The sequence below is a fragment of the Electrophorus electricus genome, chromosome 23 (genome assembly GCF_013358815.1).
Source record: "Electrophorus electricus isolate fEleEle1 chromosome 23, fEleEle1.pri, whole genome shotgun sequence".
NCBI lineage: Eukaryota > Metazoa > Chordata > Actinopteri > Gymnotiformes > Gymnotidae > Electrophorus > Electrophorus electricus.
The window spans coordinates 7,239-74,637 of NC_049557.1; the positions used below are offsets into that span (position 1 = coordinate 7,239).

At 39.7% G+C, this 67,399-nt stretch overlaps 7 protein-coding genes across 11 annotated transcripts in view; 3 read left to right on the plus strand and 4 right to left on the minus strand.

Moving 5' to 3' along the window:
• The first annotated feature begins 1,321 nt into the window (after positions 1-1,321).
• atp5pb (ATP synthase peripheral stalk-membrane subunit b) lies at positions 1,322-5,211 on the plus strand. Of its 2 annotated transcripts, none has more exons than XM_027007052.2 (7): positions 1,322-1,454; positions 2,382-2,418; positions 2,646-2,791; positions 3,023-3,186; positions 3,759-3,884; positions 4,280-4,459; positions 4,989-5,211. In XM_027007052.2, the coding sequence occupies exons 1-7, from the start codon at positions 1,427-1,429 to the stop codon at positions 5,064-5,066; spliced, it is 759 nt and encodes a 252-aa protein (XP_026862853.1). In that variant the 5' UTR covers positions 1,322-1,426; the 3' UTR covers positions 5,067-5,211. The 2 variants fall into 2 exon arrangements, with proteins under 2 accessions (XP_026862853.1, XP_026862854.1); XM_027007053.2 differs by having other exon boundaries at positions 1,344-1,365.
• A 72-nt stretch (positions 5,212-5,283) lies between these two features.
• Positions 5,284-14,465, plus strand: eps8l3b (EPS8-like 3b). 2 transcript variants are annotated; one of them, XM_027007049.2, is made up of 21 exons: positions 5,284-5,364; positions 5,639-5,712; positions 6,287-6,427; positions 6,970-7,037; positions 7,132-7,196; positions 7,573-7,731; positions 8,039-8,188; positions 8,629-8,720; positions 8,971-9,101; positions 9,319-9,449; positions 9,570-9,690; positions 9,843-9,913; positions 10,475-10,549; positions 10,839-10,984; positions 11,546-11,768; positions 11,955-11,986; positions 12,389-12,482; positions 12,754-12,858; positions 13,034-13,119; positions 13,702-13,834; positions 13,924-14,465. In XM_027007049.2, the coding sequence occupies exons 3-21, from the start codon at positions 6,390-6,392 to the stop codon at positions 13,963-13,965; spliced, it is 1,962 nt and encodes a 653-aa protein (XP_026862850.2). In that variant the 5' UTR covers positions 5,284-5,364; positions 5,639-5,712; positions 6,287-6,389; the 3' UTR covers positions 13,966-14,465. The 2 variants fall into 2 exon arrangements, with proteins under 2 accessions (XP_026862850.2, XP_026862852.2); XM_027007051.2 differs by having other exon boundaries at positions 6,344-6,427.
• LOC113575509 (glutathione S-transferase Mu 3-like) lies at positions 14,403-16,805 on the minus strand. The gene is made up of 8 exons (XM_027007054.2): positions 16,691-16,805; positions 16,229-16,304; positions 15,980-16,044; positions 15,796-15,877; positions 15,535-15,632; positions 15,353-15,448; positions 15,153-15,263; positions 14,403-15,003 (listed from the first exon to the last, which is right to left on the minus strand). The coding sequence occupies exons 1-8, from the start codon at positions 16,721-16,723 to the stop codon at positions 14,908-14,910; spliced, it is 657 nt and encodes a 218-aa protein (XP_026862855.1). The 5' UTR covers positions 16,724-16,805; the 3' UTR covers positions 14,403-14,907.
• Positions 16,806-18,600: 1,795 nt separating this feature from the next.
• On the minus strand, positions 18,601-36,864 carry ampd2b (adenosine monophosphate deaminase 2b). Of its 3 annotated transcripts, none has more exons than XM_027007098.2 (18): positions 36,643-36,864; positions 26,938-27,059; positions 26,669-26,799; positions 26,523-26,591; positions 26,318-26,426; positions 25,876-26,062; positions 25,572-25,713; positions 25,285-25,374; positions 24,903-25,032; positions 24,344-24,538; positions 23,835-23,966; positions 23,441-23,604; positions 23,087-23,213; positions 22,550-22,713; positions 22,011-22,131; positions 21,331-21,504; positions 21,045-21,155; positions 18,601-20,542 (listed from the first exon to the last, which is right to left on the minus strand). In XM_027007098.2, exons 1-18 carry the CDS (start codon positions 36,725-36,727, stop codon positions 20,327-20,329), a joined length of 2,469 nt encoding a protein of 822 aa, XP_026862899.2. In that variant the 5' UTR covers positions 36,728-36,864; the 3' UTR covers positions 18,601-20,326. The 3 variants fall into 3 exon arrangements, with proteins under 3 accessions (XP_026862899.2, XP_026862901.2, XP_026862900.2); XM_027007100.2 differs by lacking the exon at positions 36,643-36,864 and adding an exon at positions 32,950-32,981; XM_027007099.2 differs by lacking the exon at positions 36,643-36,864 and adding an exon at positions 32,461-32,564.
• A 3,231-nt stretch (positions 36,865-40,095) lies between these two features.
• On the plus strand, positions 40,096-45,313 carry gnat2 (guanine nucleotide binding protein (G protein), alpha transducing activity polypeptide 2). Its single transcript, XM_027007066.2, has 8 exons — positions 40,096-40,213; positions 42,752-42,794; positions 43,155-43,296; positions 43,500-43,657; positions 43,868-43,996; positions 44,217-44,346; positions 44,663-44,816; positions 45,123-45,313. The coding sequence occupies exons 1-8, from the start codon at positions 40,096-40,098 to the stop codon at positions 45,311-45,313; spliced, it is 1,065 nt and encodes a 354-aa protein (XP_026862867.2).
• Positions 45,314-46,435: 1,122 nt separating this feature from the next.
• On the minus strand, positions 46,436-60,741 carry gnai3 (guanine nucleotide binding protein (G protein), alpha inhibiting activity polypeptide 3). The gene is made up of 9 exons (XM_027007063.2): positions 60,106-60,741; positions 54,680-54,722; positions 54,388-54,529; positions 54,133-54,290; positions 52,879-53,007; positions 52,626-52,755; positions 51,996-52,149; positions 50,409-50,621; positions 46,436-49,341 (listed from the first exon to the last, which is right to left on the minus strand). The coding sequence occupies exons 1-8, from the start codon at positions 60,221-60,223 to the stop codon at positions 50,431-50,433; spliced, it is 1,065 nt and encodes a 354-aa protein (XP_026862864.1). The 5' UTR covers positions 60,224-60,741; the 3' UTR covers positions 46,436-49,341; positions 50,409-50,430.
• Positions 60,742-63,185: 2,444 nt separating this feature from the next.
• The window catches only part of gpr61 (G protein-coupled receptor 61), a 6,957-nt gene continuing 2,743 nt past the window's right edge, over positions 63,186-67,399 (minus strand). The window contains exon 2 of the mRNA XM_027007038.2: positions 63,186-67,251. Within this exon, the coding sequence (XP_026862839.2) occupies positions 65,587-66,954 (1,368 nt within the window). The 5' untranslated portion in view covers positions 66,955-67,251 and the 3' untranslated portion in view covers positions 63,186-65,586. The remainder of the gene's footprint in view (positions 67,252-67,399) is intronic.

Below are 67,399 nucleotides of genomic sequence, written 5' to 3' on the forward strand. Positions count from 1 at the left end.
GTTTGACCCTTTAAATAATACTACAACCAGACTTCCAGGCACAAGAGGTCACACAGTCATGCCCAGCAAAGGAGCTCTGGGCCTGGGCAGACCATGCAGTTTGACCCTTTAACCAAAACTAGAAACAGACCTCCAAGCCCAGGAGGTCACAGAATCATACCCAGTAAAGTAGCTAGCTAGCTTTCAGCTCAGTAAACCATACAATCAAATGTCCACCAAGCATTTAAACCAGTAGATACAGCTAGTTACCGGCTGCACGGTTAACAGTGCAAAGCCATTACCAAGCTACTGTAGCTAGCTAGCTAGCTACTGACTTTGCACTGTTAAAAGTGCTTCCGGTAGCTAGCTAGCTAGCTAGCTGGCAGCTCAGTAACCGTACAAATTCGCCTGCTGCTGAAAACTGTCAAGTTGTATTTATAGCTTTCGTTTTAGTTCTCTCAGCTTACTTATTTGTTTTTTGTGTGTGTGTTTTTTTTTTAGGGAAGTTCAATAATTTCTTAGAAATCTTGGAACATTTTGCCAGTTGGCATCTAGGAAAGCCTTTCTGCCCACAGACAATAAACACAAGCCAGAATTCCTCAAACAGGAATGAATCTACTAATTTACAACACGGTTTAGTAACATTTCAGGCACATGAGTGGAGGAACTAGCAAATTCTAAATGATGACATCGAAGCTGATAAAAATCCATGAAAATTTAAGCTGGTCATGAAAAAATGCTTGTGAATTGAAAATGTAAGTGATAGTTATCTGGAAAAGAAAGGATTAAAACAGTCTTGATTTGATACATTTTAAAAAATCAAATATCAAGTTTTATCATTCATGACGAAGGGAGTTTCTATGAGGGTGTAAACAACAAATGCATGTAAACTAAAAACTACAGTGGTATATAATTAAATAATTTGAGTAACTTTGTGTCACGTCATTTAACGTTTAACCCAAGCAATTTTCGTTACTTCTACCTCTCGAGGCAAAAATGTCAATCAGAACGTTGCGCCCGCAAACTTCAAATAAACGATAAATAAGGCAAGTAATAAAAATGGATCAAGTTGAAAGATAAGTTGATTAAACTTGAGTCAAATAAAACTACTTATCAGTCAAAACGTCAATTCATATGCATTTTATTGACCCTAAATTTAATTTACGTGCATTTTAATCAGCCATATTTTTGGTGTATAGACCTGAGTTTTGTCGTTGAAGAGAATAAAAGAATCCGTCGTGTAAACTTACGCCATCTGCAGGCTGAGATGGTGTTGGGGTGACCCGGATGTGACATTTGCCAAGCTGATGACATATCGCGATATTAATTGTGAGATTTCCTTACCATCTTTGCTCTTCGCAGAAGGGCACAGTGCGGCCGAATAGCGTAAGGAGTGGACTCCTTGCTATACGTTTCGATCAATCTTTCTCCCGATTTTACTGCAGGCATGCTGTCGAGACTTGTACTCGCTTCAGGTTGCTTGACTTTATTAAGAAATTCTCAGCTATATCACTATAGTTTGGACATGTGTAAACGGGAAGATTCGGCAAGTGAAGTTGAAGGGTAAAAGAGCAGGCCTAGCTTTAAGTACTGCTTATGATTGTTAAACTAGTTTGCTTAGCTAGCTAGGATAGTTAGCTATGCTAGCTAACTACCTGAAAACGTACCTGCACAGTGAATTCAAGTATGCATTAATATTTATTGTAATTGGCTAATATGGTATCTACTAACGCGCGGTTTAAATGCTTGGTGGACATTTGATTTGTCCGGTTTACTGAGATGAATTTGTACGGTTACTCAGCTGATAGCTAGCTAGCTACTGACTTTGCACTGTTAACCGTGCAGCCGGTAGCTAGCGGTATCTAGTTATATGTCCTTCAGTCGTTTTTGGTGGACAGTGTTTAACTGTTGCTAGCGATGTTTTATTTCTTATATCCACACATCCACAGAGCCTAGGTAATGTGGCAAATTCGGAGCATATTTACTTGTTTGCTGTACCAGCTAGTTGCACGCTTTGCATTTGTAGCTGCAATGCTTGAATCGTTAGCTATATTGCAATGAACAGGAAACAATTATTGTAATAGCTACTAAAAAGATCTTATTCTGTTTGTAAATATCACATATTGACAGACAAATATAACTTAGGATACCTAAACGTTTAGCTAAGCTTGTTGGGGGGGCCCCCAGAAAAATATTTAAAAAGATGGTGTTTAGTCTATTTTAAAAAGGACTCGTAAACAAACCCTTTATCGTTAACCATCTTAGTGCTTTAAGTAAACTGTAGCTAGCTATGTAACCAAATCTAAGGAGCTTTAGGTCTCATCAAGGATGACATTGAAATGTTTGAGTCTTGTTTTAGAAGTGCTGTATTTTCTATTTATTTATTTATTTTTTATCTGCAGGTTCTGCACTGAAAAACAGTGGTTCCTTTGGAGCTTGGTATGTTGGCTTTAACTCAGAAAATGGTTGCATTCATTATCCTTTATAGATACATTTTTAAAACTTGTTTGCATGTGCTGTTAGGGAGAATTGAGTTTGACTGTGGAACTCACTGTAAATGTAGACAAATCACACTACTGGAAGATTTATTAAATGAGTAATGTAAACACAGTTGTTCATCATCCAGTTTTCCCTACTTGCCATCCTCATGTCCCCTGCTTTTTCAGTATGGTCCAGGCCTCTCGGTCCCTGCATTCGTCCCCCCAGAGCCTCGCCCCTGTGCCCCCTCTGCCAGAGAAAGGGGGGAAAATCCGCCATGGCATCTTCCCAGAGGAGCTTTTCACACTGCTGTACCCAAAGACTGGTGTTACAGGTGGCCTTTTTAGCGCTTCTGAGTGCGAGCGTGCGTGTGTGTGTGCGTGCGTGTCTGTTTTTAACAGGTTAGTGAAAGACTCACTGCTGTTGTAAATTCCCCTAATATATAAACAGTCATTAGTTGATTATAATTGTCTAGGTTGTGTTACAGATGACACAGATGGATTGGATGATTAGTTGCATTAGAGAAGGCTGAGCCTCCTTACCTATGATGCTTCTCCTTTGCTAGGGCCTTACATGTTGGGCACTGGTCTAGCGCTGTACCTGCTCTCTAAGGAAATCTACATCATCAACCACGAGACCATCGCTGCTGCCTCCATTGGTGCAGTAATTATCTATGGCGTGAAGAAGTATGGTTCCCAAGTGGCAGCTTTTATTGACAAACTGAATGAGGTGGGTTTTATTGCATTGTGATCCACATACACTTTTTAGCCAAATAAATGCAGTGATGGCATTAGAAGTTGATGCACAATCTGTCCCTACAGCATTGACTTTGTACTGCAGCCATTCACTAAAGGTTGGTCACCTGAGTGACTCTGTATTGTGCTTACATGCTGTGGAATGAAACTCACATTCAAGAGTCTAAATTTCATTTATAGGTATATATGTGCTTTGAATGGCTAGACTGTTAAATGGTATAACTATGAAAGTAACAGTGTATGTTTCTTTCTAATCAAACTTACCAGCCATTGCAGGTACTGTTCTACAGAAAAGGTAGTTTGTGTCCAAATAATGTTATCAAGAATCCCTGTGGAAATCACAACTAGTTCTGCAGTAGAACATGGCAACATCTACTCCATTTTTATTACTGGAATATCACTGTCATATAATTTTCTTAGAATTAACTACTAATATTAATATGATCTCTTACCGCAGTTTCCCAGTTTAGCAAGGTTTATTTACTGAAAGCCTCAGTCCGTTTAGTTGAAGGTTTGTTTGACTGCCTGTGACCACCACGTTTGCAGGAGAAAGTGGCTAAAGTCCAGGAGGTGAAGGAACTGTCCATGTCCAGCCTGGCTCAAGCCATCGAGAATGAGAAGAAGGAGCAATGGAGAGTGGAAGGCCGACACATGCTCTTCGATGCCAAGAGGGTGAGGGAGGCAAAAGGATTACATGCCCCTCGGTGGGAATAAGCTCTTTCATATGCTTTACCTTGCCCTGTTCAAGGAAAGTATCAACATTTTAGAGGAATTACAATGTAATTTACTTGGTTTTCCTGGCAAGGTAGAGTATGCAAAACAAAAATAGTACTGGGTAGTAAAAAAGAGATTTGTATAAGATTTGGAATGTGTACAGGTAGTGCCTGTTAAATTGTAGGCCTGCTTCATAACAACACACATTTCTAGCTATAAGTTGTAAATGCTCGGGCCCAAAAGTTTGTGCTTGGTCAGGTCAAAGCTTTCTCATGCAGCCTATTTAAATCAAGTGGCTTTTGTCTCAGAATTGATCTCTGGTCCTCAATGCTCTCTTGAACTCTCGCTGACAGAACAATGTGGCCATGCTGCTAGAGACCAACTACAGAGAGCGACTACATATGGTCACCAACGAGGTGAAGAAGAGGCTGGACTACCAGGTGCAGCTGCAGAATCTGCAGCGGCGCATGGAGCAGGAGCACATGGTCAGCTGGGTGGAGCAGAATGTCATCAAGAGCATAACGCTGCAGCAGGTACACCATCTCTCCCGCTCTCTCACTCTTATTTATATCAAAGTAGTTTTCCCATATTAGTTGCAGACACTAATGTGTCTGTGTAACTGTTCCACTTTGTTGGGAATATTGTCATTTTTATACCATTGTTTACAAGTGTTATAAATATAAACAAACAAACAATTTAAACATGTTAAAAGTACTACTTTGACTGTAGGCAGTATCTCGTATTCCTAGCTATGCTTACCCTCAGCATTGTAGCAAAAAGTAGAATAGTGTGCAAGTATGGAGTCAAATGTTTGCAGTACATGTATTTCTTAGTAACAAACAAAACTTGAATCATTTCCTTGCTGTGTACATGGGGAGAAGTCACTTGCATACATATCAAAATGTAGCCATGTCTGATCTGTTTCTCCACTAGATGGGGATATATCCTTACTTGATCGTATTACTTGGACACATTACTTAAGTAACAAACACAACACGTCATCCTTGATGCAGTCTCTCTGGCCTCACTTGTTAACTTGATTTCTTTCCATGTTGCTTTCAGGAGAAGGAAAGCATTGCCAAGTGCATTGCAGATCTGAAACTGCTGGCTAAAGCCACCCAGGCCAGAACCACGGTGTAAGTCCCCAATGAAGGACCATCACCCAGACCCAGACCCTACCCACAATGCAGCCAACTGCATTATTATGAAACTGTTTCCTCATATCAATGTTCTGACTGTGTGGTCAAGTGTACATACACCTACGAATAAAATATTTGGTTATTCACTTAATGGTGTCTGTGTGTTTAATGTAGAGGATCAGTTCTAATGTTCAATCATGTGTTTGTGACTTATATAGCTGGAGAAGAATGTTTTGCCTCATACCAAAGGCTGTTGATTGTCACAGTCATGACAACCATCATCTAGGAACATTTCATGGGTAAGCTGGTCATAAATGATATCTCTGGCTACTTTTGCAAGAGGTTGAAGTTCTAGCCAATCACATTTCATGCATCTTGGGCGTTGTGAACAATTTGGCGTGATGGGCGTTCCCGACCTTTGATCGGGGACTTGATCTTCCATTCAGTCATAATGACTGACTTACCATAATAAGCCCACCTTACCACACTTCCTCTCTGCGTTTACATGTGTAACCAGACTTTGCACCAGCTTTAGCTAAGCAGGAAGCTTGTGATATTCCTGTGTTTTCCTAGTGTGCTGGATAATGGAGGATTATTGGGCTTGAGAAAGAAGTACAAAGCTGGAAAATAAACAGATTGAGTCTCAGGTAATTTGTTTTTGTTGCGTCAATCATAATAGTTTTGTGTAGGAGTGAAAAAGGGAAAATGTAAGTGGTCCTGTATAAGGCCTCTAATTTGCCAGAAGATTGAGATGACTGTGAGAAGCTCAGTATTATGGGTTATTAAACATTAACTTAAAAAAAAATTTAAGCAGTATAAATCTTTGCGGTATTAGAAAAATAAGAATATTATGTGCCTTAAGAAAAAATGATTCCCTTACTAAATGCTTAGATGTTTATTATGAAAGTTTGCTTGCTGTTTTTTGGTTGGTTGGTTTGTTTTTTTGGTGATACATTTTCTGAGCCACTGAACAGTTTTCCTATTTCCTGTCTGTAACTAATTTATAAAGCAAGCCTGTTTTGTTTAACTGTTTTGGGGGTCAATCTAATCTTATTTTTATGCTTATAATTTAGGCTTTAATCTTATTTTTATATTTCACTGTAATTGGAGTAATTATAAGTGAGGTGACTTACATTAGGATGATTTGAATTGAACTTTGAATTGAGCGTTTTTTTTTTTACTGTATTGCTGTTGCCTTTAGTAATATGTCATGTGCTTCAGCAACAGGACACTGGCCACTTCTTACATCACACAGCACGACTGCGTCTTATCTTCTAGTGCAAGGTGCCATTTTTATGTAGGCGTGTGACATCACAAGTGAAGAATGTATGGGAGCAATGGTTCCCCCCCTTTCCAGTCAAGGTAATATCTCAGCTAAACTAGCATGTGGTACATTCATGGTAATTATTACCAGAAGTAATCATGGATGGGTGGAAATTACACTGGTCTTTTGGAATCTCCTTGCTGCTGAAAGCTTTTTCAAGTCTGCTCTGATTGAACTAGAGGAAAGGCTGCTATGCTTATTTGGTAATATCTAGTGCTGACCAAAAAAGAAGCATCTGTCTGTTTTTTGCTGCATCAGGCTTAACCTATGAGCTGTATTAGATTAGACATAATTCTTTTAGGCCAAGTTGCATTTACATTTTCAGGTTACCATTTGTCCCTAAAAAGAATTATGAAATACTGTCAATGTGAAATTTAAAATTAATATCAGGAATTTGAGGCAGTTATTTTTTCCATGAAAACAAGTGATATTCTAGGGTGATGTACCCAGCTAAAAACTTGAAACCCGGTACAGGAGTCCTATACTGTGAAGCTATAATAAAATTGGAGCATTTGGTCATAGAATTTCACTTGTCAGTATCAGTTTATGACAATGTGATTCTGGTGTGTTCAAACTGTAGAGGTTTCTCACCAGAGCCATCCTCTCAAAAATCCGATATGTCTCGACCTAGTGCAAAATCCATCTACAGTGAGTAAAATCTTCTTTCTAAATCAAAAGATTTTTATGAAACACTGAGTAAAGTTGTCATGACTTTAATTCCATGTTTCTTGTTATCACACAGTGCAAAGAAAAGAATATGCAGAATCAATCAACAGACAACCAGATACCTTTCATTACAGAGTGGAGGTAAGCTTGAATCCATTCTATAAGGTTTTTGTCATGATTTTGTGTAAAATGTAGAAGTCACTTTCTTCTATTCAATAAATATTTTATTTACATTAAATAGTGAATATTACAAAAAATTACAGAAATCAGACACACTTAGTGCGCTTTCGTGAGGGATGGTCCAGGCCTAGAAAATAATACCTCCTCCGGACTTTGTTCCAATTGTCTGGATTTGCTAATTAGCTCACCCATCAGATAAAAATCATTAGTGAAATCAATTTGGTAATACAAAATACTTGAAGGACCTTTGACTTTTTGAACCTGAACCTAAATGCTTCTGAAGTAGGCTACCTTTTCTGCTTCTGCGTCTGGTTTCAATGTATGGTCCGTTCTTCAGCACCTGTTCACATGGGAGCTAGACGGGAAGATGGTGAGCAGTATGGAAGACTGTGTGGCCAAACTGAAGAGCCTGGACAGCAAAGGGAAAGTGTGGGGCCAAGACGTGGTCTTGCAGGTTCAGGCCCGGTGCCTACAGCTGTGTGACATAGAAACAAAGGTAAGAAGTCACCAAACGTCACATCCTCTACTTCACTTCTGCAGAACTGTCATGACGCAAAGACTGCTAAGAAATATTAGACATATGGAAACTGTTGTGCAGCTGCAAAAAAAATGAGTGAACTTTGTGTTGCATTACAACACAGAGCATGACCTGAACTGTAATTCTACTCATTTATACTGTTTTAACCATGAGTTTTTAAAGACTCGTCTTCGTTCAACCTGACCTAAATGTTAATAGTAATTTGATTAGCCCAAATTTCTCTGTCTTATGGAACTCCTCATTTTCATTCTTGCTGATTCTGCAGGAGGTGCTGGAGTCTCTTCCTCTTAGCAGCATCTCGCAGACTAAGGCTATCCTGTATAGCTGTGTGTACAACTCTCTTCTGACGGTCACCGTACAGGGCAGTGGCCGTAGACCTCCAAATGTTTTCCTGTTCCAGTGTGAGGACACTGGGGTTAGGACCTCTTAGTAGTGCTCAGTATTGGCATTACCTTTTTCTCATTGTGGAATTTAATGAGCAATTAAAAAAAAGAAATTTCAAAATTTATTTATACAGCGCTTTTTACAACAGATGTTGTCACAAAGCAGCTTTACAAATGTCTAAGTCCAAGTTATATGTATGTTTAAGTATCTAATTTGTATTTTAACTCAGTGGACTATTATCTTGATTAGTGAGTCTTTAATTGTACTTTACTGTGTTGGGCTTGTTTTTGTATGACCCTTGCAGTCCTATCCTGGTCTGATTTGTCACACTTTAACACAATCTCATTTGAGAGTAAATGACATTTCAAAGTAAACACATTATTATAAATATAAACTAAAATTGACTGTGTAGTGATGGAGGGATTTAGTTCCATTCTGTCATATGTGAATGTTCATTACTGCATTTCCCAGGCAGAAGAAGTGAGAGAGGATCTGGAGAAAGCAATACAGCACAGTGAAGAGGTGGTGGGTTTCCAACTAGGTGAAATGCCATTTGACATCAGGTAAATTGCTGGAGATGCTTGCCTAGATATAGGAATACTACTACTGTGCTGGATTATTGCCCCTCCCCTGAAAACAACACACATCTGCACAAAAAAACAATCATCACACATGAATTGATGTAGTTTCACTTTCCTTCTTCTAGCCAATCTTTACACCTGTCTGTATTTGCTTAGGTATCCCTATATTTAAACAACCACACAGAGAATCGACTTTTGCAAACTGCGTGTAGTGACATTATTTGTTCTGTAGGAGTAATTTAGAGAACATAATAGGCCAAGGCCATCCTGGGAGTTTCCGCAGACCTGGCCCCCCGCCAATGCAGCCTACACCCCCACCTCCTGAGAACCCTCCACCTCCTTTCAGTGCCTACCAAAACTATGGTAAGACTAGAATTTGCTTTTAATGTTATATAGTACCCACATGTTAAAGTCAGCTGCTATACTTTTCAGTGAAGTTTCAGAACAATACCATCCACACTGCCATCCTTACTTCTTTACAGCTCCTTAACATGTACGATGATTAGCTTTCCTTGTCTCCTTGCATTTTATACGTCCTTCTAGAGATCAGTCAGCTGGGCTTTCTGATTTCTGTTTCCAGAGGATGAACTGCCACGGTCCCCTGTGTTCGCTCCCAGAGATGAGGGCCGTTATAGCCCAGACCTGCGTGAGCAGCGTCACCAAACAGGGCAGCTGCCTCCTCCCTCCTATACAGATACTGAGAGGAGTGTGGTCGGTTTATCTTCAACTAACTCTGCTCCCCACTCATCAAGTGCATGTTCATAAGCCCTATCAGAATGTCTGTCTGTCTGTCTGCTGAGCTATCTATCATTGTCAATGTTTGTATTCCAGGAAATCTTTAATCATGTAGTGGCTGATATTGAGATCTTCATGTATAAAGTTGATGCAGCTTTACAACAAGAGGAAGGAAGCAAGAAAAAGAAGAAGAAAAAGAAAAGTGTAAAGAAATATGGTAATTTTGTTATAAGGTATACGTTTGACTATTATTATTTTATATTATTATCAAAACTATCATAGTTAGGAGTTAGGAGTCCCAAACATAAGTGTTAAAACATTTATTCGATTTAGTAATGTATTATTTGTTAACATTTTTTTCCTATGCAGGTGAAAACTTCCCCTCCATAGGGGAGTATGTTGCTTCGCTTCAGAAAATGAAATACGCCTTCAATCTCTTGGTAAATTTCCTCTCAGAATTTGTTCTAGTTCTATAGAAGATAACTGGCAATTGGACAGTTTTTAAATTATGGAGCTTTGGATGTAGCCTTTGTTTGGGTTATTTAAGTGGTAAACTTGATCACCACTCAAAAGAATCAGTCAGTAATCACCTCAGCTGGCACAGTCATTTTTTGGATGCTCAGTTGCATTGGACCTAAACTATGGACCATATACAAAAATCACTTCAACATATACTGACTAGACTTGCTGTTGTTTCTCTTGGTCCGTGGTAGTCCTGACATGGAATTAGCAGTTTGTGGGGCTTAGTTAACATTAGAGGAAGTAAATCCAAATTGGCCCATGGGTCTGCCTTTTACAGCATAACTAGTTGAAGCATGTGGGCCAACTCTGTAAGCATATACTTAGAATAAACAGCATGAAACAAATGGCAAATATCTCTGTCCAGTACTTGCTTCACATACTCATCCAAACATTGTGGATGGCTTGTGTTGAAATGCTACAGCAGACTGTGCCCAGGTATGTGTTAGGGCTAACACACAGTCCTCTCCTTGTTATGGTAGGGGAAGCTTAAGGGCCACTTAAACAACTCTGGAGCACCTGACTTTGTCCACAGCCTTTTCTCCTCCCTCTCCTTTGTGAGTATCTACTGTGCCACTTTAACCTGTTTGTTTTAAAGGAGCAATCAAAAACATTCATTGCTTTAACTGCTTACGCTTAGTGTTTTTAAAAAAAATATTTAACTTGCTTTTAATTAAAAATTCCAAATGTCACTTTTTTAAGGTTGAATATCAGTAACATTTTATGTGAAATGATCTGTGTTAGTGTTCTATTCCTAAATGTCCAGACTCAATATCTTGGAGAATTTTCTTTGTCTCAGTAATCATATATTAAGGACTAAGTTGCCTTCCTCTTCTGCTGACACAGCTGATGAAGCAGTTCCCTCCTGCTGTGCCCGCCTCAGTCCTGAGTCCTCTCCTCACAGAGCCAGCACTACAGTTCCTCAGCCATCTGGTCACCCCGGAGGAGCAGCGTCTCTGGAGACAGTTAGGAGACACCTGGAATGTCCCCAGGTTTGACCACTCTGCTTTCTGTATTCCATACATCTAGTTTAACAGCAATTTTAGTGTATAGAGACCTTTTTTTTTTCTTTTTCCATAAATGTCCATAAATGCAAAAACATTAGTGAAGACTTTCCATATTCGTTAAATTGTTTTTGGTTTGTAAATCCATTTTAGCTGGTCCAAAAGTTCATTAGTCTATGAGTTAACTACTGCAGCTATGTGTTAGCTTTCCTGCTATTTAATGATGGCATTAATTATTACTGCACAAGGTCAGTACTAAGGTATTGCATATTTAATGTATTGGAATCATACTTGCACACCATAGCCACACTGTTGCGATATACTACTTATGTTAGCTACCCTCTCTCTTGTCATTAGTGCTTAATTTCTGACCACTGATCAGGCTGAATATGTTCTGGTGGCAGACCACTCTGAACCAATCGATGTCAGTGACAGTGCAAAAACACAAGTAGAGCAGCAGTGCCTAATACACTAATACCAGCACAACATGCACTAGCACACCACTAACATCGCCAGCGTCACTGCTGGCTCTATCACTGCTTTTCACAGATCTAAGTGGCCAAATGCAGATCAGATCCCACCATATATTCCAGTCTTTTATGATGGCTGGCAGCCTCCTATGCCGGTCCCTCCACAGTCTGGACCCATAAGCCAGGGGCCATCACGAAGCAACAGTCAGCGGTACCCAGACAGGAACGGAATCCAGGGGCCATCACGACGCAACAGTCAGCGGTTCCCAGACAAGAATGGCATGCAGCAACCACCTGCTCAGGTTAAACTTTTCAGACAGAAGCAAAGTGGCCAAAGAGAAAACCAAATCTGACCATAGCTATTTTACATGGCCACTGCTGCTATCACCTGCTATCCGGGTCTGGCTGCAGTATGATTTGCAAAGTGATTTAGTTGCTTATAGTTTAATATAATAACCTAATTAACACCACTCTTTGTTTCATTGCAGCTTACCAGACCTCCTAGCAACCTGCCAACTCGGTAAATAGTAGCAACGGACCTAAATAACTTTAGATAACTTTGTTGCTGGATTGTTAGAAATAAATATAATTAGAGCATACACTATATCTGCCTGACAGGCATGATGCAACATAATTATTTACTCATTGTAAGCATGCTGAAATCTTTTTTTCTTTTCTTTTTTTTTTCCAGAACAAACCAAATATTGATTTACTTTCATTACAAATATTGACCTAAGAAATGAAAAAAAAAAAAAGCAATTTGATCAGCAAGCAAACAAACTCCAAGACTCTACAAACTCTGTACTAATGCATGAATTATGTCAGGGCTATATTTAAACTTATTCCTGGAAATGTGCTGTAGGATAATCAGTCAAATGCCATGCTGAGACTGTTCAGTTGAGTTCTACTGTTTGTGCTGTAGGTCAGGACAACCCCTGCTTCACATGCGAGTCATCTATGACTTCACTGCCAGGAACCGGCAAGAGCTGAGCGTGATGAAAGGTGAAGTGGTGCAGGTAAGAACTTCTAACAGGCTTGTTACAATTGTTTGATTCTGTTACAACTGCAGGTATGGCAGGACTTTTACATAAAGTTGAACTCTACATTGTGCAAGCATTTGGTCTGGATTCAGTTAAGATGTCTTACAGTTTCCCTGTATAACTGAAAGACTGGTATTGTCTGTCAAAACATTCGTTTGTTATACTGCTACAACTTCTTAACTCTTAAAAAAAATCAAAATACATTGCCTGGTATTCAGAATTTTGTTTGTATATATAATTCCTACAGGTGGTAGACAAGTCAAGGCAATGGTGGATAGTGCGAAACAGTCGTGAGGAGGAGGGTCATGTGCCACCAAATGTTCTAGAACCAATCACTGGAGAGGAGCCTGCAGTAAGTTTTTTTTTTTTACTGGTTTGGCCATGTTCAGGAATTTTCCCTTTTTTGCTTTAACTATTGTACAGTAAAAAAAAAAAAAACAACAACATAAAACCTGACCATTTCAATTAAAAAAGGGGAGACAGAAGAGACATTTAACTGTTTGTTCTTTGTCCTACATCTGCATCAGAGAATAAATAGACCTCCAAATCTGGATATGAGGTCCAGCCCAGAGGAAGTCACAGCCTGGCTGCAATATAAGGGCTTCTCAAAAGTGTAAGAAACCATCTTATGCACTATAAGGCATGCATTATTTAAATAAAAATGTTAATCAGCATTGTGTACAAGGAATAAATATAACATATGATTCAAAATATACCCATCATAACATCACAGACAGAATACGCAGCTCTGGTCTCTCTGCAGGAGCCTTCCACACTAGCGTATTCATTTCAAAACAAACCTTTGGTCCTGAATTTGCCTATCATATTTGTTATATTGAACGACTGGACTCCACCACTTCATGGTTTGGGAGTATCCCACTATCTCAGCAGCTCATGCAGCTGGGATGTTTGATATAATTTTGCCTTGCCCTTCTCTTAAATTAACTGGTATTTCCATGCTTGAGTTTTAGGCCGTAATCCCCAAGTCAGCCTTTCCTCTATTTAGAATGGCAAAGGAGACACTCTATAGCCATAGTCTGCCATTCCTTTTAGTTGGTTAAATAGGACTTCACCCCTAGCTGATGCGTCATCTGTGTCCAATAATAAAATAATGCTATAAAAACTTTCAAGATCTTGCATTGCGACATCTGCCCTTGTGCCGTCTGGGGTTTGTATGTGCACTGTATGGGTATAGGACAGTGCGTAGCCTGGGTGTGATGCATGGAGCTCTGCTCCTGGGGATGAAGCGTGATGATTTACGAGCTGTTTGCCCAGAAGAAGGAGGTCGCGTCTTCTTCCAGCTGCAGGCCGTTAAATCAGCTCTGGCGGTATGTAAGAACACATACATCCTGTCTGAGTGGAACTCTTTTGGTGCTTTTTGCTAATTGTTTTTTGATCGTATGTATGTCTTCTGCAGCTTGCCACTGAGGCAGAACATATGCAGTACGGTCACCGTTAAAGCTGACATCATGTGCCTTAGTGGTGGAGGGATTTCACTAAAGACAAGTGCAGTGACTATATGTTGACTTTAACCTCTATGGCCTGAACAAGAATACCAGCTATAAAATTACTGGTCAAATAAATTATAGCTACAAATTTTAAAAAGGTTTTTTAATTAGACTAAACCTTGCAGCCCAAAGTATTGTTTGATCTTGATTTTATCTGTCTAAATCTGATAATCTGTTTTCTGTAATGAAAAATGGATGATGAGCCTAATAGTATTATAGTAAACATATGTCTAGTAAAAATAGTCACTTCTAGGCAATTTTAAAATTTGTTGGGTCATATTTGCACCATTTATGATCCAATCTAGCTCATCGAGAATAACCACAGAAGCCCTTCCTAAGATATATACATACTTATTTCCGTGCACAAACCATTAACAGAACCAATTTGTATGACAACCTTTTCATTTAAGTTTATTGTAGCAAATTGTCTAAATAAAGGTTTTAATTGACATTTGATTCTTTCTAAACAAAATGGTCAGGAAAATGTGAGAATGAACAAAACTTCAACTTTTCCTGGATCAAAAAGTGCAGAGCCCAATGCAATTCTGCATGTGAAGATAAAAAAAAGCCTGACAAATTAACAGAATGTGTCAATTACATAAGAACCCATATAAAACCTTTCCAGTTTCCACTACAAACTATTTTTAATATAAATACCGCAGTTGTCTTTCCAGCTTTTTTTTGTTAGTGCAAAAATTGGCCTAAAGTGATTATATTACTGAAATGTGGAATTATCAAAATTATAGTTTGTCCTGTTTGCACAGCTACATTTAAAAATGTGTGTGTGGGCGGGGGGGGGGGTTACAATATAATTAGGTCAGAATTTATTTAATGTCATCTAGGGTACCCTAGGGTAGTTCTTTAAAAGCACAGACAAAAAAAGGGCAGCGTGTTCACTCCTTCTTGTTCCCCCACTTAGCCATCTTGTTGTTAACTGGTGTTTTCATAAACCTGCTTGACTTCATGTATGCTGCTATTTTCTCAAGTGCCTTAAATAGAATAAAAACAATAAATAATTTAGTTAAACTTCCTGTTTTATGCAGACATAAGAGACAGAACTACCTGTAACTTCAAATAAGGTTTGATGCATTAAAACAAGCAGTACTTTTGTGATACAAGTCATACATGTAATACAAACCTCAAATCGGTCCAGGAAATCTCTGATGTTCTTAAAGTTATCCAAACACTTTGGTTCAAACATGCGGTGCTGGTCCAACAACTCATACATGACAAAGTCTGGAAATGTGATCTACATAAAGACACGAGTAGAATTCTCATGTGTTGTCTGCAATTTAAAAAAAAAGGATTCTTCTGTGCATCTTCCTGTAAAAACTTTACCTTGTCACCAGCAAACCACTTCCTGTCCCCCAAGAACTCAGAGAATTGCTTAAGAACTCCTGGAAGTGCCTCCAAGTAACCTTGCTTTTTATTTTCCTGATAGAAAATGACATGCTGTTCATACAGCAATGTTTAATGCAGTTTACACATTTGAAAAATCACTGAGGTAGTGAGTCACTCACAAAATCTCCATAGCAGACCAGGACAAAGCCATTACGGAAGTCCATTGCTTGATTCTCTAGGATGTCCACTCTGGTCTTCTCATCCTCCGTTTCTCCACCTAGCAAGATTGTGCAGAAAGGAAAGTCCCCACACCCAAACAAGAAATCAAGCACTAAGGCTACTGGAAAGAAACCAATAACAATCTACCAAAATAATCCTTTACAAGTTAAACTGAAAATTAAATTGAAAAATGAAATAAGTGAATTTGAACAAGTTCTCACAGAGATTGTGCTTTCGAGCAATGTATCTCATTATTGCATTGCTCTGTACAATTTTCCTGTCACCATCCTCAAGATAAGGCAACTATAGGGTGAAAAGACATAGCTTAGCTAAGCATAATTGGTATTATTTATGACAACACACTGGGCTTTTCAGTTCCCTAGCGTTAGCAACATCACAACTTACATTGGGGAAGTCCATTTTGAGTTTGGCCTTCTCCTCAAACCAACAGTTTTTGTCATAATTGGGAGCTACAAAAAACAAACGTAAGAATAATCAGATCACTGCATTAAATTACAGGATTACATGTTTTACACAATTCGCAGTTGTAGATATGTATTCACGAAAGAGCTGTCCACTGAAGGGCTGAATGTCATGAGAATCCATCGATTTCGATAGGTTAACTAGCGTTAGCTAGGTTATCGGAAACATTACCTTCTCCACAGGAATAGAATTTTTCCTCATACTGGGTCCCTGTGTATTCCAAAAGCAAACGGATGGGCTGAGCAAGCTAGTAAACAGACAAAAGTGTGTGTATTTACCATTTTAATAAAGCGGCAAATTCATCTCAATTCGGGTGCAAATATTCTAGCTAGTAGAACGTCTCCAGCTAGCTGGATTAGCTAGCCATGTTAGGTACTTAAACTAGCTATCTAAACGCCCATTTTCGTTATTTAACAATTTCTACAAAGTTTCTTACTGTTGTGCATATATGTCTTAGCTATTATCTTTCGAACTTATCTAAAATTCTTTGATTCTTTGAAAACGTGATCCTACGACAGCTGCACAACACAAACAGTGCAACACAGCTAAACGAACAAAAACACAGTCAGTTCCTGCAAAATCTTTCATATTTCTTTCTTGTTTAAATAAAGAATGCCCATATTTGGCTCTTACCCCCCGAATATCCCAGTAAGCCAATATAACCATCTCGAAACGTGCGTGCTTCTGCGAGAGAACCACACGGCAGTGAGAGCTCACTGTTGTAGCAGCAGTTCTTCAGTACAGCCAGTCTACGACAGTGGGCGTAACAGGCCGGCCTTACGTAAAATTACACGTGTAGCCTATAAGGTGCACGTACTCATAAAACAATACAGATTTTTTAAAAATCAGTGTAACAGGAATGCAAATAGACTGTTAGTATAAAAATATTGGTAAATAATGTAAAGGAGAATAAGAAACATGATGTTTAGTTCCTGAAACAGTTCACATTTTCAAACCTTGACGCGTTTGTTTGTTTGTTTCTGAAAACATAATTCATGTCGATATTGATATAGTATACTATAGCAATATCGACACAATCCACAGCCAGAAGCAAGACAAGTATATAAAGCACAAAAATTAGACTTAGACATACAAAAGTACATACGTTGTGGCGTATGCAGACTACAGTTTTTTGATTAAGTGACTGTATGATTTATTCTGCAGTAGTATGGAGTAATATTTATGCCAAAACTACAAGGCGCAAATCACGGCCAAAATATGAACATGCGTTTAACCATTTCTTGTGTGTAAATATCCCACTCGTGGGAGTGAATGTGAAACTCGCAGCACAGAAGGAAGAGTTTTGTGCGCATTTATCATAAAGTCGCGCACAAACTGTCTTTTTTCACTCTCAAGTGTTTTTTCTTTCTTTCTGATTTTATAGTTGTCCTCGACAAGTACATTTCTTTGGGCTCCCTTTGAGTAGTGGGCGTTTCGAAAACTTGCTTGGTATATGGAAAGGACAGTGCGTGTGTCAAAAGAGAGGTGACCCTAACCCTAACCCTAGAGTAGGTGAAACCACGGGTAAATTCCTTATATGATTTCTATAAGCAACCCCTTTGACGTCATCCTTGGAGAAGGACCATCCATCATACCAAAGCAACTTTTTACAAGGACATATTTAATGCTGTATTTTATGTTTAAGCATGAACCTTTTAGGAGACTGTCCTGCAAACATTATTGTACCAATTCATTTATATTTATATCAACGCATCATATTAACTGTATTAAGTAGCATGCTACTAGTTAGCCAGCCAAGCTGGTCCCCCCTCGACTGTATTAGCTAGCATTCAGACTGAGAAATAGAGTGAGATCAATAAAGTTAAAAATTATAACTGCATTGATATACTGTATGAAGTTATATTCCACATGTTAATTAAAGGCAATGAAAATGTGTCATTCGGAACTTACTTTTTCGTGCTAAAGGTGAATGTAAGATTTTGCCGAGATGTTCGAATTTGGCAACCCTTTTTTGTCTCATTGTGTAACTGACAGCATTTGTTGGACAATAGAAGTAACCTTTTGGTGTACACGCATCACAGTTTGACATACCCACCTTTTGTCGTGCCCTCACAGCCAGTCTGCAGAGACCTATACCTGCCTTTTTATGCAAGTTTTGACATGGTGGTGGTTTTGACAGCTTTGGGGTGGGGGCTGAGGGGTGGTGTTGACGTATATGGGAGCGGGCTCACTGGCTGTTTCTGTCAGCACATGCTATTGGCAGATGGCTCCTGGTTTTGTCACTGACAATACACTACGAAAACCCTTCTAGAGAAGATGACAGACAACGAGGAACATAGACAGATGAGTTAGATAGGTTAAAATCAAAAGTGGATCTAATTTATAATAATAATTTAATAGTCAAGCTTAACACTTTTTAATAAGCGCACATCACCAATGTCATAGATTTTTGTACTGAAGCTTTAAGTGGTTATATAATTGATTAGTTTTAAATAAAAAGTACACATACAGACACATAAAGATAGAGAGACAGACAGAAGGCTAAGAACAACAAAAAAGTAGTCTAGGATTTCAAACCAAGATTTAAGATACTTTAGTTTTTTATTCTAAAGGTAATTTTAGTGCTGTGGAATAGTGAGCAAAATGAAGAGCTCATATTTGTCAGAAACAAGGAATATCTTAAGTTATACACAGCTTAAAACATATTTTGTCATATGGTTATTTAGATTGCCACTTAATGGAGTTTCTATGTTTTAATAGATAATTAATTAGCTTTTTTGAATGTTTTAACGTTATTTTTAATTGGCCTTCATGGAAAAATGAATTTCTTGGATTTGAAGTACTATGTAAATATTGTTATAGTTTCAAAACACTCTTCACTCTCAAAGTCCATAAAGTCCTTATATGTAACCTAAGCTGCAAAAACAGCTTAGGCACTGTTTTGTTTTGATGTCACAAGAACAAACTCCACATATCTCCTCCTATTCATCTTACAGCAGTTTAGCTCCACCCACTGTTATCAGGCATGTTACAGCTCTGAGTGCTTTCTGAATGAGGCATAGTACAGGGCAGCCAATCAGAACAGAGCTCATTTAGCTTATATCTGTCTAAAAAGCAGCCTGCTTAATTTTAAGATATAAAGAAGCGTTGTGAAATGGTTGTGTGAAAAAATGAATTATGGCTGTTATTGGAACATAAAGCATTAGAAATAGACATCAAGGAAACTATTCAATAAAAAGAAAATGTAGACTATGGGTACTTTAAGAGAAATTGTGCACTGTAACTAGAATAGTGTACCAAGCCCATATAAAGACTATAAACAGCTATAAAGACTGAACTTTATAACAGATTAGCTTGAAGAGGGAACAGATGTGAACTGTCTGAGGGGTTTGTTTTTAGGACAATAATCACCAAAATATTTCATACTTTATATCAAATAATGAGCTGTGTGAAATTATAATGCTTTTAGAGGCATATAAAAATCACGAGTACTTTATATATACACTTTTATGAACTTGTTAGTAATTAAAGCTCAAAAACATCTTAAAGTATGTAATTTTAAGATAGAACAAGACCAGAAGAAAAAAAACTTCACTTTGATAAGAATTTTGATTTGCAATAAATAACAATTCAGTTACATTTATCCATGTACATACACACACAAAAATGTCATCCTAATAAATAAATCTACCAATAAAACATAGAATAATAACATAGGACATTACCAGGCCAAATCAAGATAACAAAGATATCACACACATTTATAAATGAAAGATGAGAGAGATGTTTGAAATCATGTTGAACTCACAGACGCAGTGTAGAGTAGAGGCTCTGCTGCATGGAACCAAGACCCATGCTGCCCATTTTCCATTACAAGCATCCATGACCACTTGGTCAAGGTGAGTTTCTATTTATGCCCCAGTCACACGTTGCTGCAACTGTTGGATCTTTTTTTTTTTTTTTTTTTTTTAAATAATGTATTGAAAAGATGTTGAACAATAGCATTACCACCACAAACCTGCACCAAAGCAAATCAACATATAGGTTTGCCATGCTTGCTGGTAGTCAACATGGAGCTATTCCAGAACCCAAGACATTGCTGACTGGTACTTGGGTAAAATTTACCACTGGCTGCTGACGTTATGAGGTGCATAACCTTGAAGGATGCCATGTCAGCAGATAGTACAGATGCAAGGTCAGGTTAGATATCCTGTTTAGTTTAGAACCAACACTGCATGCTGGAACTGGCCACCAAACTGGGCACCAATCATATTTAGAGAGGCTACTGGGTGCTGGTGTTGCCGTTCCTTACTGTGCCCCCTGCACTGTGCTCATGCACATAGAAGCTTCCTCTTCAATGGTCTCGAGTTCCTCACTCCTTACTGCCTGTGTGATCAGATTCAGCTCCTCACACAGTGTCTCAAAGCGGTACGCCACGCGGATGTCCGGCACGTTGGTGCGTCGGATGTCGTTGCCGTCCTGGCCCTCTTTCATGTAGTTGGGACCGAGCCAATAACTCTTCATCTGTACACAGAGGAGAATGTCATAATGCATTCAGTGTACATATACTGTATATGCAGGAGCACTTGCTTTATCACTGATAAAATTTTAAGAATGTAATCCAAAAGAGTTCAAGCTATTACACCCTGTATGTTAGTGGCTCCCAATCTCAGTGCTGTGGAATACATGTACTGTATATATTTATGTGTTTTTCATAATGTAGCTAACACACCTAATTCAACTCATCTATTCACCTTATTCACCTAATAGAGTTTAACATCATTCAATTAATTAATCAACAAATTATGAAGCCCTTTGTGAACTGAATAAGTGAATCAACAGTGAAAGGGCAAAAAGAGGGAAACCGCAAGTCATGGCATCCCCAGGACTGGGCAACACCACTGTACATCAAGGTTATAAGTAAATATAGGTGTCCTAATCCTGCAAAAGATCATTCTTATTCAGCCAGGCAGTGGGAGCCATTAACGTACATTGAGGGTACAATCCTGTGTGTCAGAGTCAGCACCTTGTTGGAGAAACCACTCATGAGCACACTGTTTCTGGCCAGCTCACACATATCACATGAGCTCAGCTTCCACACCTGAGCAGCTATACTGTATTCCTCCATTAGGGGTTCCTGAAACACACACACACAAACATACACAAGTCATTTGTCTTTGTCAGTTAAATCCAACTGTGTCTCACAGAAGAGACGCCCTTCAATGAGTTACATTCATAGTATTTTTTGTTGTTGAAAAGTCTCATTAAGAGTCTATATGAACATAGCTATGGTTTGTTGAGAAGACTCTGACCTTTGTGAAGTGGAACTGGAGAGGGTCATCAGTGGATAAGGAGACCATGAGCCCTCTGGACAGGTACTCGGGTAGTGGGTTACGGTGGTAGCTGAGGAACAAGCTGTTGTTGCTGAGGGGAGACATGGCAATGCCGATCTGGGCCAAGTAATACAGGTACTGCAGCACTGGAGCCTGGAGAGGAATCAACAGCCATATTTGAAGTCCAGCATCACTATCTCTGTCATAAATATCAGCCAGGCTGGCTGGCAGGTTAAATGCCAAAGAAATGGAAATATTTATAATGAAAAATATGCAAAAAAAAACCAAACAAACAAAAAAAACCGCCCAGGACACCATGTGTAATGAAACATTGTCAGGTAGAATGACATACAATAACAGCACAAGCAATGTTAACTTCATGAAAACCCTGTCAAAGTCCATCTTTCTGAAGAGAGTGAGTCCGTGAATGACTGGGTGTGTGGGTGAGTCGGTGAGTGAGCGAGTGAGTGAGCGCTGTTTAAATAGACTAAAATAACACACTGGACAAAACATACCTGCTTCTATTGCTATTCCATACCGGCCACAGTTACAATATGTGTAACCATAGAGGAGAAGAGGAGAAACATTTTGCAAATAAAAAGAAAAACAGGTGAGGTTTAGAGAAAACACAAAAGTTCAGGGAAGGTTTGATTCCCGACCTTCCTGAGGAGCAGTCCATGTGAGATGTTCTCTGAGAGCATGAAACCAGACACCAGGTGGTGGATAGGACCTGCCTCGCCACAGTGTGGCCTCAGCACAAACGCATTGAAGTTCCTTCTCCTGTAAGAAGGAAGGCCTGATATTTAAATACTTTTACAGTCCTATATAAGCATAGATGATGATAAAGAGTATTTTTTTCTGAATCCACATTTTTTAAAAATTAGCTTTCTTGAGAAAGCATAACTTTATTGACCCTACATTTTGGCATTTTATGTATAGCATGCATACACAGTATTTTAGAACAGTTGGTAAGGTACATAAGCTGTGAGAGTGACCTACTATATCTGATTTGACTGTGATTCATTTCACACCTTATTGTTGTTTAACTTTATTTATTTAAAGATTTTCAACCACAGCTCACAAACAATACTCATCTTGCTTGGCTTACAGCAGAACTGCACTACATGTGTACTTATGGTGCTGGTGCACCTCTTATGAATCCATGATGGTAGGAGGCTGTGATGTACCAGAGGCATACCTGCGCAGGTCATTGAGCACGGTCATATTGGCATACATGTAGTAGAGATAGTAGGAGTAAGGTGGATTGTCCTCCTCTATCCAGTTGGCAGGGAGAGGACTGTCCAAGTTAAAGATGTGCTGCTCTGGTTTGGACTCATCATCTACACTGTCGAAGCCAACCACCTGATGGATGTAGCACTTTTTAGTCACATAACACTGGCAGGGTGCTTTGAGAAAAGAAAAAAAAATCCCATTGCCCAATGGCCTTTTTATAGGCCAAACTGTTGCAGTATATCTGTGTGATTATTCTAGATTTCTTTGAATACACAGTGTGTGATGAAGTCAGTACATGAGATCAGTGTTAATTTGTGCCTTAAGAGTTGACCTAGAGATGGCTTTGCTACAGAGTGATGCAACACTGAATTAAGTCACTGGCCAGTGCTATCGAAAGCTTTGTGCTGTGTATATTTCTAGATCGGGCAGCACTGAGATGTAGTTGGGAATTGACTGATCACTCCTGTCATACAAAACACATTATTATCAGCTCATTACTCACATGCTGTAGGAAGACATGGAGTTCTGGGTGGCTGCTTGGATTGACAGTGACCTCAAACAGAGGCATGAAGATGTTCTCTAGCATTTCCTGGAAATTGCAGAGCTGTTTCTTGGTGTGGTAGACATCGCTGCACAAGAGACACACCATTTGTCATGTAATTAAGACAGTATTGCTATGAAAACAATTTAAAAATGGACTAAAGTGGAGTAAAGTTGGAGTAAATCACAGCCAAAATGGTGCTATAGCACCAAATTTACAGAAATATTGTTTAATTTGAATAATCTCTTAACTAGTACTAAAATGTAATGCGATGTGATACAGACATGTGACGTGAAGGCAGACATTGGCACTCACAACAGCCGAGGGACCTGGACGAGCCAGCGGACATTGTCTGAGTAGACCTGGTGTCTGACAGCCCACTGGGCCAGTTTGTCCCACTCATCTCTGGAGCGGCCATATATGGAAAGACGCAGCTCAACGTTTTGATATTTACTTTCCTCGAGGTCTGCCATAACCTCCTGAAATGCATTGAAGCATCATGGTCAGCAGGGGGCGAGGTGTCAATTGGTCAGTATAGATAAGTAAATATGTAAATTAAGAGCAATATTCTGCTTTTTAACCTCATAGTTGCTGTTTCATTTCATATGCAATGTGCAGGAGTACAGAACCAAAACAGCAAAAATTGTCACTGTCCAGTTCCTCATGCAATGCAATGCAATTCCTCACGCAATGCAACTGCAGATGATACCTTGATAATGTGGGCAAAATATTTCCCTTCAATATGGTTGTCTGTTTTGATAAAGATCTCTCGGAGAATGGACTCGCCAATGGGGTTGTATTTGGCGTTGAATTTGTCAAAGCGATGGAACGTGTTCCGATCCTGGCCAGAGGGATGGGATCCAAACATTTGCAATTAGACATGTCTGCTCATCATTTCTATTTCCTGTTCATTTGGGCTTTGTCATTTCTACTCATGAGTTTTTATATGTACATATATGGCATTTAGCTGACCCTTTTATCTAAAGCAACTTACAATTATGAGTACAACTTCAGCAAATGAGGGTTAAGGGCCTTGCGCAGGGTCCCAACTTGGCAGTGGTGAGACATGAACTGATTACTAGTCAAGTATTATATATATATATATATATATATATATATATATATATATATATATATATATATATATATATATATATATATATATATCCCCCAATCAATAACTAACATTAACAAAGGGCAACCTTAGTGCTTCCTTACTGCATGCATGTCCAGTGTGTCCACGCTGAGGTCAAAAGCTGTGAGGTTCATGCTCTCAAAGACCTCCATAAGTGTCTGTTCACGTCCTTTCTCCACATGGACAATCTCTTTAGGGGACTTCTTCATGGCCCTCTTAATGAAGCGGAGCAGGTGCTTCTGATTCATGCAAGATGAGGCATGGATATGTGTATCCACCTGAGGCGTGGGAGAAAGAACAGAGACAGTAAAGTGAACATCTTAAAGATGGGAGCCTTTAGTCAAAGATGATTCAATGTAGAGTAGACATGTTAAAACTGAATAATGTGGGAATGCCAATAGTGTAACTACACTGTATAAATATTAGTATATAATAATAATAATGACACCAATAATAACACCATAGTTCTTACATACATATTAGGTAATAATAATAATAATAATAATAATAATAATTAAAAACAATCTTTTTATATTATTATTATTATTATTATGATTACCTAATATGTATGTAAGAACTATGGAAGAATTATTTTACATATGTAGACTGGTGTTGCATGTATTAGAAGGTATAAAAGTTCACCTTGCGTATGTTGTAGAAGTCACGGTGAGGAACCTTCCTCTGTGCTGCCAACTCTTTCATCTCATTTAAGAGGATGTGCATCTGAAACTTTGAGCTCAGGTACTGGAGTCGACGATAACAGAAAGATTTCCTGTTGACAAATCCCTTGGTCAGGAATCAAAGACTATTCAGGAACAGCAAATGGTCCTGGCTGAGATATCATTGAAATAAATTCCAAATGTCTGGGTTATAGGACCTCCTTATTCTTGAACACTTAAAAGCACTAGACATTTTCCTGTAATGTTTACAGCGCTTTCTGCACTTAATTATCAAAGCAACATCAGTGTAACTTCAGGTGTAAAATACGACTATGCATATTCACTTAAGCCTGGGTGTGTCTTACACTGGCCCATTAATGATGAGAGCCATCATGACATTCATGTCAGCGATATACTCCTGCAGGTCTGGGTAGGGTAGATCTAGCTCCGTGGCCCTGAAGAAAACAATGATAAGAAGTTTTAAAAGTAGGAAAGCACTAGACTTTTCACAGTACCTAAGAGTAGTTAGGTAATGACACAATTCAGGAAATATATCATAAGGATCAGAACAAAATAAATATTTAAATATTGAATGTGCATCATGTTTCTAATGAAGTGAAAGTAAGTGAAGGCAGAAGGAAGGAGTTCTCACTTCTCTATTTTGCTTTTGTGAGTATACACATGTATGACGCCATCCAGCATTTTGAGGCTGTAGCCCATATCCGGGGGCAAACTTGTAGGATCTAGACCCTCGTAGGGGTGGGTCTTAGATACAGGGGGGTGAAATGGGGCATCTGGGGGGAAAATGTCCAAAGAACGAAACAGCAGTTTAGTTTTTAATTTGAAGTGTGTTTCTTTCTTACCTTTTTTTTGTCACTCAGTAATCCATCCACAAAATACACAAAAGATGTTCGGCCCTTGTCATCATCATCAGAACAGCAAACGAGTTCACTCACCTGCAGTTACGGAGGCCTCGGGCAGGTCCTCATACACGTCCAGGTCCAGAGGCTTGTCTCCAAGCTCATGCAGGAAGCGCAACGTAGTCGTGCAGAAACTCTGGTCGGAGAGGGTCATATACTTCTCTCTGATGAACAGAGCCTTCACCACACACTTAGCAGCATCCAGCAGGTCTGTGAAGGGGACCTAGAGAATAGAAGAGAATTGAGATGAAGTCAAATCATTGAAACAGTTACAGTATTATAAATGAACTTAACTCAGAAGCTTAATTAAATCTGCAATAAATCTGGGTTAGGAACAGGGTTGGAATGTTGCTATTTGGCTACAGTAATGTTTTGCCATTTAAGCAAAACAACCATACTCTCAGCATCTGCTGCTGTTTTTTTTTTATCATTCAAAATACAAAAAAACAAGCTTTTCCTCTGGTTCTATCTCACTCACTCCACATTTCTCATCTCCAGAGATGGTGACTCGCTGGTACTCCCTCTCCGGTATTAATTCTCGCTCTGGGTACAGGTCGCCAGGCACTTGGTTCTGCTCCTTCAGGCGCCTGGACACAGATAAGCGGGGAAAGACGAGGATCCTCAACAGATTTCAGCAAACCTCAAAGTGTTCCAAGCTAATCACATGGAAACAGCTAACTCACTCCAGATCTGAGGCGCTGTCTGTCTTCATAAATTCTTGCTTGGCTCTCAGGAGAATCTCAGGCTCATACCTGTGTGACGACAGGGAATTGCTTATCTGTGACTGGTTAAGAGCGACCATGTAAAAGGGCAGGAGGGTTGGTCTTACTTGATGTCCTGGCTTATCTGCCGCTGGAGCCGGTGACGCCTCTCTTCCAGCTGTTCGATGGGGCTGTCTTCTGGAAACTCATAGGGAGCACTTCGCATTTCGCTTTCCGCCAGGCTGCGCGAGAACAGCTCCTACACACACATACACACAAATTAAGAGAAGTAAACGCACTAAAATATTCACACATTATACAAACAAAAACACATTAAGAATGATACATTATTATGCAAGATAAGACAAGCCAGAAAATGCAAGGTTATGTCACCCACCTCAGCAATTTCTTTGTATTTGCCATCCATGGAAGTCCGCAGGTCAACAGGTCCGTGCTTGGCTACTGGGATACCAGGCAAGGAATACTGGGAAGTTAGGAGATGATGGCCACCACGCACATCTAACACACACAGAGAGAGAGAGAGAGAGAGAGAGAGAGAGAGAGAGAGAGAGAGAGAGATTGTGGTAAAGATAGGGAATGAAAGGGGAGCAAGGGTGAGAGTGACAGAAAGCTAATCCTTTGAGCCATTAAAGTAATGATTAATACTGTGTGTGTGTGTGTGTGTGTGTGTGAGAGAGAGAGAGAGAGAGAAAGAGAGAGAGAGAGAGAGAGAGAGAGAGAGAGAGAGAGAGGTTTACATGTGATGGCAACACCCATGGACAATGTGGAAAAGACTGCTTTTTCATTTTAGTAATCATTACTATTGTCCCCAACAAGAAGAGGCAAAAGAGGAGAAGAATGGGTTAAACACTGTAGACTAGCCAACAGGTGTTGTGTCTCAAGCACAATGAGAACATTTGGGTGGAAGACCATTATTGTGTGTGTGTATGTTCTCACTACTTTATTTTTGGAAATACTTTCACTAGATTAAGTGTGAACTATTTCTCACCCCTCTGACCTGTGGTATGGCTTCCACTGCCCCTCCTTGTGATATCAGCCTTTCTACACTGTCATAATGAATTAAATATTCACGACACAGATGAATATTTAAGCAGCTCTTGTGCCACAGAGACACAGGAGCTGCTGTCCACCAATTAACACACACATGTCCAGATCTGGAATTATTCTGGACAACCAGATGGCAGATTGAAGGCAGCCAACAAAATAAAGCCAGCTCAGCTGCAGAGACAAATCATTAAAACTCAAAATGATATTCCTCAAAAATCTTCTTTATCAGATATTTAAATATATTATTCATATAATTTGCAAAGTTTAGAGTGATGGACAACATAATCCTGTATTGTTTTTTTGTATTCTATCATTAATATACCACTGCATAATACTTTTCTATAAATTTCTATTCTGGTTATGTACTAACCAATAACGACTGAAATGTATCAAAGCACTTCCATGTCATGCTTTTAACTCTCTTCTAAAGATGCACACCTGCAATAATACTGAAGGCATAATATTGTAGCTGTTTATATTCAGTGTAGCTTTGAACATCCCCTCTTGCTTGGTGGCTATTCAGTACCTCAATTCCTAATTCGTGTGTGTGTTAAACTGCTGTTATATCGGCCAGATTAAAGAAAAATGGTGCGAATGAGAATCATCCAGACCCACTGCTTGACGATCAGCCAAAGGAAACATCAGAACACAGTCAGAAAGTGGATCCTTTCCGCGCTGCACATAATGTCGCGTGCAATTTAGTAACACCTTCTCAGTCACACCTTCTCTTTTGTTCAGCACAGGTGTCTGTTAAATCTGTCGTTTGCCACCAGGCCTCGGTTTACCTCGCAATATGAAGTCACTCGCCGTCTGAAAGCCGAACACTGCCCCGATCATGTGGACCTAAACAGTAATTACTCTCGCTGAGCAAGGAGTATGCTCATTCACAACATACTTTACAACACAACAGCATACTATCAAAATACATTTATGCACAGAAGAATTAGCATTCATTAACTACTGATGCAGTACAATTTACTGTTTAACTTTACAGTCTGATGTGCATTAAAAGTAGTGGTGTAGCAATATGCACATAACTGTGAAGGCGGAACCTGAGCCAAAGTAATACTAAATGATATTCAGAAAAGCACAGTAAATGGACTTCTTATAGACTGGCTGTTCACTGCTAATGTTTTCACTCAGTCGTTTAATTGAACGGGTAATAACAGGACCTTGAGGAGACCAGTTATCTGCTTAAGCACGTGGGTGGATGCTATAGGGCAGATGGAGAGGATAATTATGACAGTGGCAGTTCATTAACAGACTACACGAGGAGAAAGAAGCACAGCAGGTGAGGAAACTCACTCTCTGTCTCTGCCTGTTCTTTCCATCACTTTCTTCCTCTTCTCTCAGCTATGTGTTAGCATTATACCCATAATGTACTTCCACATATTATATCATTTGCACATTTTTAGTGGGACATGGCAAGAACAAGAAAGTACAAAAATGCTCGTGTGCGCCTATGAGTTTTGAGCCCAGTCTGGCTGCAGTGGAGGACACAGACACATGATCTAATCTCTTAATGGCTGCTATATTTGGTGCTGCAGCTTCTGTGGTTATACAACACCCATCTCCTTCTCGCACACCATCACCAAACAAATGGCAGGAAAAAACAACAACAGCAACACACGTTTCACTCACTCTGGCTGGCCTGCCGTGGACTGTAAACATTAAAACAAGCATCTCAAGGAATAGTACTGTAATTCAGCCTCTGAATTCTAATGTTGACTGTTTTAGATGCAAACTGGTCACCTGTTATGCTGTTTGATGTGAAAAAGCAGTTTTGGCCTCATGCTTTTAAACAGCTCATGAATGGACAAGTAGTGCACTTTCCACGACTAATAGTGCACCTTTACTGACACTATGACATCATTGCAAAGCTCAGAGATAAAATGATCCAACTGACTATATACATAGCAAAAACCAAACAAAGCATTTTAGGCTATAGTATAATCCTCCCTGACATCCACTGATTCATAAAAGCTCTTAAGCCTATTTTATAATCTTCAACTATGCCTCAGGCTGTCAGACCAGTTATCACAATTATCTTATAAACATAAATAATAGGAAAGGTTTGCAGGCAGCTGTGACAGGTCTTGGATCAGTGCACAGTTCGCATCACCTCACAGTTCCCTGCTTCTGATGATTTCTTCAGGTCGCTTAGCAAAATTGTCAATGGTGAGCACTTTGAGTTCGTGTCATGGTGTTAAGGAGACTATTCAGACTGCTCAGAACAGGGACCAGTAAACAAATCAATTCACTATCTTTCTGCATAACTGAACTATTGAACTGAAGTTTATTGTTCAGCTGGTATTAGAAAGGAAAAGCTCAAAGGTTAGAATCATTACTTTTCATAGTAATGTGGGTCACTTCAGGGTAGTGAAGAGAGTTCTGGGTTTATGCTCTTTGTCTCACAGTGGACAGGACAAAACATAACTACTGTAATCATAATCAGCAAGGCACCAGGTTAAAAAAAACAATAAAAACAGCAAACTCAACTATGTAGGGATGGTGAAAGCCCATCACAAACCTCAGAGACATCAAACACAGCTCCTGGTCATGAGACTTCTAATTAGCATATCTGCAAAGATCTCAGTTGTGAATATATATTTTAGGGTATCAGAGGATACAGAAGGGAACTGGGAGCTGTTGAAATCAAACAGGAGACTGGGGAAACAGAGTCAAGCCCCAGGTCTTTAGCTCAAAAAAGAAGTTGCCATCACAGATCAGATTATGCCTTGTCTAGACTTAGGCTTCATACTGTAAGATCTGTTATAACAAGCCATAGTAAGATTATTCTGATGAGGGTAATACATCACTGATACAGAATTTTCACTGAATCAGTACAGCCTCTTTGTAGCACTGTGGTGTTTGTTAGATTCTGCATTTTTCCCTGTTCTATTCACATTCAGACAGGATGGCTTCTCCACTATAAATCCAACATTTGGAAAGAAAAGACATTATCTTGCATCTGATGAATCAATACAAATTCTCTAGACCACCTTGGGCCCAATTTTTCAATAACGCCTCCAATTAGAACTGTATATCAAGTCATATTACATATTGCACTTGTTAGATAATATTACAGGATATCCTGTCTCTGCAGTTCTCTCTGTTGGCCAACTGTACTTACAAATCAACAATTTATCTCCATTAATCAACGATTTGCTGTGATTTACCACAAAGTTCCCGAGAATCTGCATTGTTACAGAATCTGCATTGGTTACAGTCATTTTAATACATTTTGCATTATTGCATTCTGCAATACATTGGAAAAAAGTGTTTATACAAAAGTGTTTATTATAAGACCAACCACCATAGATGCTCCTTGTCTCTGTTGCTTCCGCAATGTTCAGCTTTGCATTGGGGATACAGGCAGCTTGAATTGACTGTGCAGGCTAGTTTAATTTGAATAGGTTTTTCTTTCACATTCATGCAATGAGGAAACACTTACACCACTGCTGTTTCTATATAATACAATTTTTTGGGAACATTTTGGGAGGATTAAACATAAGATGAAAAGTGCTTAAAATCAGACTGCCAAGCCTCCTTGTGTTATATTTTATGTCTCTAAACATGACACCATCTATCCGTGATGGTGAGTGTCACTGAAGGAGAGGGTATTGTGACAGAGACCGTCACTCAGAAAGGCCAATGTATGTTCTGATTACTGGGCCATAGAGCTGGCTCTTTGATCTGGTGGTCAGAGAACATGTGTACTTCCGGGTTAGACAGCAGGGCGTGGTTGCTGTCCTCAGCCTTTATCACAATTGTGTCAGAAATGAGTTCACTGGGAGCATTTATGATTAAAGAAAGCACCTGTGATTTCAGTGTGAACCCCTGGTGACCTGCATGAAAGTGGATGTGTGAGAGATATATAGAATGTATGAAGCTCAAGTGTTGCTAGCTGAAGAAGAGGGCAATGTTTCAGAGACAATTACCCCCAGAAGAAGAGGGTAGTGTGTGCTCTGGTTGTTGAGTCAGAGAGCTGGCTCTTTGGTATGGTGATCAGAACACACATTTACCACCTGGAAATCCCATGGTTTGATAGCAGGGTGTGATTGCTACTCTATTCTTATCTAAAATACACAAACACACACAAATGCATGAAAGGTATTCTCTTCCTGAACTCTCTGCCTTATCAAAATCCTCTGTTACGCTATTCCAGTGCTGCCAGTGTAACTCTACCCTCCTCACCTTCACAGAAACAGAAAATCAATCAATAAACATCAGTACGAAATAGATTCTTTCCACTCACTCACTCACTCACTCACTCACTCACTCACTCACTCACTCACTCACTCACTCACTCACTCACTCACTCACTCACTCACTCACTCTCTCACTCTCTCTGTCTCTCTCACTCACACACACACACTAAAAACAATATATCTTCCAGATAAAAAGCATGAGCTGACAGCATCCAAGCTGTTGGCTTAAAGATAAATAACAGGGGAGAGCAAAGTGATATGTAAAAAAAAAAAAAGGAGGGAAGAGAGGAGCAGAGAGAGTGCTGAGCAGGAGTCCCCTCTAGGCACATATGACCTGGCTGAGGAGACATGGAAGAGATGGACTCTGCAAACCAGCTTGGGTTTTCGGCTGTTTCTCTTTTTTCACACAACATGAGAAAGTGTGTGCGTGTGTGTGTGTGTGTGTGTGTGTGTGTGTGTGAGAGAGAGAGAGCGAGAGAGAGAGAGAGAGAGAGAGAGAGAGAGAGAGAGAGAGTGAGAAAATGAGAGATGCAACCACACCACACAAGCATTCTGAAACAACATAGATCTACAACAAAATACTTAAGTTCATTTGCTCACACACAGGCTTGCCATTGGATCTGTCCCTCATAGATACATACATACAGTAAACACAGCTGATGGGGTCGATGTATCCACTCCCCCCTCTCCTCTTCCTGGTTCCTGCCAGTGCCCTCATCCAGCTTCTGTCGTTCCCCTTCACATTTAAATACCTCTGACACACAGCCGGACTATACCACTTCAGAGCACAAGCAGGGGAGAGTTTAACAGCATCCGTGGTGGATCTTTAGTGAGCATATCCTCGTTTTAGTGTTTTAGTTGCCCTATATCTTCAAACTCTATGATGCACTCTGATAATTGTGTTGCATATGATGGTTTGTGTTTTGATACATATACACATGCTTGTACACATAACATGCATGCAGAGAGACAGAGAGAGAGAGAGAGAGAGAGAGAGAGAGAGAGAGAGAGAGAGAGATGCAGCCACACCACACAAGCGTTCTGAAACCAAATATCTACAACAAAATACTTAATTTCATTTGCTCACTCACACAGGCTTGCCATTGGATCTGTCCCTCATAGATACATACATACAGTAAACACAGCTGATGGGGTCGATGTATCCACTCCCCCCTCTCCTCTTCCTGGTTCCTGCCAGTGCCCTCATCCAGCTTCTGTCATTTCCCTTTTTGTTTAAATATCTCTGATACCCAGCTGGACCGTACCACTTCACTGCTGAGGGTAGGGGAGAGTTTAACAGCATCCCTTGTGCATTTTTGGTTAGAAATGCCCTCTGTTAGTTTTTCAGTCCCCCTCTATTTTCTATGATGCATTCTGATGACTGTGCTAATGCTGAAAAAGAGACTTCCCAGCATGCAGAAGACAGTTCAATAATATTTGCTTGTCAACAAACAAGCATTGTACACCGGCATGACTAATTTCTATGACCCCCCCCCCCCCCCCCCCCCCCCCCCCCCCGCTGATATAAAGCACTGAATCTCTTGCAGGCATTATACACTTTTTTTGTGGATGTCGCCGAAATAAATCTGTTGTCATCAAAGTGTTTACATATAAAAATGTTTTAATAATGTGGTATTTTGCATCCACGCTGATTAAAACATATGTATAGATTAATATATATTTTAATGGTTACACGCCAGACCACTTTCCCTGTTTTTCAGCAATTCAGACTCTTTCCCACTGCTATGCATTATTGCAGTCTACATCAATTATTCACACGTTTGCAGATTTTACACTTCTTCATCATTTTTTTGTGTAAATATCACCATGGTTACATAAAAGACTAATTGGTCCTGGCGACAGCACTGTGTGAACAAAGCCTGGCTGCTCTGCAGAGATTCCACAGTGGCCTACTGAGTACCTACAGGAGCTCTTGTATCATTGTGTAACATTGATATTACTGTCACATAAAATATACACTGCAATACCATAATATAACATTTATATACATAAAAAACATCTATAAAACTAGCATTTTTCATCATTATAACTGATGATATGCAGTACTGAACATAAGATAATAAATAATCATGCTTTTCCCTGCTCTTCAAAACAAGATTGAACAAATTAATTAATGGATAAAATGAATAAATAAATGGACACTTATTTTATGCAGTTTCCTCTTTTTATAAGATTAACTGATATGATCACCTCACTTAACTATGTTTAAGTTAACTAAGTTTGGTTCTCCAAAATAAAAGAAAGGCCTTATGAGAAAATCCTTCTGCTTAAAGGAAGGTCTGTAATCACAGTGGAGTATAGGCATCGTCTCCTGCATGTCTCAAAGGGAAACTGTACTAGATACAGGCAACAGGAACAATTTAATCATTCTGAGGTGACTGCCAGCACATCTCTAGAAAGCAAACACTTTTATCTAACCTGTGATTGAGAGCTAGCCCCAAGGAATATAGTGCTTGAGTAACAACTGCTGAACGCTGAACTGAGACCCCTAAGATGGAGAAAGGGTTGCAGCACCAACATTGTTATTATTGTGGTAGAGTGAGAGTTTATAGGTAAATCATTTTATCACTAATTTCAGCAAACTGAACACTGGGTTTATTAACAAGGCTACTATACTTAGAACTGTGACCTTGCATACTATTTAAACAAATAAATAAGTATAGAAAGATTTTGCTGAGAACTTTCATAATGAGCTACTGATCAATAAACCTTCCAGCACTAAAATAAGGAAAAGGTTCATAATCTGATCAAGAGGAATGACAGGTCTTCATTTGGTTCTTACCTCTTGTATGTAATCCAGGACTTTCTTTTGAACAGAAATATATGGACTGGTAGATGCTGTGATGAGAGCAGAGTGTGAAGTCGAAAATAATATGAAAGCTGTTGGTAGTTTGTGAAAGAGCCGTTTAAAACTTCCATCTCTCCTAGAACCAATAGGGCAGGAAGTGACTCTCACAGGGGTCAAAATCCAAAGGTTACCAATGAATATAGAGCCACTGAGTTCTGGTGTATGGAGGCTGGGAGACATTGCGAAGAAGCTAGATGGAGAGGTTCTCCACCATGATGCTCAGTGCACTAATGGCAACTTCTGGGTTCAGCAGAAAGTGAAAAGTAGAAGAGAGCAGGTCTGAGAAGGTGTCATTATAGCAGTGTGTGGTGTACAAGACCAGACACCAACGCAGAGTTGAAGGCATCTATTTGAATACCATACATTTTCTGTGTCTTGGCAAAGCCTTTAACATTCACAAAAGCCCTTCTAAATAATTATTTATATGTGGTGCCTCCGATACCTATAACAATTTTGTTTATATTTTATATTTTATTTAGCTGTGTAGTGTTCATCAGAAAGTTCTGCCTTCAATTGCATTGAACACTGCCTCCTTTGCCTGTGGCCTAGTGAGAGGAACCATTTTGTCCACCTTATTCCTCAATTCAGTTATTGCAGTCCACTTTGGGTTTTGTCCTTAGACAGTACCGGAGCTATTAAGCTGTCAGGCCAGCCATGTTGTAATCACACAATGGCGAGGAGCCTCCTACGCTCCAATCAGCACAGTGCTGATGACTGTTTGGTGGGTGTTAATTGCCTAAATGCTTCACTAAACAGTTTGCACATAATAATATGTGGTTATAATAACATGCTCTTTTATGAGAGATGTTAAGTACATTTTGTTTCAGTTCTTTTCTGCAAGAAACACATTTAATGCATTTGCCCTCAGTATATTTTCTTTTCTGTAAGATTGGTTTAAAACAGTTTGCTTAGAAACAATCACATAGCCAAAGGTGTCAAATCAGCAGATTTGGTCTTCCACATGTTTCAGATACCACCTGCTCATGCTAATGCCTTAGCTAATCACTCCACTGCAAAGGTGTATCTGATACTTCACACCTAGGGCTGCAGACATCTCATTCACGAACATGAATGCAGCCAGAGGAATATGATTATGCTCTGCCTAGATTAGCGGTGTTAATCCTTTCTTCGTGACTTACCATGGGGACAGAACGGCTGCTGTGTTACTTTTTCATTTCTGAGCACAAACGATGCTGCTGCTGGATTGTGTGAAATCTTAAGATGTAGTTCTACAAGCATATGTTGACATATGGCAAGAAACTGATTTGAATTGACGGCTTTTTTGATGTCTAACTGGTGTAAAGATAACATAGGTTATTTATAAAAAGAGTTCAGGTTGATGTGATTCACTATCATATGGTTTATATTATGTCATTTATCAATTATCAATTGCAATGTGAGCATCCTCATGTGGTAGGTCAGACATGGTATGTTAGCAGTCATATCAGGCATACCTGACCTAACTATTCTGTAACATCAGAAAGAGTCTAAACAAAAACAGTTGTTACTGACTTATTACATTTCTACCAAGATGCTTTCTTTCTTTCTTTCTTTTATAACAATTTAAGTGAGAGTTCTTGTCATTTACAAAATACAAACAGCACCCTTCATTTGCTTGCTTCTTTACGTACTGATGTTATTTTTCTCAGCAGGTGTAGTGTAATGGGCCAAACAACATTTTCATCTCAGCAGAGCAAATATTTCCTTCTAATCAACAGGTCAATCATCTGTCACGTTGAAGTGCACAGATACGGCCTGCTGCAAGTATCACCTTCACACCGTGTCTAAAAAAACAGTCACATGACAGCATAGAAGCTACGCTGGCAGAATTCCCAAACATTATTCCTATCTCTATTTATGTGCAAGCTTCCTTGAGCCATATAAAATATCAAAATATCTATCCAGATATTCATCTTAGACCCCCTCACTCCCCATTGGGTCTTATGGGTCTTACCTGTGCTGGCAGCATACTGCAGACTCCCCCTCTTCCTGAAGGGGGACGTGGGCTTCGGCTTGCTAGACGGCAGCTTGGACGTCATTTTGCCCTGTGTTTAGATGCAGAACGAGGAGATGTTACTGAGCAAGCACAGCTATAGAGGAATGGAAAGAGACAGCGTGACAGAGAGAGAAAGAGAGAGAGAGAGAGAGAGAGAGAGAGAGAGAGAGTGAGTGAGAACAGGAAAGAGACAGGGAGAGGGAGAGGGAGAGAGAGAGAGAGAGAGAGAGAGAGAGTGAGAGTGAGAACAGGAAAGAGACAGGGAGAGAGAGAGAGAGAGAGAGAGAGAGAGAGAGAGAGAGTGAGTGCCCAGACGATTTCAATGCAGTAAGGAGGCAGAGTGGGATGTTCCAGAGTGAGAGAGTCCCCCTATTCCAATATAGATAAGGTGCACTGGCTCCTCCCCTGCCCCCTATCATCCACAAAGGCATGCGTACGCTGCAAGCATGCTGTCACTCCTGTGTTTCCCTGGCAACAGCAGGGCTGGGTCATAGGAACGCCCCTGAATTAAAATACCACAGCTCGTAAGAGTGGGCACACCAGCTCTTTAAGAGCAGGACTGCACTCTCTGCGGTGATGCAGCACTAAGCAGTGAACGTTAGGTGATGCAGGAGGACATTCAGTGGCAATGAACATTCAGTGACGCAGGAGTACATTCAGGACCAGCGAATGCTCCCCTCACTGCAGGTGTGGGAAATGGGCACAGAGCCGAGTGCTCAAATGAGTCAGCCAGCAGGCAGGGCCATAGAAGCAGCCCGGTTCACTGGTCCATGCCACCGGTCAGGACAGATGGCCTCTTAAAGCTGGATGGAGTTTGAAGCTCCGAAGAGCAGCGTGAACCTGCCGAACTGGGGTTGGTTTCGGACACAGACAGAACCTTGGATCTGTGGGTGCAATCTGTGCACTTGGACTCTCAAATTGCATAAACCATGTTGGACTCAGTAAGGCTCCAAATGAAAAATTCTTAAGTCCTTGTTATATAAAATATATTTAGCAGTGATGGATGGTTGTTGTTAGAATGATTAATATTAATACTGGTCACTGGGTCTGTGGCTTGATGGGGTGCTGACCAAAGATATGTAGATGCCAACAGATATAGTACCTATATAGGCATTGTTCTCGCTCATATCTAATTGTATACCCCTTAACACTGAAAGGCTAGCTGTAAAGATAGATAGATAGATAGATAGATAGATAGATAGATAGATAGATAGATAGATAGATAGATAGATAGATAGATAGATAGATAGATAGATAGATAGATAGATAGATAGATAGATAGATAGATAGATAGATAGATAGATAGATAGATAGATAGATAATCCCATTACTGAGATCATGAGTGTCAGCACTGAGACACAGGAACATAAGAGAGAACATGCTTTATCAGGCAATTAAATATAATGTACACTGTGTTATTGGAGACATTATACATCTAAGACATACATCTAAGTCATGCAAAAAAAAGGTTACCAATTAAATTACATTTTGAGAGCAATTAAATTCTTCTTAAATTATTATGTAGGATAAACAAACAAACAAACAAACAAACAAACAAACAAATAAATAAACAAATAATGCAGTCCTGAGATTCTTTAGATCCAGAGCTTCACTCCTCAACGAATTCATTCATGTTAATAGTGTATAAACAGTTGTGTTGTTAAAACTGTAGCTCCCTCTGGTGTTAGAGGCCTTACTGTGTAGTCCATGAACAGATCATCGCCCTCTTTTTCTCATTATCTCTCTGATCAGTTTTCACCAAGGCTATTCAGCCTGAATCATGCATACCCATTCCCTTGGTTGCCAGTTTCTGATTTTTGCTGCATGTGATCTTTGTTACTGGATACGTTTTTATAAAGAGCCTTCTAAAGCAGTCTTGCGACTCTTTTTCCTGATGCTATAATACGATAACATGAATAGATACTATTTAATAAATTAATTTATTTTTAAAAGGGTGTTTCAGTTCACTGACACCAATCAGTCACTGTATGTTTCTGGCCACTTTTTCATGTTGTGTACACAGCTAGAGAGAAGCTGTTATGTTAAACCATTTTCCTGTAAAATAAAATATGAGTGCTCCCTCATTGATCCCATTTTGGAAACTGGTTTCTATTAATGAGTAACGTCAGCAGGAAGTTACGAGACAAAAATGCAGAAGAGCCACGTCCTTAAATTGGGTGGGGCTGAATATGGTCAATAGGGAGCATCAGTGCTGAGTGTAGACTGCCTCACCAGACTTCAGTTCTCAGTTGATTTGAACTTGCCGTCTGGCCCAACCATGGTATCTGCAGCCATCACACACTGACATCCTGCAGAGTACTTGGACATCAGGTCACAGTCTGCTTTACCTGCACGTAGCTGAACAAATAAAGTTATGTTACTCTAGTAGCCATCATTTGCAAGGTGACTTTAAAGACTGCAGAAACCTCTGTCTATTGCAAGCATAGCAGTTTGGAATGCAAACTACAGTCTTAGAAAGTCCTAGACCTTGGCAGTCCTGAAAGGATACGTTCTGGAGCTGAGGTCCATACCAGAGAACCTTAATAAGATTGGCTGGGAACAAGAAACGGATATAATTATAATTATGGATATAAAAATATAATTTATCCCTTATTCTTGACACTGTTCTGAAACTAAGACAAAAGGATATAATTTCTGATTAGGGGAATGGTACAATTATTTGTCTGTATTAGTGGACAGCAGCCGTATTTCTAATGTTTACATGAGAAGTTCAGGCTGAGTATATTTAGAACATGACCTGCCATATTGGTCACATCCTGCGTTTTGGATAGTGTTTCTTCCGTCTTCTGAACATCTGACCTGCAAAAGTCTTTACCACCCACAAACTGCCCTGGTTGTACCACTGCTGTTCCTCAAAGCTATAGAGCTCTGTGAAGGTCTGAGATACTTAGGGTCAGACTTCCTTGTATGTCCTCATTAGGATAAAACAATTTTCACTGACCTATGAAAGTTACCATCATTTATCAAAGGTATTGAGCACAAGGTCTTCCACAATATCATTCATGCAAAACACAATGGCTTTTTACTTCTTTCTTTCACTCATTCCCTTGGTAGTCAAGCTAATTGGATTGGCTGCTTTAGACAAGAAGGTCAGCAAAACCGTGAACCAATGCATTAGGCTTGACAGGGAGGAATTAGGAAGGATGGTCTTGCAGTTCACTTCATCCCTTTACAATCACTCTCTATACAGCTGTTCATCTCAAGGGGATTCGAGGGTGAGTTAGCCACACCAAAAGCAGGTTACAGACACTTTGCACAATCCTCCCTCCATCGAGTGATTGGGAGTGCAGAGGAGATTGCGGTGGCATTGTGCGGTCGGTAGAACACAGAGCAAGCCAGCAAAATTCCTCATTTGCGGGTGCTAGACAGCAAAGGGGTAGTGGAAGAGACATGGGTAGCGGAGCGAGTGCTGAGGAAAAGGAGATGACAAAAAGATCCAAAGAGCTGGAGAAGCAGCTCCAGGAGGATGCAGACAAGGAGGCGAGGACGGTCAAGCTGCTGCTCCTGGGTAAGAGCGTGTCACAACAACTGTTAGGACAGCCACTAGCAAATTTCTTCTGAAGTCACGGCTGTATGAGACTTGGAAATTTTCTTAAGTATAGCTTGACACATTCTCAGTGCTGAGGCATCAGTGAGCGTCATTTAGAAATGTTGTTATCAAGTAAGATTTGCATAAGAAAACAATGAAATTGAGTACAATAGAGATCTGAGGCCTGATGAATTCAAACTAAAAATTGATTAACCAAAATGTTTGGAGATAATCACTATTTAATTGTTTAGTCTAGATAACAACTGAAGCTACATTGAAAGTTCCAAGATGCTTGATTTTTGTATTAAGATTTCACCTTTTTCCAAGCACAAACAGACTGGTTTCAGCCCTGGATTACATAGGATTTTCAATAAAGGGACATCAAAAAGCATAGTTTAGTTTTGGAGTAATCCATATCTGAAGGACTAGTGAAACATGCACCAGTGCCACAGACTGAGGTTTAAGAGATTTATTAGTCACCCAATCTGCTTCCAGTGAGAATTTAAGACACCTAGATGTCACCTAATTTTGATATTTTTAATCACATCTGGCATTTTTAGAGAGGATCTGTTATTCCTTTGAGAGATGTTATAACACAGCAACTACACATGAACGTTTTACTCTGGGCAGACCTCAAAGGTGTGTTTTGTTGTTGTTGTTGTTTTTTGTCTTGTAACCTACTATCACATTAACTAATATTTACAATTTTTAGGTCAGTAATTAAGGAATTTGGTATACATTTTATATCTACATAATGCACCAATTTTATGAGCATAAAAATTATACTTCAAATTCTTTGGTTCACAGTGTGCTGTGACTGGTTTCCAAGATTTTTGAGGTCTTGACTGACTTAAGGCCACAGATAGCAAGGCACCTTGGTGTTGCAATTTAATTGATGTCTGCTTAGGAGATCACAACCTGAAGGCCCATGGCATTTTGTCAGCGAGAAGAGAATCCAATTACTCAAGATGATTTAAGACAAGATCCTCTTAAGATCGTGTTTAGCCCCGATCCCACAAACCCAATATCAATTAAAATTAATACTGGTCTACTTTCCTACTTAAAATCAATTTGTTTATCAAATAAACATTCTTGGGGGGAAAAAAATGGAGAAAAGAACAGAGTGATCAGAAAGCTCATATAGGTAAACCGCATCCTTTCCGGTCAGGTAGATAATGAAAATAGTGTTCAAGATATCAGTCTGGATACAAAAGGCAATGTATTAAGCAATGTGCAGAGGAGTGTTAAGAAAAAAGAAGAAAGCATGCAGGACAGAGAAGCCCAAGGTGAGGATCTACCTGCTCTCTACATGACTATATGCTCTCTGACACCCATTTCACTGGCTGTGATTGCATTTCTGCATCTTGCAGTTTTCAAGCCCTTGCTGAACAAAGAAGGGGGAAAAAACTATACAGCCTTATTTGGCAAAAGAGACGATTGGACCACCAGTGCACAAGCAACTGAGCAAGAAAGAAAGAGGAACACACACTTTAGCATTTGTATCCATCAACATGTGTTTACTAGTAAGAAGAAAAATTCAGCCTTGCGGTCTCAATGGTGTAATCCACAACAAAAGTCTGAGTATTTGCACATCTGCCTTATTACATGCAAGTGAGCCATCTGTGCATCAGATCATTTTAAAGCCTAGGCTTTGTCTGTGACTTAATGGCTTTAAATAGGCCATATCTAACTTCAGCACTTCACAATAAAAAAACAACAACAAGGTACACTCGTTACACACAGCTGATATGCAACAGTTGAAATGCCAAGTTTTTTCTTAATTAAGACATATTCAAGAGCTACAGTATTGGGTCTTTGTGTATGCAAGTCAGGCTGTGGGAAGCCATTTCCCAGCTAATCTGGATGGTGAAGTAAGCCGATGAGCAGTCAGAGTCGCACCTGCAGTGACGCAGGTCCTCTTAGCACCACGGCTATCGTCATCTTGGAGTGACAGTTACCTGGGAGATGCCCCACCCCTGACCTGGCCTGACAGAGGTGCCCAAAAGAATCAGAATGCCACTGATCTCCTGAGAGGCTTTTTATAACATAAATCCAATTAGGGCATTTAATAAGCAGGTTAGCGAATCTTTCTCCGGACCTACATCTGGCAGGCTATAGAAGCTTCCTTTTCCTTTAAAGGCTTAATGAGAAATTACATCTCACCTTACTATTGTCATTACTGATCATTACATACATACATTATATATTCACATGTGTATATATTTTTTTATATATATATATATATATATATATATATATATATATATATATATATATATATATATATATATATATATATATATATATATACACACATACATATGTAATGTCAGAGGTCTTATATATATATATATATATATATATATATATATATATATATATATATATATATATATATATATATATATATATATATAAAGGTCTTATCTTATGAAAGGCATGAATAAAAAAAAAAAGAAAATTCTGACACTGCATTATGGGATTTTGCTGACTCATGTCTAATTCTATTTTCTGCAGGTGCTGGTGAGTCAGGGAAGAGCACCATTGTAAAGCAGATGAAGTGCGTAGAAAATACTGAAAATTATATATAATGTACTTATGAGCAGCACATTCTCTGCAGGCATTAGACATTGTAATTATACCAAAAAACACATCCGGCTTGCTACTGAAGTTCGTGTATTATCAGCCAAGGCCACCAGATGGCAATAAATTAGTAACACTAGCTTTATTCCTGAATCTAGAATTTAACAGCATTGCTCACTTTTCAGAATTATTACTCTTAACTTTTCCTCATTTCCATGTAAAAGACCACTTGCTCCATTTTATACATATGCCAGTAAGTGGGAGTGAAACATTCTGATAACAAGGATTGAATTAAGTTGACCTGTGGAAGCTGATGCTCATTTTTGCTCTTCTTCAGAATCCTCCATCAAGGTGGTTACACGAAAGAAGAACAAATTGCGTTTAAAGCAATCATATACGGGAACATTTTGCAGTCTGCTCTGGCCCTCAACAGAGGCATGGACATGCTGGGCATCAACTACGGGTCTCCAGCCTCACAGGTCTGCCTCTCAACTCCAACACACATACAGAAACATCCACCACCACCCGTGAATGCAGTGGACAGACACACTGTGTGATAAAATACAAAGAAACAATGCTGATGAATAGGTATGCACACATATCAAGCAAGGTATTACCAAATGGTAATAACCTTGCATGCAATTCTTTCATGAAGCTTTACACCAGCTTTACCACTGCATAGGAAGATGGGCAGAAACTGCAGAACCTGGCGGACTCCACTGAAGATGGCACCATGCCGAATGATCTTGCAGAGGTCATCAAGAGGCTGTGGAAGGACACAGGAGTGCAGGCGGCCTTCGAGAGATCCGCCGAGTACCAGCTCAACGACTCCGCTGGCTAGTGAGTGACAAGCATGCTGTCATGGAGATTTATTATTGGCTTGCTGCTGGTAAAATGTTTAGCCACATGGCTTCTTATGACATCCTAATTGGAAAGACCTCTCCTGTCATGCTAATGACATTCCTACAGCACGCAAGCTCACTAACAGGTTTGTAAATCAGTGTTGTGGTACAAAGGGTCTATTGACTAACTCAGATGACCACCCTCCAGCTACCTGAGTGACATGGACAGACTGTGTAAACCTGACTACATCCCCACAGAGCAGGATGTGCTGAGGTCTCGAGTCAAGACCACTGGCATCATCGAGGAGCAATTCTCCTGCAAAGAGTTGCACTTCAGGTGGGCCAGATGGACATCTTCAGAATAGCATCACCTGCCTAATCTTCTTAAGGAAATAGTTCTGGCCACATATGGAGTAAGGTGATGCAGCATCGAGTGAGCTTTCCTAAAAGAAATACCTCATCAAAAAATTGAGTACATGCTGATAATATGCTGTTTCCCAGCTAACTCCTACAAGTAACAATTTTATGCACTGCCAATTGCCTTCTTTTCACTCCAGGATGTTCGATGTGGGTGGCCAGAGGTCGGAGAGAAAGAAATGGATCCACTGTTTCGAGGGTGTGACCTGTATTATCTTCTGTGGAGCTTTGAGCGCTTATGACATGGTGTTAGTAGAGGATGACGAGGTGGTGCGTACATTTACTTGTCACATGTCTCAGGTCAACGTTTGGGTGCATGCCCTTACACACTATAAGACAAACAAACGTAGCTCAGGTCTAGCCTGATATAACCTCCTTTTGGGAGAAGGGGGGAGAAATATAGTTCTCTGTCATCTTTCATGCACTGATCACCAAATATCTGAAACATCATTAAGCATGTTTGCATGTAGAGGACCATATAAAAGGCTGAAAATGACTTACTTCAAGCCAATGGCACCCGAACCTGTTCTGACATGCTTTGCCAAAGCAGGATTTACTGACTCCAATTTTGTCTTTCAATTTCCAGAACCGCATGCATGAGAGTCTCCATCTATTCAACAACATCTGCAACCACAGGTTCTTTGCGACAACCTCAATCGTGCTGTTCCTCAACAAGAAAGATCTCTTTGAAGAGAAGATCAAGAAAGTTCACCTCAGCATCTGCTTCCCTGAATACGATGGTAAATACAGACCTCTCGGTGTTCTGGCTCTTTTGTTTAATTATCTTTGATTGAGGTCTCTTGGATCGCCAGCCTTTTTGAATCCTTTCTTTTTTGACCACAATTACCTTGCTGAGAAAATCCAACTTCTGATGTTTAGTCATTTAGCTAGGGGTTTTGTTTAAAGCAACTTGCAATAGGCAAAGGCAGGGACAGTCAAGCGGGAACATTTTGGGGATAAGTAGTAGCAGACACCAGCTAGAATCTAACATGTTACCTGTAGAGTCACAACCAGACTTCACTGAATGGACTCATCTTTCCATGCAGGTCCAAACACATATGCTGATGCCGGCCTCTACATCAGGAAACAGTTTGAAGAGTTGAACATGAAGAAAGGGATTAAAGAAATTTACTCACACATGACCTGTGCTACTGACACAAAGAATGTTGAAATTGTGTTCAATGCTGTGACTGACATAATCATCAAAGAGAATCTCAAAGACTGTGGTCTGTTCTAAAACTCCACTTTTTACGGTAGGTAGAGATAAAGTACAGCAGAGGTTTTTTAATATATTAACCCCCACCGTCAACAGATATATTACATTATATATTAAAGCTAAGACTCAATAACTATACACTGCTCTTTTTCATCTTATTCACAATTCAAAAATGTAAATTTCTGTAATATTCTTCTAGAATCCCCTCACCCGTTTGCCTGAATTTGAATTGCATTGGTGATTTTGCCAAAGCAATGGATCACTACTAGGGCCTACAGAGATCAGGTGCCTCTCCTGCCTAAATGGTATACACAGTGATGATCTTTATCATCATCGTAATCATACGGTACTTGCAAGTGAAAGTCAATCCAAACTCTCAGGAGTCCTCCTGACGTAGTGATCTTAAAAAACAAACAAAAAAACCCAAAACAAAACAAAAAAAAATGATCAAAGTTGCTGGTTCAGTCTGGGATTAGAGGTTTTCCTCCCTTTTAGGGTTACAATCTGTAGCACTGCCAGCCTGGGATTTTTCCTTCCTGTGTCTGCGTAAGAAATGATAATCTGACCCAAATACGGACATGTGGTAATGAGGTTTCTGTACAAGACTCTACTTTGACTTTACGTACTTTGTTTTATTCAATATAGTGTTTAGGATTACCACTGCTTTTGAGGAAGGTGACATGTAATATACACACACCTGCATATATGACTCAGATTATGAAATTAAACATAATTGTTTTTAATGTAATCAGCATGCTGTAGAATAAATGAAATACTTTTCCCCCTCAAGAATAAAGCTTTGTAGTAGAGTGTATTTTGCAAGTAAGAGCAGTAAATAAATTTGTATTTCAGAGAATATCCCCTGTATCCGTTTCAGACAAGATTGTTTCAAAGAGGACTCATCCAGAGAGGATATTTGAAGAAATAACTGTATCTATGAAAGCCAGTAACATGTGACAAATACTATAGTGACCTCTTGCTTTGTTCTGAATTTGAGGATTAAATCTAATGTGTTATGGACTAAGAACATGAAATAAAGACTTGCAACAGTTTCAATAGGTGTTAGTGTCATCGTAATATCTAATCAATCAATCAATCAATCATTCTTATTTTCAGTTAATTACAATTATTTTTTAAAAGCAGTGACAAAAAAGGTTTTTATTACAAATAAAATATTCAAACATTTATGACTGCACAGTATTACAGACACTGATTAGCAGAAGACCACCCAAGGTTTACCAGACCTCCAGAAAAGGTCAGACTTTGTTTCTGACCAATTACCACAAAATGTCAATGGGTCATATTGATTTTTATTAACATGTATATCAAAACATGTATTGATTACCATTTATTCTGCTCTAGTCTATAGCACTTTTACAGAATCCTTTATGCACTACACAAAATATTTTAACAAAAACAAATCATTAAAAAAAAAACAACAACTCCAAAACCTCATACAGGGTTGCCAGGGTCACTAGGAAATGATCCACCCTTATTCCACCATAAAACATCTGCTTATGAATATTCATATTTTACAGGTATAACAAAACAATAACATTTTCATTGACCAGGCACAAGATTACGTATTGTTGTGATAACCCCATGTTGTTGAGATTTATAAATTACACATATATTTCCGGTTTGGTCTAACATTAACAAGCATACAGGTAGTTGTTGACCACTGGTCCATCCCCACACAGTACACTGGATTTAAAAACAAACAACAACCTTGACAAAGAATATTGTAATTTGGTGTTAAAATATATATTAGTGGCCCATTATAGAAAAAGGAGACAACAAGCACTTTGTTTAATACTGTAGCAGAAAACGACAAGTGCTATACCATAGAGGACAGAGGCACCAGTGCTTAAGACAATGAACCACAAAAATGATGCCCAATTCTGAAGACGAATAAGGATACTCTTACACACTGCATTATTCTGTGTATGTGTTTTTTTTTAGTAAGAATGAATGTGAAAAGTAAAAGGCAAGCTACAGGTTTAATCGAATAAAATGAAGAAACATGTTAACCAATTGCAAAAACAGTCTATGATGTTTAGTTTCACAAAACAAAATCCACAGTACTAAACAAAGCACATCCAATAGTACCAGTATCCAGTAATTTGCAAGACCTTTAAGGAGAATTATGTTTTTCCCTTTTGGGCCCTAGATAACTCTAAACTGATGACCCATAGACCCCTTTAAGTTTACTTGGTTTCGGAAGTTGGTGGTAGAAAATTAGCTAGTATGAGGAGTTTCAGGAAAAACTCTGACAGCTAAAAATTAAGGAAAATTAGTCTATAAAAAACAAAAAATCTCTCTTTAGAAACAAAAACATACATATGTACATACCACTCATTTTATTAGAAACCTCTTACAGATGTAGTTAGAGGCTACTCTACAATTTGTATCCATCCTTCAACTCAATCAATGCTCAGTTTAATGACCACAGAACTGCTGTATAATAGACATGTTTTGGTGGCAAATCACTCTCAACCCAGCAATGAAACTAACACATGACTTCAGCAGCACTGCTGTGCCTGCTACACTACCACAACTGTGTCCATGTCGCTGTTTTCTGGTCTTCTACCAGATAATCTGCTCAGAAATATTCATTGGAAACTGACCAGTGTTGAATGTTGAAATGTTGAAACTGAGCAGGCTTACAAATGGGGTGCACTGCAACAGCTAGGTATGGTCTGTGATTTGTCACCTATAAAATGCCTACCTAATAAACTGGTCAGCGAGTGCAGCAGCAAGGCAGGTGTTTCTAATAAAGTGGGTGATGTGAGTGGTTGGTGTAGTGTAGTGGGTAACATTTCTACTTCTTCTACAGAGGAATGCAGATTAATCCCCCATCTGGGTAAGTGCTCTGTGCTAAACCAATACGAGTCTGTGGGCAAGACTCCTAACACAACATTCACCTACCTCTGGAACATGATTGAAATTGTAAGTTGCTCTGGATAAGCGTGTCTGCCAAATGTAAAATGTAAGTGCATGTCTGAGGAGCTGAGCTTTGACATCCTCAGCTAGGTTATAAAGGGCCCAGAAGTCAAAAAGCAGAATTCGCCTCTAGGATATCAAGCAGTGAATGCATACTTTGCTGCCATGTAATTAGTCATAATTACTTAGAATTTTATTATAACAGTGTTCTCTATCTGCTCATTAAAATGCCATTACCATGCAAACTTTATTTAAAAATGTATTATTTAAATGATCAATACACACTTGCAGTGAAACCACTCCGAGTAATAATTATAAAATGGTCTATGAAATGGTCTAGTTTTATTTAGCAAAAGGAAAAGAAATAAATGATTAAATTTTAATAACTAACAGTTCATTTTTGCTCATGAAGCACTGAGACATTATTTATACGAAACTTTAAACTTAAAATCTAAAATAACTATAAAAGTATATGCCTTCATGTGTCTTATCACTGATTTTTATATGAAACCTGGCCCTAATAAATGAAAGATGAGAAAAATCTAATTGTCAATAAATGTACCCATAAAACTAATAAGAAAAAAAGAGCTAAGAAAAATCTGGCAAGCTGCGGAAGTCACAGTTATGTGGCAGATAATATTAAGATACTTCTCTTTTTGGCAAAAGAGCTGATGCATTGTCATCCAAAATGGTCTGCTAACAGCCTAACAAATGTTTAATACACTATAAGCTGATTCCATCCATTTCGTTTGGTTAATGTGTGCACAGTACTACTCCATATACTGTGAAACCCATTGAAAGTCACTGCCAGTGAAACAACGGCTGATGTGGACTGCATTCTCAACATAGACAGAAAACATTCATCCTGCTCTCACTACATTGCACCTTGGAGTTGAAGAAAAAACTGATAGGACTGTCAATGTGGGCTGTTTGAGAAAGCTGCTCCAAAAACGCACAGTAAGAACTATGGTGGACACACAGCTTGGCAATGGCAGCAGTCCGGATCGTGTCAACGTCCCCCCGCCAGCCGGAGTCCGCTACAGACAGCACCAGTGACATCCAACCAGTGAGGCCTGCTTCGTTTTCTGCCACCATATTCAAAATCACTAAAGTGGTGAGAGGAGGGGAGGGACTGTCATTCCATGGTGAGAGCCTACGCATGGACACACGTATACAGGGCTAGCAAAGCTATGCTGAAGCTACAGACAATGCAGTTCAGTGCTCTTGTGTGTATGTTACACATATGCATGTCCTAATGGTTCTTGCACTTTCTCCCAGATATCTACTTAATGGTGCTTCATGAAGCACAATAACCATTAGAGTCCAATCCATATGTTCCCTATAATCCATCAGGAATGAACCATGCATGTAGCATAAAGTCATTTGCTGTTGCAAGCAATTGAGGAAATATTTTAGAGCAAGACCCAGTGAGGCAGGGTAGAGGATCCTCCTTCAAAATAAGGAGGAACAGAAGAGGTAGGAAACACGGTCCATGACATCAGACTTGACATGCGTTCGGGGCGAAACTAGATACAGTGTATTTTAAATCACAATATTGCACCAATATTCTGATGCCAAAAATGGATTTTTACATTTAATGGGAATAGGCTGTACAGATTTGTTTTCCACAATGGCTGAAAAATATTTCAGATTTTAAAGACCAGAGGGCTCTTGCATTTGTATGTGTGGTAATTAAAGTAATAAAATGTAATAATAAGTTGCAATATGTCAAAGACTTGAATCAAAATAATAAGTGTATTGCAAGATACTATAAAAAAAAAACCCTCAATGATATGACCGCAGTACTGCGATCTATCACATCGCAGATCCCCTGCTGATTTCCACTCCTATTAGACAGATTAGTAGGCTATGCTTGACCACATGCTACAGTGTTACTGACAGCAGGGCCTTCAAAAACAGTTACTCACTGATTCCAATTACACTGTATCTAAAGAGACTTACAAGTAATACTAAACATTTTCAGACTACATTTAGACTTTAGTGCAGTAGTTTCATTAAAGTAGTAGAAAGTAGTAGAGAAATACTTCTTTAAATTAAATGTTTTTCAGTAAATTATTACGCAAACTTTATTTTGCTGTTTAGGCTGAAAATATATATAAAATATTTTTCCATATTAGCTGAAAGTGCTTATTCTACCAAGTGTCAGGCCTACCTTGGCAACAAAGCTTCACACTTTAGTAGAGTCCACACTCGATCAGGTTATTCTTGATGATGACATCAGTGACTGCATCAAAGACAAACTGCACATTCTTGGTGTCCGTGGCACATGTAAAGTGGGTGTAGATTTCCTTAGTGTCCTTCCGCCTGTTCAGGTCCTCAAACTGGCACTGGATGTAGGCTGCCGCCTCCTCGTACGTGTTGGAACCTGACCAGAGACGCCCAGGAGATCAGAGTCAGCGTCACAACAGGAAATACAATGCATGAAGTAGCAATTACAACGCACTGAAACAACATTCCAGAATGAGTGGTCATTACTGCAAAACCACAGGTATTGATGCAGGTAACAATAACAAAGCCAAAGGCCAAAGAAATATTGGCCTTGGTGAAATAGCCAAAGAAAAAAAAGCTCTCATACATCTAGTTCACATTTCTCCTTTCCCTCAACTGAATTGTCACTGCATTCCTCTAACCACTATTCCAACCAAAAGCTCTAACAATACGATAATCTGAGCAATGAGCATTGAACTATCTAAGGATTGAGAACTTTTAAAAATACGTTTGTAAAAATATCTGCACATGCCTTCTTAGACAAACAGGCAGCAGAAGCCTCGACAGTCCACTTAGAAATACATCAAGCCAGGTAAACCACAATAAATCTTTGATGTTTACAAAGATAGAGTGAAACACTAAACCATCCCAGCAGTAAAATACAACAAGTAACAGCTTCCAGTCAGAAATGAAGGATGACGACTTGCAGACACAAACAGAGATTTTTCCACAGCATGAAGCAGGTCCCAGATCTGCCCTTTAGCAGTGTAGGGTAAAAGTCTGACTCCACATATGCGACCCCTTTTTATTAGTCTCAACAAGCAATAATTTTTCTTCAGTTCCATCAACTGAATGATTTTTTTAAAATTTGGTTTATATAACAGTAAATGGAACAAAGTCTGAGTATTCATACTTAGTCAGAATGCACTAAGACCACAAAGTCTGGGACACGGTCTGAGGTTTGCATGTGCGTAAGCAGATCACAGGACATGCTGTGCAGACAATTTTATTTTATTTTTGTACATTTTATAGTCAATTTCAGTTCAGTATATTTTAGTTGGAATTTACTTGCTCTATTAAATCTACATCTGCAGAATTATCACAAAGTATTAGAGTACATTATAAATTTATATACGTTATAAATTGTGTTGCTACTAACAAAATGTATAATTGTGTTAGAGAAAATAATCTGTGCATAAAAAGTCGCTGCAAGAATTAGCAAACACATTGCATAGAAATTCATTACAAAATGTATTTAGATGCCATAGGAATATATTATAATAAAATAATTTCTTCTTTCCCCTTCCCAAACAAAATATCAATTTGGAAATTGCTCTCATTCAGTTCAGTCTCATTTTTGCAACTCACTTTGGTCATCAAGTTCTAAACAAATGGGATGGGTTGTAAAAAACAGGTTATAATTAAACTTTGCTGAGGCTTGCCTTCACTGGTTAGTTACCCTGGGTTACATTGTAGCATGTACCGAATGGCTGAGAACAAGCTCAGCAATGCTTGGAAAGTCTTTTCTCACCAGAGTATTCAGGGTAGCAGATTGTGAGAGGGCTCTTTTTAATTTTCTCCTCAAACAGGTCCTTCTTATTGAGGAAGAGGATGATTGACGTATCTGTGAACCACTTGTTATTGCAGATGCTGTCAAACAGCTTCATGCTCTCATGCATACGGTTCTGAGGACAGACAAATACATTTTTGTAAGCAAAGGATGAATGAGATGTAGAAAACATTGAGTCCAGGGAGGAGACTGCTTCAGATACTTCCGGGACAGCCCCGGGAGGACTCTGTCTCACACTTCCAGGACAGTCCCGGAAGGAGACTCACAGCTGCAGCTAATTACTTAGTGTGCTCCTAATGATCATAATTAGCAAGTAAGCCAGACAATGGCACACCAACCTAATCACAAACCTTCCAATAATCCAGTTATTCAAAGGCAAGCCACATAACTATGGAAGGTTTGTCAGTGTTTGGGTTTGTGTTAGACCCACACTGTCAAACACATTGGCTGACTGTCTAACTGTCATCGTCTAACTGGTTGTGAACCGATCTCTGCAGTCGTCAGTCTTTTAATTAGTACTGCTCTGAGATTGGGGAGGTGGAGCTAGTAGTTTGGGTGGGTTGGTGGGGCGGGGGGCTAAGGTGGGCGTACCATCTCCTCATCCTCAGCCAGCACCAGGTCGTAGTCACTCAGGGCCACACAGAAGATGATGGCTGTGACGCCCTCAAAGCAGTGGATCCACTTCTTCCTCTCTGACCGCTGGCCACCCACGTCGAACATCCTGTTCACACACAAACATGCAAAGTACAAATATGCACAAGTGTATGGGTATTAGTTCACATGCAAGTTATTTGCAAGTTAAAGAGTGAACAGCACTATGAAGGAGCTGCAAACAGTGACTAACTTGAAATAGAGCTCTTTGAAGGTAAAGTGGGTCTCCACAATGCCTGTGGTCTTCACACGAGTCCTCAGTACATCTTGCTGCGTGGGCATGTAGCCTTGCTGGGATATCCTCTCCAGATCATTCAGATAACTGACGGAGACAGAAAAGACTTATCACCAAGCTTAGATGCCTTATCAAAATACAATTTAATGGCTTAAAAAAAAAAACTGATGGTAAATGATCACATTATAGCTGAGAATAGAATATTAATATTACACCCATTGTTTTTCTGCCATATCAGAAAACTACTCTGATGAAGAGCAAGGCATTATTGTTGGTGCTATAACAATGACTTCAATACAGTGACAGCTAGTATTCCGTTATGTTTCTGTTATATAAAGCCTTATCCAACCTTCCGAAGACAAAGATGAGAGAATGGGGAGAGAACACGTCACTGCTAAAAGCCTAATTTGCCCAGTCACCACAAACCAAAGCTGCACTGGTGTTTGGCCAAAATAAAGACCAACTATTCACTACAGTTCTTAGCTCTTGCTTCTGCAAGACACATTAGGTCTCCGAGATGAACTCAGCATGTAAATGCGAAAGAACGCATGGTTTCAGTCAGCGGTCAATACTGTTCTCCTCTGACTATTATCACTGGAAACATTATTTGGCTATTACAAAGCCAAAACCAGGGCAAGGCGAAACCAAACTGAGCAGAATTGGAGCAGTGAGGGCTGAACAGGAAGACAGCAGGCCTGGAATGCAGCCCTCCAAGCTCACGTCCCCCCTCCGAAGCAGTTAGTTGGAGCCTCCCAAGCCTCCTAATATTCTAAGCCACAGCACTTGGGACTCAGTAGGACAAGATGAATCTTGTCTCGGTCGACCTGAAGAACTCCTTATCGACTACAGGGATGTGTCTCAACTTGACATGAGAAATGTTTCCATTCGCTCACAAGTCTTATTCTCAAATCAAGATACCCGTGGTAAGCAGACAACTGCTGGAACAATCAAGACAGTATAATCTCCATCTCATCAAGCAAACTAACTCCAGCATAAATGACCTTTTGAAGGTTTTTTAATGCAGAACTTACAGAAGTACACGGCTAAATATACAGATACTTAGTTTATTTTAGCTAAGCCTGAAAGGAAAAATATTAATCCTGTCTCAAGTTAGACCATCAGCAGTCTTTTACCGCCCCACAGTTATCGTTCCCTGTAAAAGTACAGAGCAGATCTGCTGTTTTTTGAGCACAGCAGAGAGAGCTCTCTTACTAAGCAGCGGAGTCATTGAGTTGGTACTCCCTGGACCGGGTGAAGCAGCTCTGCACACCCCCATCCTTCCACAGTCTACGGATGACCCCAGCCAGGTCGGGGGTCATGACCCCTTCCTCTGCTGTCCCGGCTAGCACAAACAACTGCCTCGCGTCATCCTGGAGGGAAAGCATAAGAAAGGAACATGGAAGTTTGGGACATGCTAAGTAGTAGCTATGCTGAGGTAGGCATCCATTTCCAGAAGGAAAAACTCACCGCCCTCGAGGGGTCACCAAAGTCAATCTTTAAACGACCCATGGCTCTAATGATGGCAATGATAGACTGGATGGTGTTACTGTACACCACCACCTTGTACTGCTTACACTCTTCCTCGGAGTAGCCGTCTTCATGGATGATTCTAAAACAAAAACCAGTCATATAACCATCATATAATCCTAAAGCAAGTTTTAGCAGGTACTAAGACCTAATCCTTATTCTTAGATATGAAATTCATTTTAGAGTTCCATTCAAAAAACAAACAAACAAACAAAGAATACATCAAACATACTTCATCTGCTTGACTATTGTGCTTTTTCCTGATTCACCAGCACCTAGAGAAAAAAAGGAGAAGAAATGAGTGGTCACACAAAGGATTAGCAATCTGGCTCAGTAAATAAATACATCCCCTCTGGCCTGGATCGCACACTCAGGGTAAGGTCTGCTGAAAATGATTAGAAATTTTTCAGGCCGCAGCTCTCCCTGGCTGAAGTTCAGTGGAATCTCTGACATCACAAGCCCAGTGTGAGCAGGAGAACGAGGTGGTCTATTTTGGGTCGTGATTTGCCAGTTGCGGAGATTAAATGCCAGGCACATGAAAGCTTTGTCTGATGTGAATATCCTGAACCCCATTGCTCCTCAGGATATGACAGAGACACGCTACACTGTACATGAGCCCTTTATAAACACAGCTAATGACTCACTCTGAAAGCCAATTTCACATTTACTGTGGAGGAAGAAAAGTGATATTTGACATAAACAAGCTTTTTATCCATATAGAGAGTTGACACTGAAATTTAGATGTCTGCACAGGCATGGCATAATTATCTGAGAAAATAGCATTATCAAGGCATAAAAAGAAATGGAGTATCCAACTGCACAGGCTTTTTTTTTTCCCTCAAGGTTTGTGTTCTGGTGGCTAGTTTGCTAAAAAGAATGACTTGGTTCTATACTAGTTTTAAGGTACATTTAATAGCACATGTTAATTTTGCATGTATTATGACATTATTCAACTTGAGGAATCAGTTCATAAATCACTGCTTTTTCTTAATAACTGTTCATTATGTATAATTGAAAATGATGGTACAGAAGCTCATGGTAGTAAACTCCACACTTTGATGTTTACAGTGTAATGCATTTAATGCAGAATACTAGCAAATTGCCCTGAACTAGACATTAACGTTCTTTGAAATCTATCTAGCAGTATACAGTCAAAATTTGTCTGTTTAGGAATGGCTGTACAGGAACACTAGAAAACATCATACCTGTGAAGCGTAGTTTATTAATAGCGGCACGTAGTGCTACCTTGGCATGTATCACATGGTTAACTGCGAGACACACGGGATATTTCTGTACCGGTGCAAAAAACAGCGATATCACTAGCGACACAGCAGCTCTGCTGAACCACATATCCTGCAGACCAGGAGCCGACCGCTGAGACCATGGACCATGGAAAATTCCTCAGAAAGAAGCCACACCACAAGCACGCTACACGGAGAGTATATTAGCCAAACTCACCACCACATCCAGTGAGGCTTTGGCAAAACATGACTATGGGTCATATGTGGAGAAATTAAAAGTAGACAGGCAGCAAGTTTGCTACCGAAAGAGAAATCGGCATGAAACGGTGAGAAAATAAAAGACGTTACAGCTACGTGAAAAGGCGTATACTTGCTATGCTGCATGTGTTTGAAAAAGAATGTGGTCTGATTAAGTATGTGAAGTACATAACCTAATAGGTAGAGATCTTAATAGGTAGTGATGTGACATTGTGAACCTAATTGCTCTCATTCAAACCATTTAACTCAAACCTCAGATATTCAAAATACAGCAATTAAGTATGTTAATTCAGTTAAAGGTGAATGCAAAAATGTATTGATACATAAACCAACAAAAATATCATTCACTAAGCTAAGCTGCACTATCAGTTTGAGCAAGGCCCTATCCAGACCCAGTCATTTTCATGGAGCTCAACAATGCTGCAAAAGCAATGAGCAGGGAAATAGCAGATTCATTGTTTATTCTACACTCTGGAAAATGTCAATCCTAAGCCACTAGTTTATTACATTGCAACCATTTTCCATCACTACTCTATTATTAGAAAAGAAAGACTAGAGCAGAGTGTAACTACATCTTTAGAGAATTTCCCTGCATTTTCTCTCAGTATCATGGAATGTAACCACATCAGGGCATAACCTACCAAAATTAACGAGCAACACAAGCAATATATAAGCTCTTCCCAAAATTTGGAGGGGAAACAAAACACAAACAGTATCCCAGCATACCTGGAGGCCAAAATGCCATTGCAAGTTTTATTACAGCATTCTTTTTCTCATTACATAAACTTGTAAGTGGCAAATTCCCTTACTGGTTCAGCTACACTGATGACAGAGTGTTTGTGGTTTGTTTACCCAGTTTTGCAATGGCTCACACCAAGGTTATGGAGTTGGACAGCACACATCAAACCTATGATACATCAGTATAACTGCGCATCAGGAAGGCATAATTTAATGTCTCCATTTTTGTGTAGGTGACTGGTAGCTTGAGCTCGACTACCAGGGTCCTGGCATGCACACGACACAGAGGTCTCTTACTGGAAGTGAGTGCAGTGGTCACAGCACACTAATTTCCATAAACATCTGTGAATGGTTTGAATGGGTGTGTGAATAGCCTCGTGGCCCCGGTAATTACACGGCAAGAGGCAGTAGCATTTGCGCTGTGGTTGAGGCCCCAGCGATTACAGAGATCAGCTGAAGAATTCAACTCAGGTTGATTTATGGGGCTCTGTTACAGCGACACGTTCTACAGTGGAGCAGGACACAACCCTAGGCCTGGTCATATCTTCCTATTAACAACAAGAGGGCAATATCCTTCCATTAGCCACGGAAGTTGAGTTAAACAGCGGTGTTCAATCCATTCTCCACTGCTGCAAGCGAGCAGTATTATGACACATCTGTATTTCTGCTAAGTACATCCACTGTTCACACACACACACACACACACACACACACACACACACACACACACACACACACACACACACACACACACACACAGTTTATATAGCTGACATAGAAGGTTAATCACTGAGCAAAGCTTCTGCATTAGATACTGTGTGTTTATAAGAAAAGGGCATTAAGAAGAAAGCTTTGTCGAAACGTGCTAGTGATAATGAAGCTGGGGTGAGTCGGGGATTGGATTTTAGCAAAAAGCTGGATGGATTTGCAAACCAGCCTACAAACCATTGGGCACAGCCCATTAATTCCCACCCAGCAGTAAGAGTGGAGTGGCAGAAATGGACCTGGAATTGCTGATGTCAGGAGAAGACTGGAGACAAGCCCTCCCCAAGAGTCAGGAGAAGAAACACACTTCCTGCAACACTGCACTGAAAGCCCATGAGCTCAGCTCCTTGAGCTACCAGTGCTTCAAGCACTGTGAATTTGCCTCACTTTACTTGCTGCCAGTGGACATCAGCTGGCGTTAAGAGGTTCCAACGATGCACCACAGTTAACTAATGACATGATCTGCAGTTGGACCTGCTCCCAGGACAGTGTTGTCTGCTGAGCCCATGGGAGAACAGAGACTGGGCAGGATAAACCTCAGCCTTTAGTCCGAGTGCTCAGAGATTGTCTCAATGTCCACAAAGATACCCAAAATTCTGAGCAAGCCTGTTCTCTTTGCTTGGAACACTCTGTGTAGCAATGAACCTGAATTGTCAGGGAATTTGTAAAGCACAGCTAAAAGTCTTCCACCTATCATTGTTGGATGGCATAGTCAATTACTGTCAGACAAAACTAAGGTGTAAGGACACTGTATACCATTATCTGATATTACAGTGGAATAATATGGATTTACACTGGTCTGTATTTGTTGTGGCAAAATAATATATTAAGTCTTTGTCTGTGCATTTGAAATATTTCATTTTTATACTTTATAGTGTGTACTGTGTACTGTATACTGCACTAATATATGGAAGGAATATTTTGTTTCTTATGTTTTACTGATTTAAAAAAAGCTTTATGAGGAGTAGGAGCTTTTTTTCAGCTATCGTTTTTGAACACCATTTGGGGCTCAGTGAAAAGCTCACACCAATTGCAGCAAACCACACACTCACCCGCTCTCAAGCATTCAGAGCATAAGTCGAGCAGCCCTTGCACACTCCAGCGAGCCACACAGTTCAAAAAAGAGCAGAGAAAGCCTGGATCTGGGGGAGGTTAAAAAAAAAAAAAAAAAAAAAAAGGAATCCCAATGTTGCAATTTTTCTGACCAATAACTAAATCTGTAAGTCTTTTCAATGTTGCAGAACTGTTCAATGTTGATTCAGAAGTAAGACCTTTGTATCCAGGATATTATAGAATAAACTATGAAAGGCAGCAGAACAGAGAACAGGACAATGTAATAATGAGGCTAACCATTGCTGAACATGACATCATAAACCCAGAGTAGCTCCTGTGGGGTAAGGTAGTCTTTACATAGTCTGCATACCACAAGAGAGCAGCTTCAGCCTCTCACAGCTCATCTCAACTGAAGATGAAGGAGGATAATGTACAAAGTCACAAAAGACATGACCAGGCAGAGCTGCCAAAATGGCCTTTACGTGAATAATGAAGCCCAAAGCTGAATGGGGGCCACTAGTTCCTGCAATGTTGGCATATTTGCCACTGTGATCTTAGTGATATGACATCACAGGTCACTGGGCTATTTTAAAACTAACCATTCCTGCTTGTGCCAATACTACTCAGCATATGAGCATACCAACAAAAAATAGAACTACAAATTTTCATGCCATGAATTAACAAACCAAACTCAGATAAAGCCGTCCTCAGAAATTCATAGTCTTGCAACTGTTTTTGTCATATTACAATCCCAACAAGTTACAACAGAGCTGACTTTTGTAGCTCCATTTCATCTAAACATTATACATCTAAACATTTGATAACTTTTTGCTTACAAGGAAAGTAATAACACATTCTGAATATTTTTACAGAACACTAAGTTTACTCTGTCAAACAAGTCAAGAGAGGCAATTCCAGCCATACCAATCTTCCAAGCTTCACAGTTAACCAAGCAAGGGAAAGACTTCTATTTTGTGGTTCTCAAATTATGGTGTCTCCTCACAGGCAACCCTTTACTGTAATTTAGACAGCACAGAATAGTTATATCCCTGAGAACACTACAGATGTTACTAGTTTGTGAATATTATATATAGCTGAAACATGCAGACATTTAAAAAACAAACAAACAAACAAAAAACCTGATTTAGATCACATTAAACTGTCAGGCTTATTAAATCATTCACTCACACCCCTGGCAACGGTACAATTACCCCCACCCCCCCACCCCCGCCTGAATTTTGAGCGAACTTACCGTTCTCGTTTGTAACTCAAGAGTTAATAGCAGAACAGCACAGTAGTTCCAAGGAATCATAGGTGTTAAGAGCATGTTTTTAAAATACAAAACAAAGACCTGCTCTTCAGAAACACTCTGTTCACATTCGACGACGAACTTGCTTATTCATTCAGAAACTCGACAGCCACAAGCTTTGTTGACAAAATTCACTAGCCTAGTCGCCAACACCTTTATCCGTACACCAAACAGTGCCTTCAGACATAGTTCATCACCATCAGCTCAAATATGTCAACACCTAACGTCAACACGACTTAACATCACCACTGTAACGAAACACACCTGTCTTGATACATTTACTGGCGCCCTTACCAAGCAGCAGTAGTTTTACTTCTCTGGATGCTTTCTCTCCATCTTCCCGCAGATTCCGATCAATCATTTTGCTCCTCTCCACCGCAGCCTTATCTTCTGCGCTTAGCGTGCAGCCCATCTTGACTTCCCAGTCGTCCTTTTCTTTGCGTAAGTCAGCCAACAAACGAAACAATAACTACAAAGTGCGATGCAGCGACGACCTTCGCCTAGTTTTCTGAAAAGCGAAACGTGTGACCGAGAAAAGGCGTTGGCACTGGTTCTCACATGGAAAGGAGAGCTGCGAGACGACTTGCCGTGCAGCGAAAGGAAACAGCTGTCTTTTAAAAACAAATCAAAACAGCAGCTGTAAACAACACGCAGCTAAATCATCCGCGAGGCAGACAGCTCCGATGAAACGGCATTTGTTCCTTCGTAAACACGGCAGCCTAGCTTGCAAAATATTCCGCTTAGTAAAAAGTGCTTACAATTAGTACGGTCAGAGCTGTTTACGACAGATGAGAATGTCTAATCTAACCATGTACCCCGCCAAAAATACCACGCATAAGAGTTTAGGTTACTCAAGCATGTTTAACATAATTACTGAAGAAAGTTAGTCGTAAGCCTTAGATGAGTTCGACTTAAGACCGTGCGCTCAATGTTCAGTCGTGGTCGCTTGGAAAAATGCAGAAAAAAATGCATGGCAAAAATCCTTTTGACCGAATGCTGGGAAATGTAGTCCCCGTGAGTACAAGCTATACATTTTTGCGTTGTCTTTATAAGTAGTTATCGTTCAGATATTCAGTACTCTGTTCTTTTAATTAACAAAATGCACTGCTTGCTGGCACTGCTATTTTGACGCTATAAAACATGATATAGACATGAAAACAGCTACTACGCGACGCAGATTTCATCGTTGTTCAGAAATAGCAGATCAGAAATAATAACCAATTTTGATGACATTATTAGGTATACTATTTGGCAAACAGCACAGGCAATAGCAAGAACATTTTTAAACGTACTTATTCACTAATTGACAAACTAATTCCTAGTTCTTCTTTGTAATGTCATCTTGAATCACTCCTCAGACTATTGTATTATAGCCTGTAAATGTAACATGTTTTAACATGTTTTATTTTATGGCTAAAACATGTAACATGTATATATATATATTTTTTTTTAACAAACCAGCTAGAAATAAACCACAAAATAATACTTTATTATAAGTCACAACTATTGTTGATGAATTCTGGAGGAAGTAGCTTATTCATGATGGTCTCTACATATATCCTGCATACAAACGGTCCCTCAGCCAAACAAATGGTGCTGAGGATAAGTTACCATGGAAACACCAAGCTCCTCTGTGGTTTGAAATAAATCTGGACTTCAGTTCAGCTAAGGCTGGATTGGTCTGGCCTGTCCATGCATTGTAGAATGGGATGAATGCATAGTCTGAACTGTTACAAATAGCCAAATTTCATGTGTTTTTAAATTATGCTGCAAAGGCAAGTATATTCGGTAAGTATATACAATGCAATGCTTACAATACTGTGAATGTTTTGAGATACCCAAGTATTCAGTTCAGTAAAAACAGATAGAAATCATTGCCATGCCATGTTATAGTATATACTAAAGTGATTGTATACATGCATTATATGACCAGTTTTTCCTGGATAGTATTTAATCTAATCAAAACCTACAAAAATATAGAAGAATTGCAAATATCCTTTGATTTAGGTTGACTTAAGGAGATAATCAGATGTTCTTTCTATGTGTTTTTTTTTTTTTTTAATCAGTTGCAATTTTAACCAATTCTGAACCAATACTAAATGACTCACAAAGCTCACTGATCATCTTTATCCCTTGGCTCAGCTAAAAGGTCAAAGTGTTTGAACTTAACCACTAGGGGCCACCTTCTCACCTACTCATACTAAACATCAAAGCACAACAATGCAAATCAGTCTTGATGTGTTTGTTTGGAGATGGCGTCTCTGGGAGGATAACAAGTGGAGGGTCTAAAAATACAATTTCAGAGAGCTTATCCAGCCTTACTTATTTTTTAACAGTACGTGTGCTCTTTTTAATAATGGAACTCATGATCTTGGTATTGCTAGCTGCACGCTATACAGGAGCAGGAGCTCAAAACTATATTACTGACACAGTAAAATTTAGAAGTTAGCTAGTTTGCACACCAGGCAAATAACATACCACTGGACCACGATGGGTACAGAGGAATTTGAATGAATACATATTTTTCAGTGTGTATGCATTTAGTATGGATCCACGGTGTGAGTTGAACCACTGATGTTGAATGCAACACTTCTAAGTGTCCAAATCCTAACCTTAATTTTCAACCTTATTTTATCCTAACTTGTCTTAACAAAGTTTTAGGCAGTAGTATATTTTTGGAGGTGTCTTCCCCTTCCACTGTGTCTGCTTTTGACATTTTTGAGATATCAAGGAGTTACATAAGGGGTGTGGTGACTACAGTCTCAGTGAAGTTCATAAGCTGCTATAGACTTAGTTAACCTTTTTGGACAATGTAAAATTTGCATTTAGAAATGTCAGTTGACTGCTAGTACCCCTACATTAAAAATATTTTATTGCCATAAAAAAACCTACACATTGTACACATTTTTGCCCAATGTTTCTCCAAATGTTAGTTATCTCAGAGTCCACCCATAGTAATCAAATCCTCCCCATCACCTGACACCACCAAGCCAGGAGGGTGAAGGCAAGCACTTGCTTCCTCTGATGCCCATGCAGCCACCTACCACATCTTTCACACTGCCACACGCGAAACATGACTGGACAGCTCCACATGTTTGGAGGAGGGCACCAGCAACCAGCTTCACCTATGCAGGCAAGCAGACATCCAGATTGGTTGGCACCATGTTGGGGGATGGGGGAAGCCAACAATCACCTGATGATAGGGCCAGCACCTAGACGGCTGAGCCATTTGGGAGCCCAAACGTTTTAGCACTTTCAATGTAGAAAAGATTTGCCTAGAAGACATACAGGAGGTGCAGGAAGTGATACAAGACTGAGAAAAGAAGGTGACTTACTTCAGCATAGCATGGTTAACTTTTCTGTTTATTGTACTTGTTCACTGTAGATAAATTGTGGATTTGTGAGAGGAGTTTTGGTGCTGAAATCCCAAAGTTTCTTATCTTAAGTACATGGCTGCACATTTGAAACAGCTTGTTGTGAATGAACCTGGTGTGATTCAAGTATTCTAACAAAGTCTATCTTCATGATCGGTGCTTTCCAAACCTAATAACAAATTATTCATCAGTCAATGTATTTTATCAGTTTTTCGGTGAAAATTGTTTAAGGTGATAGATACTTTATTCAACATTTTGATATGTTGTTGCACAAGAGTTTTTAAAAATTCTGTCTATTTTTGTTTTGATATTTTCACTCTTTATAATTCACAAATTGGTTTACTCTGTCCAAAACCAGCTACAGTATTTGTAACATTAAATTTAGAAAAGAAACAAAGAAATAAAAAAGAATGCATTCTGAATTTTTAATAGTTTCCTACTATTCTCTGAAGTAGGAGAGAGGAGTGGAGAAATTGGACTGTGCAGCTTACTGGTAAGGGAATGCAAAAAAGCAACTCTTACCACATATAAGTATTGCCTTTATTGTGTGCTGTAGCCGCAACAAGTTGAGACTGCTTATGGCAAAACAGTTTTATACTGTAGGGAACAGAGAAGGATTTACCCCTAAACAACAGTACTGATACTGACAGTGGGCAGTGTCTACTCACAGCCACAAGAACCCCTATCTCTCCAGAGCAAACCAAGCTGCAGTACCTTATGGTTAACCTTATGAGACCACTGACATTTTTCTCCAAAGCAAGCTGATGGCAGTTCAGATGTCACAAGTATTATTTTTTATTTGTTTAAATAGCACAAATCACAGGTTAACCAGACTGCCAAATAAAACTTTACTGTTAAGTACAGTCAGTTTGGTGTTTTGCTTCATTAGGAGCTATTTATTTATTTTCTTTGCACTTTCCTTTTCTTTCATTACTGAACCTATAATATATAACAAAAACAATTTGAAGAATTCAGTAGTTCAGAAATGGCCATGAATTTGATTCAAATTTTAAAGAGCCTCTATCATGGAAAACTGAATCTCTTTCACTTTTTGAAATAAAGAATTTTGAAATAATATGTAAATGTTGTTAAAATTTCCAAACAAACTGTTCAATTCCCCAAGTCCATATATGGAATTTAAACTGCAGAAACAGCCTGTTTGGAAATCAGTTTCTCTGCTGTAATGAGAACAATCATATTTACATTTACATATTCATTTATGTATTCCTGCCTATTCAGCATACAGCACTTACACTGCATTTCTCAGTGGTGTTTCAGTTCTGAGCTCTTTTTGAATGAGCTGCAGTACAGGACAACCAATACATCCCATTTATCTTCTATCTGTCTTGATGGTACAGTAACAGCCTGTTTAATTAGAAGGGATAAAGAGAAGTTTGAAAGTCATGTAAAAACTAATTATAAATTATTTTTGAACGTAAAGTCACACAAACCTTGTAAGTGGATATCATGGAAGAACATAAAACAAAAATGTAGGATAGGGGCCCTTTAAGAGATAAATGTATAATTTATGGCCAGAAATCTGGAAATGATAAATGTTACAATGGGAATAATAGTGTTGGTAGGACATTCTGTTTTATCTATGGAAGAAACTGACAGCTGCATTGTGTTGTGAGAGAGTCAAAATGAACTGATCCTTTCAGATCAGTACTAATCAACCTAAATAAGATCTTGTACTGACACATGTTCAAAGCTGACCTAATGTGAGCCTTTTATCTGATTGTTCTATTGCTCTGATCATCAGCTCAGAGCCTGGGGGTCTCAGCTGGGTTAACCATGTCACAAGGAGTGGGAAGTATGACTCGATATGTTGTTCTGAAACAAACAGATGTTCCACTAGAACAATTTGAAAAATATTATATTTATGCAATAGTTGCATATGAATCAACATCTGTTTTTTCTATACACCAATGCTTAAATACACTAAAGCTCTTATTCTGTCCCTTTCCATCCGCTGACAACCTAGAAAGGCACACATATTTATCCATGCACATATTTAGTTCTTGCTTCATTTATAAATCTGCATTAAAATGCATCAGACAAGGATACATCATGTTACAAGTCTCCTTTGATAGTCCATCAGTCTACAGTCCTAATGGCAAATGATAATTAAGCTAGAAAGGTCTGAATCTTGTAACAGGCGACCTCTAACAGTCTTGTAATTGGTGGGCCAATAAAAGATTATTAGGTGCAATGATGAGGTGAAGAGATCAGAGATTTGTGTCAGTCATACTCATAGCAATTGTTATCAGCTGATTTCTTCCAGACAAAATGCCTTTCATAAAGTTTTATTCTACAGACCAAGTGGCCAAGTATTAGCCCCATCTAATGATTAAAGACAAGTTTTATATATATATATATATAAAATCATTATCAATATATATTACCCCTGCAGCTCAGCTGTTGTTTTGATACAGTTGTCTGGTATTTTGAGCTCATTCTGCTGCTGCTGATCAGTGTACTCTGAAGTCTCCTCCATGATCTGTCCAGGGATGTGGAAATCCGCAGGGGGCCTGTGGTGAGCTGGGAAGGCATCATCCTGCTCCTGCTGAGGGACAGAGATGCTGTGGGAGTTCCTTGGCCGCAGGCTGCATCCGGTGCTCTGAAGGAACTGCAGGAAGTTCTCCTCGATGGAGGCCTCCCTGCTGGGCAGCTGGTTGTCCTCGTGCGGCCGCCCCCACTTGAAGACGCGGGCCAGGTTCCGCACCAGTTCCTCCCGGATCTGCCGGTTCAGGCAGCCATAGAAGACAGGGTTGGACGTGAAGCAGAAGTAACCAAACCAGGTGACCATGCCTTCCACTTGGGCCAGGGAAGCAAGAGAGGGTGACATGATGGCAGCATAGAGGTGGAATGAGAAGTAAGGTAGCCAGCAGGCTAGGAACTGACCCCCGATGGCCACCAGCACAACAGCAGCTTTGCCACCACTGAAATTCCTCTGAGGCGTGTCCCGCGTCCCTCCAAGGCTGGCTGCCGTGCTGGAGTGACTACTCAGGGACTCAGAGCGTGGCTGTGAGGTCTCCACACATGTGGCCACAGGGCCCTGCTGCATGGCTGCCACCCTGGCCACCTTGAACATGTTGCAGTACACCACCAGGATGATAAGGACAGGACACAGGAAGTAGATGAGTGTGAAGAGAATCATGAACACCAAGTGGGGTCCATGATTCATCAGACGCAAAGAGCAGTATCTCTGTGCCAGTGCCGGGCTTAGCTGAGCCTCCTCCTTCTGCAGTGTCCATCCCAACAGAGGGAGGGCGGACATGAGTGTGGCTTTGATCCATATACCCACCAGAACTGAAACAACCAGTCCCATGGTCATTTTAACCTCGTAGCGCATGGGGTGCACGACGTAGTAATAGCGCTCCACATTGATGGCAGAGATGGTGAGGATGGCGGCGCTAACGAGGCCCATGCCCAGGCACAGGTAGGCCTGGCAGACAGCCTCGCTGAAAAAGGCCTGCTCCGTCAGCATGCCAAGGGGCATCAGCACCAGGGCGGCCAGCAGGTCCACCAGGCACAAATGGAAGACGAAGACGAACTTGTGCAGGCACGGTGCCCGTGCAATTGCCGCCATGATGGCCAGGTTGCCCACCACAGCCAGGACGTCCATCAGCACCATAGCGCAGAGGGCCAGTGTTTGGTAGAGAGCCCTGACACTGGGCGGTGTCACACCTGAGCCATTGGCCCGAGGGGTGTTGGGCTGCAGGTGGCCAGTGAGGGAATGGTTCCACAAAGAGACAGTAAGATCCATGAGAGAATGAGATATGGATAATGGGCAGAAGTTGCCTTCATGGGCTTATCACCCATTCTCTCCCACCTAAAGCAGCCCAGTTACAGGGCTCACTGGAGTCAGTATTGTTAGTATAATGGCAAAATAATCGCACTTAACATTCAGATTGCATTGTATAGTTTGAACAGTGCCATACATTAGCCCAATCATGTCATTCCCACTCATCTTCCTCTCGATCCTACTCCATATCCAGTACACTTTGATTAAGAATGCTTCATCTGAAGAATCGGATAAGACATTTATGTCGATGCCCCAGACCTGGCACAGAAACAAAGTTAGGTTACACAACCATTCTCCAACATGTCATAGCACTGCCTCATTTACAGTGTGTTTTCACAAATACTGATTGATTTTATTTTACAGTAATTCCGAAGGACATTATCCTATCATTTGCATAATTTAATAG

What these genes read in the sequence shown, in the direction of transcription:
- atp5pb (XM_027007052.2), top strand. Translation starts at nt 1,427, where the DNA reads ATGCTGTCGAGACTTGTACTCGCTTCAG. An exon ending in CCCAAAGACTGGTGTTACAG is followed by an intron (nt 2,792 to 3,022) that starts GTGGCCTTTTTA and finishes CTCCTTTGCTAG; the next exon opens with GGCCTTACATGTTGGGCACT. An exon ending in AGAGCATAACGCTGCAGCAG is followed by an intron (nt 4,460 to 4,988) that starts GTACACCATCTC and finishes TGTTGCTTTCAG; the next exon opens with GAGAAGGAAAGCATTGCCAA.
- eps8l3b (XM_027007049.2), top strand. Translation starts at nt 6,390, where the DNA reads ATGTATGGGAGCAATGGTTCCCCCCCTTTCCAGTCAAG. An exon ending in AATACGCCTTCAATCTCTTG is followed by an intron (nt 9,914 to 10,474) that starts GTAAATTTCCTC and finishes TTGTTATGGTAG; the next exon opens with GGGAAGCTTAAGGGCCACTT. An exon ending in GACACCTGGAATGTCCCCAG is followed by an intron (nt 10,985 to 11,545) that starts GTTTGACCACTC and finishes TGCTTTTCACAG; the next exon opens with ATCTAAGTGGCCAAATGCAG.
- LOC113575509 (XM_027007054.2), bottom strand. Translation starts at nt 16,723, where the DNA reads ATGGTTATATTGGCTTACTGGGATATTCGGGGG. An exon ending in CTTACTGGGATATTCGGGGG is followed by an intron (nt 16,305 to 16,690) that starts GTAAGAGCCAAA and finishes TCTGTTTACTAG; the next exon opens with CTTGCTCAGCCCATCCGTTT. An exon ending in AGTGGTTTGCTGGTGACAAG is followed by an intron (nt 15,264 to 15,352) that starts GTAAAGTTTTTA and finishes GTCTTTATGTAG; the next exon opens with ATCACATTTCCAGACTTTGT.
- ampd2b (XM_027007098.2), bottom strand. Translation starts at nt 36,727, where the DNA reads ATGACGTCCAAGCTGCCGTCTAGCAAGCCGAAGCCCACGTCCCCCTTC. An exon ending in GTCCAGGTCCCTCGGCTGTT is followed by an intron (nt 23,214 to 23,440) that starts GTGAGTGCCAAT and finishes TCTCTTGTGCAG; the next exon opens with CGATGTCTACCACACCAAGA. An exon ending in TCCATGTCTTCCTACAGCAT is followed by an intron (nt 22,714 to 23,086) that starts GTGAGTAATGAG and finishes TACATCCATCAG; the next exon opens with GTGGTTGGCTTCGACAGTGT.
- gnat2 (XM_027007066.2), top strand. Translation starts at nt 40,096, where the DNA reads ATGGGTAGCGGAGCGAGTGCTGAGGAAAAGGAGATGACAAAAAGATCC. An exon ending in TGCAAAGAGTTGCACTTCAG is followed by an intron (nt 43,997 to 44,216) that starts GTGGGCCAGATG and finishes TTTTCACTCCAG; the next exon opens with GATGTTCGATGTGGGTGGCC. An exon ending in TAGTAGAGGATGACGAGGTG is followed by an intron (nt 44,347 to 44,662) that starts GTGCGTACATTT and finishes TTCAATTTCCAG; the next exon opens with AACCGCATGCATGAGAGTCT.
- gnai3 (XM_027007063.2), bottom strand. Translation starts at nt 60,223, where the DNA reads ATGGGCTGCACGCTAAGCGCAGAAGATAAGGCTGCGGTGGAGAGGAGC. An exon ending in AGTAAAACTACTGCTGCTTG is followed by an intron (nt 54,723 to 60,105) that starts GTAAGGGCGCCA and finishes TTTTTTCTCTAG; the next exon opens with GTGCTGGTGAATCAGGAAAA. An exon ending in CTGCTACCCTGAATACTCTG is followed by an intron (nt 50,622 to 51,995) that starts GTGAGAAAAGAC and finishes GTCTCTGGTCAG; the next exon opens with GTTCCAACACGTACGAGGAG.